General features: G+C 46.4%; 2 protein-coding genes, 1 long non-coding RNA gene and 10 other non-coding genes across 22 annotated transcripts; 11 read left to right on the top strand and 2 right to left on the bottom strand.

Annotated features, from left to right (window-relative positions):
• Window positions 1-634: 634 nt before the first annotated feature.
• Window positions 635-18,188, bottom strand: ZBTB37 (zinc finger and BTB domain containing 37). Of its 4 annotated transcripts, XM_050963265.1 has the most exons (6): window positions 18,098-18,188; window positions 15,281-15,391; window positions 9,350-10,302; window positions 8,025-8,124; window positions 5,624-5,751; window positions 5,424-5,484 (listed from the first exon to the last, which is right to left on the bottom strand). In XM_050963265.1, the coding sequence occupies exons 2-5, from the start codon at window positions 15,323-15,325 to the stop codon at window positions 5,653-5,655; spliced, it is 1,197 nt and encodes a 398-aa protein (XP_050819222.1). In that variant the 5' UTR covers window positions 15,326-15,391; window positions 18,098-18,188; the 3' UTR covers window positions 5,424-5,484; window positions 5,624-5,652. The 4 variants fall into 4 exon arrangements, with proteins under 4 accessions (XP_050819221.1, XP_050819220.1, XP_050819222.1 ...); XM_050963264.1 differs by lacking the exons at window positions 5,624-5,751; window positions 15,281-15,391 and having other exon boundaries at window positions 635-5,484; XM_050963263.1 differs by lacking the exons at window positions 5,624-5,751; window positions 18,098-18,188 and having other exon boundaries at window positions 635-5,484.
• A 150-nt stretch (window positions 18,189-18,338) lies between these two features.
• On the top strand, window positions 18,339-31,355 carry LOC127055910 (uncharacterized). Of its 7 annotated transcripts, none has more exons than XR_007775642.1 (14): window positions 18,339-18,472; window positions 20,083-20,130; window positions 20,829-20,857; window positions 21,164-21,209; window positions 21,688-21,779; window positions 22,520-22,642; window positions 24,207-24,232; window positions 24,640-24,754; window positions 25,329-25,356; window positions 25,945-25,982; window positions 27,114-27,153; window positions 28,381-28,434; window positions 30,530-30,572; window positions 30,793-31,355. It is a non-coding gene; the product is annotated as an uncharacterized LOC127055910 (long non-coding RNA). The 7 variants fall into 7 exon arrangements; XR_007775643.1 differs by having other exon boundaries at window positions 18,345-18,472; window positions 20,832-20,857; window positions 24,712-24,754; XR_007775640.1 differs by having other exon boundaries at window positions 18,350-18,472; window positions 24,712-24,754; window positions 25,948-25,982.
• LOC127056054 (small nucleolar RNA SNORD74) lies at window positions 19,551-19,628 on the top strand. The gene has a single exon (XR_007775698.1). It is a non-coding gene; the product is annotated as a small nucleolar RNA SNORD74 (small nucleolar RNA).
• LOC127056064 (small nucleolar RNA SNORD75) lies at window positions 20,683-20,750 on the top strand. The gene has a single exon (XR_007775707.1). It is a non-coding gene; the product is annotated as a small nucleolar RNA SNORD75 (small nucleolar RNA).
• LOC127056106 (small nucleolar RNA SNORD24) lies at window positions 21,012-21,093 on the top strand. Its single transcript, XR_007775747.1, has one exon. It is a non-coding gene; the product is annotated as a small nucleolar RNA SNORD24 (small nucleolar RNA).
• On the top strand, window positions 21,520-21,603 carry LOC127056057 (small nucleolar RNA snR60/Z15/Z230/Z193/J17). The gene has a single exon (XR_007775701.1). It is a non-coding gene; the product is annotated as a small nucleolar RNA snR60/Z15/Z230/Z193/J17 (small nucleolar RNA).
• On the top strand, window positions 24,571-24,635 carry LOC127056055 (small nucleolar RNA SNORD44). The gene has a single exon (XR_007775699.1). It is a non-coding gene; the product is annotated as a small nucleolar RNA SNORD44 (small nucleolar RNA).
• Window positions 25,145-25,208, top strand: LOC127056063 (small nucleolar RNA SNORD78). Its single transcript, XR_007775706.1, has one exon. It is a non-coding gene; the product is annotated as a small nucleolar RNA SNORD78 (small nucleolar RNA).
• On the top strand, window positions 25,421-25,496 carry LOC127056053 (small nucleolar RNA SNORD47). Its single transcript, XR_007775697.1, has one exon. It is a non-coding gene; the product is annotated as a small nucleolar RNA SNORD47 (small nucleolar RNA).
• LOC127056065 (small nucleolar RNA SNORD75) lies at window positions 26,966-27,033 on the top strand. The gene has a single exon (XR_007775708.1). It is a non-coding gene; the product is annotated as a small nucleolar RNA SNORD75 (small nucleolar RNA).
• On the top strand, window positions 28,220-28,299 carry LOC127056110 (small nucleolar RNA SNORD79). Its single transcript, XR_007775750.1, has one exon. It is a non-coding gene; the product is annotated as a small nucleolar RNA SNORD79 (small nucleolar RNA).
• Window positions 29,033-29,115, top strand: LOC127056056 (small nucleolar RNA snR60/Z15/Z230/Z193/J17). The gene has a single exon (XR_007775700.1). It is a non-coding gene; the product is annotated as a small nucleolar RNA snR60/Z15/Z230/Z193/J17 (small nucleolar RNA).
• Window positions 31,356-34,165: 2,810 nt separating the features above from the next.
• Window positions 34,166-57,235, bottom strand: LOC127055885 (heme-binding protein 2-like). Its single transcript, XM_050963425.1, has 5 exons — window positions 55,419-57,235; window positions 38,564-38,648; window positions 37,902-38,037; window positions 37,092-37,257; window positions 34,166-36,392 (listed from the first exon to the last, which is right to left on the bottom strand). Exons 2-5 carry the CDS (start codon window positions 38,636-38,638, stop codon window positions 36,218-36,220), a joined length of 552 nt encoding a protein of 183 aa, XP_050819382.1. The 5' UTR covers window positions 38,639-38,648; window positions 55,419-57,235; the 3' UTR covers window positions 34,166-36,217.
• Window positions 57,236-58,948: the final 1,713 nt, after the last annotated feature.

Genomic DNA, 58,948 nt, shown 5'->3' with positions numbered 1-58,948 from the left:
GATCAGTGGGTGCTCACCAGGGAACTCCATGGGCAATAACCTGATAAGAAGCCCAGAGACTGATACGAAAGATAAGTAGGGGCTGCCCCCCTAGCTCAACTGCTTGGATTCTTACCAGGTTGCTATCCCTGGGTCCTGGTAGGAGGCTCTATCTTTTGTATCAGCCTCTGGCTAGAGATACAAATAAATGTTGTACAGTCATCCACCCTTCTCTAGCGGTCTATAGGAAAAGAGAAGCAGCTTTCTTTTCCCTTCCTGCAACCCCAGAGCCTCATGGCTACTGCAAGAGAGTGGGGAAGAGTTTGCCCTTCCCCAGCCTTCTGGCAAGGAGGACCAAAAGGAGGAGCTTTAGCTTTCCTGAAAAGCAGCAGCACAATATTGATAAGATTTTTGTTTTTTCAACAGCTATTCACAGAAAACCCAGCACGCAAAACTGCCAAGAGTGGCATTAATTTCATGCTGCTATTACTTGGCAAAGCTATGGCCAGCAGTGAAGAGACCAGAGCTTTCTGCAGACTCAGGAAAACACCTGCATCAGTTCACATTTGGAAGGTTATCTTTGCAACCATCAAGAACTAGAAACTTAATTTTTTTCCATTACAGAAAAACAATATTCTGCAGAAATTGATGATCCATGTTCCTCTCTTGCCAGGGGCACGTCGGCAAGTGGGCTTTTAAGCCCTAGTTCTGAAGCTCTAACAAAAATGTTAATTACAGAAGTATTAATACACTGTACGACAGAGCTCTTCTCTGCACATCCCCCTTTAAATCACGGTTGAAATCAGAGTTTGGCAAAGGTGAAAAGTTGCAGTTACACACTGAAATGCAAAGCCAGGCCCCCAGCCAATCCAGGATATGTCTATACTAGAAAAATATTTCCCTTTTCCACATCAGTGGAGGTGCAACAAAGGTATGACTGCCAATATACACCAGCCTAAAGTTTTTATCACTGTGTCATGAAAAGTTGCTCAAAGCACCTGCACCCTTGCTAAAAAATGAGTAGTTTTTCTATTGTAGAAATGACTGGTGTCTTGCCTATTCTCCCATCTTGGCCTCGTTTTCACTAGAAAACTGAAACATTAGTGATGATTATTTCAAAAACGGCCCCTTCTGACCTGGTTCTCAAACTGCTAGCATAGATAGCTTTCAGCATTGTTAGAGAAAGCACTAGAGACACCAGGATCTCCACACACACAAATATACACACATTCACATTCAGTAAATGTACAGAAAGAGTATTAATGATCCCCACTCCCATATTTTACACTTATCCTAGCTACAAGCTATAAACTTCACCTCAACGAGGCCTGGGCAAGAATATTGGCTCTTTCACATGCAATCAGAAATGGCTGCTTGTACAACGGCAAGTGCTGCACACATACAAAAAATTCTTTCACAAGCTTTATTATTGTTTATTTTTTAGACTAGCCTAGGCTAATAGTAAAAAAACAATTTCATGGCTCTCGCCAGGCCAATTAAGAGGAGTGAATCAGCAAGCAAGGAGATGCTGATATGATCCTAGATTACTGGGATCTCCTCTGTTCACAGTATCAATACAGTAAAAACCTATTCAAGAAACTCACAGCCATGCCATACGAACAAGGCATTCACTATTTCATTTCAGCCCTTCATCGCTTAATCTCGATGGATTTGTTGCCATCGGCTTCGGAGAAATTTTGCTTGTATAGCAGTTACTGCACCTTCACCCTTCTCTTCACAGCAAGCTCAGCAGGGAAACTTTCCCACTATATATTATATATATATATATATATATATATATGTATATGTATATAAATAATTTTATGTTTTACAGTTGGTAGTATTTTAAAAGTTCTATTTTAAACACTTAAAATTTTGTAGGTAACTAAAAGTATTTTCTGATGCTCTCTAGTGTGAACAGGATAGTTTGGGGTTTTTTTGGTAAGTTCTAAAGCTATGACTAAAGCAGCATATTCTGTGCATCCCACATCCCCTCTTGCCTTGATTCTGGAGAAATCCGCACTAACAACCACCTCTCTCCTTTCTTCTTTGGCCACTTTCAAACACTCTTAAATTTTCCGGTCCTATTTTGTCTGACCTTCACTAGGTCGCTGACTTTTGATGGTCCTGGGGGTGACTGCTTAGAACAGCTTTCACTGTCTTATTCTGCCACTTGACAGGTGGTATGGCACCAATGTCTACGTTTTAGATACAACAGAACCTCAGAGTTACGAACACTTTGGGAATAGAGGCTCTTCATAACTCTGAAATGTTCGTAACTCTGAACAAAATATTATGGCTGTTCTTTCAAAAGTTTACAACTGAACATTGACTTGATATAGCTTTGAAACTTTACTAGGCAAAAAGAAAATGCTGCTTTCCCTTTATTATTTTAGTAGTTTACATTTACCACAGTACTGTATTTGCTTTTTCTTTTGTCTTTGCTGCTGCTTGATTGTGTACTTGTGGCTTTAACTCTGGTGTTCATAACTCTGAGGATCTACTGTAATCAACAGAACTGTATTTTGCAACTATCCTACCTCAGAACATCCCCAAAGCTTCCTTCTGAGAGAGCATCCTCATTGCATTCTATCATGGCACCACCAGATTCAAACTGCCTATTCCAATTCGCCTCCCCTACATTGCAAACCCACAGCCACACTACCACAGCCTTCGCTAGCTGGGAAAGAAGTGGAGGAGGGAGTGTGACCCTTGTATTACACAGAAGGAGATTGGATAATAATACTTTGCCCTTCTAGAGATTCTTCCATCCAAGCATACTGTGAGGTAGGGAAGTATTATTATCCTCATTTTACAGATAGGGAAACTGGCACAGGAAGGCTTCGTTTGCCCAAGGTTACACTGTAAGGTACATCTACAAAGCAAACCACAAAATTCTGTCGCAAGAAGTCTCACAGCCTGGGTCAACTGACTCGGGCTTGCATTATGGGGCTAAAAACAGCAGTGTAGATGATCGGGTTCGGGCTGAAGCCTAGGATCCAAGACTCTCCCTCTGCCAGGTTTCAGAGCCCAGGCTCCAGTTTGAGCCCAAATATCTACATCGCTATTTTTTAGCTCTGCAGCATGAGCCCTGCTAGCCTGAGTCAACTGACCAGGCTCTGAGACTCACTGCCACAGGTCTTTTTTTGGAACGTAGATGTACCCCAAGTCACTAGGAGGGAAAGGAATAAAACTGAGGTCTCCTGTCCGTCAATTCTGTGCTAATGTTTACACTGTTTTTCAGATGCCTCCTTGCTCCTCCCACTAGCCTGATGTTCATCTTCCCCCATCCACACTATCCCACCGGATCCGGTGGGTGGGGATCGATTTATCGTGTCTCGTCTAGACGCAATAAATCGATCCCTGAATACGCTCCTGTCAACTCCGGAACTGCACCAGGGAGAGAGGCGGAAGCGGAGTCGACAGGGGAGCCACGGCTGTCGATCCCGCGCTGTAAGGACGGGAGGTAAGTCGAAATAAGATACGTTGATTTCAGCTACGCTATTCCCGTAGCTGAACTTGTGTATCTTACGTCAACCTCCCTGCCCCCAGGGTAGACCAGGCCTATGTTCCCTCGGAAGACAGGCTTCCTTCAGACACGCAGCCTCCCCAATTCCAAGCTCCGAAAGCAGTAGGACCAGCAGTTCATTCCTATTTGCACTTACATACAACCCAGCACCAAAGCCAACTCTTAAACTACTGCATATCTTTAAAGACTTTTTAAAAGGGCATCAAGACATTTGCTCTTTTGAATTTGCACCTATGTACCTGCACTGTTTTTTTTAATTTATAAACACATACACACGTGCAAACATGTCTGAGACATGATGCAGGCATGTCTCTCTGGGTTTGTTACACTTACCCTTAACTTCAGAGCTACTTGGAATATAATATGTGCAAGGGACAGAGTTACAATTATTGTAGGAGCAGCAGCTTTGAATTTCCTGAACCATTATGAGGAGTTTGTGTCGGTTTTTTTGCATTTGATTTATATAAACTTATCAAACTAGTACATGGAGACATAGTTAAAACAACAACCCATGATAATTTCACTGGGATTGGACTGTTTCAATATATAGTATTGCTGTTATGTAAGACCAAGTGCAAGGGATGCCAATGATGACTTAGGTAGCCAGCCTCTTGCTTGTCAATTCATCCAGACAAGAAACCTCTTCCTAACTCTTGGCAACATGTGAAGCACTGCAGTGTGCAGAAACCAGTCAGGAAGTTGGAATGCTCTGTGCTATTAATACTAGCACCAATAAGTGCAGCCTGTCCCAAATCCCCTCCTCAAAAAATGTCGACGAGTCTAATGCAAACCTCACAGCTGCTAATTTTACTTTCAGTAGCCTAAGCGCTTCAGATTTTGCTGACCTCTAGAATACTGCTCAAAGGTTGCTGCCTGCTTTTAACAAGTGGGCAGAATGCCATATGCCTGGAAAGGGCAAGCAGAAAGCCCTAAAATAATGGTTTAATTAAAATTTTAAAAGAGACACACCAAAATAAGACAGGATAAATACACTCAGGCAGGGCAAGATCCACTAGGAGAGTGAGATTTCTTTAACATGACAACTACCTGGGAAAAGGGGAGGGTGAGTATTCCTTGCCCCTGCTGCCTCATGTGATGGAGCGGCAGCTGTTGTGAAGACAGACACCTGTGCACTGCACTCACTGCATTAGGGCCACTACAGCCAACACCACCACAGAGACCGAGGTGCTGAGCCAAAATGCTGTCAAGAAATAAAATGACTGCTTCTCCTGGATCGCTACTGAATACATTAAAAACATTAAAAAATCCCGTCGATCCCTGAATCAGAAGTCAATTGACCCAGTTTTGTTTTTTCCCAAGGAGATGAGGAAAAGGGGAAAAGCTTTTAGCACTTTGTTTTTGTTAATCTTCTGTTTTGGCAACATCCCATCCGATGGTGGCATTGCACTGATTCCAGTACCAGCCCGCCATCTCGGTGCTGACTGCTTACAGCCAAACGGGAAGAGGGTCCTCCCCCACAGCCCGTTTCAATCTGGCCCGGTGGTGGACACAGATCCCTGTGCCGTCTCCCCTGCCACAACAGCTTCCTCCTGCGGGGGAGACTCTTCCTCGGCCTGCCCCCTGGAGGTGACGGTGGTCTCGGGGGAAATGCTGTGCGGCCCCTCCAGAGGCACACAGCCAGGGTGGTTTTTGCGAAAGTGTTGGTTGAGGATGGCCTGGAAGGGGAAGCTCTTGCCGCAAACGTGGCAATGAAAGGGCTTGTTGCCTGTGTGCTTGCGGATGTGGTACTCCAGCTGATCCTTGCGGGTGTACTTTTTACCACACATGCGGCAGACGAAGGGCGTGATGCCCATGTGGAGACGCATGTGCCGGTCTAGACTGCCTTTCTGGTTGAAGGATTTGGCACAGTAAATGCAGGTGAGCCGCGGGTTGTACCGGAACCACCGCTCAGACACTTCCTGTTCACGGAGATACTCAACATAACCGCTCACTCCAATCATGGCGGACTCCTCTACCTGGGCCAGACACATTGAAGACAGAAAAAGGAAGACAGTCAGCTAGAAAGAAACAGGATATTTTTAATCCTCTCCTGAGCACTGATCCAGTCAGACTCTTAAGCAAGTGCCAAACCTTGAAGTCAATAGGACTACTCACATCTCAGCCTTAAGTACACACTTAAGTGCTTAGCTCAGTGGGGCTTTTGGTCTGAGGACTAACAGATCATCAGATAAAAGGCACCAGATAAAAGGCACTGCTGTAGGTCCTAACTTGTTCCGTGGGATCTGGGAAGATAAATATGGCTATCATCAGTATGGCACTTAACTGAATTGAGTTTTGGATCAAATGTACCAGTGCTGTGTTCACTACCCAAGAACCTGGACCAGTACCCTTTTATTAAAATATTGGTGATTCCCTTTTCAATATTACTTGTAAAAAGAAAAGTAAGTGAATGGACAGAGATTTTGTATGATGAAGGCAAAGTAAGTGTATGAAAATTACATCTGAAGAGCTCTAAGTACTTCACGGGCAATGAATTGTATCTCACGACTGGGACGTGAAGTCATTATTACCCCTCTTTACAGATGGGAACCTCAGGCAGAGAGGGTTTAAATGACTCACTCAAGGTTATAAAGCAGGGAACAGCATGCAGATCTCCTAATTCCCCCATTATCTTATTAAGCTAGAAAGAAGGGTAGCCAAGGGTGGCTCTTTAACCACAAGCTTGGAAGCTAGGACAACCATTCACATTGCTATTCCTGGCCAGCTACCACACTCATACTGAACTGATGCAAATACATGGCCTGCTGGATACCTCCACTCTTGCCTGCAAGTTGGGAGGACACAGCACTTGCATCTGAAGTGTTACACCAGTTTCATAAAATGCCAACCCCCCAGACAGGTAGCCCATGTAACCCCAGAAGGGCCGTCCCTTCAGCAGGTAAGCATGGAGCATGTGACAGCAGGCGCATTCCAGTGCCAGGTGCCTCGCCATTCGATCATGCTTAGAATAGAAAGCTATTTGGGATGAAATGAAAGGAACAAAACCACAGCATGTTACATGGAAGTGCTGCCCACAGGTACTCTATTTATAGGCAAGCTTTATGGCACCCTCCATACCAAGCCTAGTGGAGCACGGTGATGTGACTCTTGACCATTGGTGTAGCTAGAAAGGCACAATTCCAGTCAGTCTTTTAAACTGGAGTTTAAGGCTATTTCTGTATGGAGAAGTAGTAGCCTTTTCATACTCAGTGTAGTAACCACTGTCCATGATAGAGTCCTATCTGTCCTGCCCTATATGTTTAGCTTGATCTGAACATTTCAAACCTACTAATTTGAATTTCTGACTTTTGTCTAACTTTCCTTGGTCTCCACTCCAGCTTACAATGGCCTGTTACTAACCTTCAAACTTCCCATAAAGTTAAGTTTCCTTGAAAACTCAGGCACCTGCTCTATGTGAAAAAAAAAGTTTGTTATAAAGCTATTAACAATGGACAGTCTGGGGCCCAATCCTACTCCCATTGACAGTTATGGACCCAATCCAGCACCATTAACGTCAAAGGGTATTTTCTATCATTGACCTCAGTGGGATCAGGAGCAGCCACTTTGGGTCTGGATTTCAGAGATGTGGAGTGCCCACAGCTGGACTTCAGCTGGAGTACTGGGTCCTATGCCTGAGAGAGAGAAGGAGAGAAGTGGCGGCCAACTCTATTGGCCAACTACAACTTAGTAGGAACACAAGAGTCCTTCTACAGATGATATCTTACAGAGCTCTTCCTTTGGCTCAAGCAGTAGATGCAAAGTTTTTTAAGCTGTAGTCCTGGCTCTGTAGCTGTGCATGGTTTAATCTGGAGAGGTGGTAGCCTCCCACTGTTAAGGTTGATTTTAGTTCCCCATTACAACAACAACAAAATCCTCATGCTTTTCAGGTTTATGGACCAGTGACAGGCAAAGTATGTGCTAAACATTTACTACATTGGGTACGTACATTCAGAAAGTAAAAGCCTTTAATACGGCTGCTTTTTGACATCTTTGCAAAATGTCTTTTTCCTTGTATTCCTCTATCCCTCAAAGACATGTTTTTAAATGATCACTTTTACCACCCCATCAAGGGCATCAGTGAAGACAGAACCCACAACAATCAGCACAAGCTCCTAACACATGAACTATTCAAGTTAGCTGGAAGCCAATTGACAGCTTTTATCTTCTATGACTCTAGCTATCTGAGGGCATTTTTAGGGGGAAAAAATTCCTCCAGAACTACTATCAACACAGCTGCACCCATGGCAGCATCAGCAAGGAGTTTGTGTAAACATGGTTTGGCGATCTTCCTGTTCTTTTAACCAACGCCTGAGTTACCTCTTACATCATTTATAAAACCCAAACACTTAAAAAGCAAGGGAATAAATAGCAAAGGTCATCCTAAGTCTTACGTTGCCATAGACACATAAAGCATTTCTATCAAGTATAACATGCATATGCGGCCACAATACAGTAACTGTAACTTTCCAACACCATCATTCACTGGTTATCCAAACCCCTAAGTTAGGTTGTGTACCTGGGAATTGGGCTGCTTAGGCTCATCCATCCGCCCGGGAGACTCACTTTTCGATCTGTACCGCTCAGTTACAGTAACCATGCTGCCCGAAGGGCTAAATCTGTGGGGGGAAGAGTGTAAATAGAATTTTTAATGGCTATTGGTGCAGTATGGTCAGTATATGTTCGTGGGGGACAAGTGGAGCACCTGCAGAGACTCTCTCCTTCCCCATCAGGAGACAGAATGTGGAGCAGTGCAAATGTAAAAAACACCAGGACAGACTAGTCTGTGCTTCCAGTGTTAATAGCTGAAATATGAAACTAGGTCAATCAACTTGATTCAGGAATAGGCAGATTTTTGGTTACTACTAAAATAAAAAGGGAAATGAGATAGCCCACTGACTCAGGCAGCATTGCAAAAGAAGAAACCTCTGCTCAAAAGCCACCTCCAATCTTCCAACTCCCTGGGCAAGTACAGCTGAGGGATGTCCCACGGATGATACAGATGGCTCCAGGGAAGGAGTGGTGGAAGTTGTGTGTGGTGAAAAACAATGGATACCCAAGTGTCTACGGCCAGCTGATCTAAGGAGAGGAATTAAAAATGAGACCTGTCCAGAGCTCGTTTGTTCCTCTGAAGGCCAGCCCAGGATTGTTACTTCCAGTATCGTTTACAGAGCTTGTATAGTTTTAAATGATGGGGTATCTACCATTTCAAGGAAGCTGCTCTCTCAGAGGACTGGAGGGTTTGGGATGGGAGAAAGAGAAGGAATGGTGAGGAAAAGCACAATTACAGCTGGAACCTTTTGCTTTAATCAGAACAAATGAGGTAGAGGGATAGGGAGCCGACAACACAAATATAATCACCTCTTACAAATGAAGGCCTTCTGCTCTTACCAGAGAAACTGTCACATCAGGAAAGAACAGTGGTTCATCCAGTCCCGTGTTCTCTCTTTCTCAAAGTGGCCAAATGATGGCTGCTTCAGAGGAAGATTTAACACCCCCCACAACACACTGAATTCTGCAATCCAGTACCATGGGGAGGCAGATTTCCTCCTGACTTACAGCTGGTGACCAGCTTGTTTCTGAAGGAGAATGGTTGATACCCTTATGATTTTACCCTATCTAGCCTGTAACTGGAGACACTGTTCTTATTCACCACACAGCAAATACTTGAGGACTAGTAACAGATATACTTCTAAAGAAAATCTTTCAGCACATATGCCTAAGGATAGTGTGTGAAATAAACAGTGATAGATGGTCGGGGAAGACACATGGTCAAGACAGATACAAATATTGTGGACTTTGCTCTTCCAACCACACTCAGTAAATGGGTTAAAGGAACCTCACCTGTCAATCTCACTGCTGGTTGGCCTAACCACTTTGGCTCCTGATGACCCTAATGTGTAAGTCTCCTGGCCCATCGATCCGTGGCCTGTTGTGTCAATTACCATGGTCGTGACCTCCTCAGCGCTGCTCCCATCTTCTCCCGATGGCTGATTCTCCGTTCCCAGCCACTCCTCCAGGTTCTCCGTTTTAATGCGCACTCCTCCAAGCACCCTAACATCATCGTCATTCCGTCCCCCACGGTCTGCCACTCCTGTCTCAACATACCACTGTCCTGCTCTGTTAATCCGCAGTATGGGCTCCCTGCTCTCCACATCTGAACTCTGCTCAATTATCTGAGGGCTGGTGGACTCCTCAGGGGGGCTCAGCTCCCGAATGTCCAGCACAGTGCTGACCTGGCCTAGACGACTCCCTTTCGGAGTATTGTGGCGTGGGCTCAGAGAGCGGTTTAGATTTGGGGTAACCCGGTGAGACTCTGGGGGTCTCTCCTGATGCTTTGTTCTAGTCTGGCTCGGTTCAGCTTCAACCTCTGCCACGTTAATTTTGAAGTGAATTCCCTCAAGGATCTGCGTGCATTTGTCTATAATGTGCTGCATCTGCAGGAAGCTGGCTGCCGTTAGGTAACTGATGATGTCAGCCAACTGCAGGCATATCCGCCCGGTATAACAAAAGGAAAGGAGCTGCTCAAAAACAGTGGGGTTCTTGATGACTGAAATGGAGACCGTGCTCATCTCATTCAATGACATATGGTCACGGAAGTAGGGCGAACTAGCAGCCAGCACCACTTTGTGAGCACGGAAAGCCTGTCCTTGCACGTTGACCACTATGTCACACAGGCGGCCCTGCATGCGCAGCTGATTGAGGTGGCTCAGGACAGAGTTGCTGAAGTCAGGGATCTCCAGCTGAATGTTTCCACTTTTCTCCATGGCTGCCCCAGTTGTAGGTGTACAACCCAGCTGGGAAGAAAAACAGGATTAATTGGACTAGTGATAATTTGTATTTGAAGCACCTTTCACCCATAGATCTTGGGGATGACTTGATTACAATGTATAAATACCTACATGGGGAACAAATATTTAATAATGGGCTCTTCAACCTACCAGAGAAACGTATAACATGATCCAAGGGCTGGAAGTTAAAGACAGACAAATTCAGATTGAAAATAAGGTGTACATTTTTAACAATGAGGGTAATTAACCATTTACCAAGGATCATGGTGGATTCTCTATCACTGCCAATTTTTAAATCAAGATTGGATGCTTTTGTAAAAGCTCTGCTCTAGGAATTACATTGGGTAAATTCTCTGGCTGGGGTTATGCAGGAGGTCAGACTAGATAATCAACAGTTCTGAAACTGTGGGTCGGGACCCTATAGTGGATCGGGATCCCTTTTTAATGGGGTCACCAGGGCTGGCATTAGACTTGCTGGGCCTGGGGCCAAAGCCTGAGCCCTGCCACCCAGGGCCAGAACTGAAGCCTGAGAGCAGTGGTGGCCAACCTGTGGCTCCGGAGCCACATGCGGCTCCTTGTATAAGCACCAACTCTGGGGCTGGAGCTACAGGCGCCAACTTTCCAATGTGCTGGGGGGTGCTCACCGCTCAACCCCTGGCTCTGCCACAGGTCCTATCCCCACTCCACCCCTTCCCGTCTCCTCCTGAGTCTGCCGTGCCCTCGCTCCTCCCCCTCCCACCCCAGAGCCTCCTGCATGCCACAAAACAGCTGAGTGGGAGGTGTGGGGAGGGAGAAGGGCTGATCAGCAGAGCTACCCATGGGCAGAAGGCGCTGGGAGCCGGGGGTGGGGGAGCTGATGAGGGGCTGCTGACATATTGCTGTGGCTCTTTGACAATGTACATTGGTAAATTCTAGCTCCTTCTCAGGCACAGGCTGGCCACCCCTGCCTGAGAGCTTCAGCTCCAGGTGGCGGGGCTCAGGTCACTGGCTCCCTGCCTGAGGCGGAAGCCCTTGGGCCTTGGCCCCCCTCCAGAGTGGCAGGCTAGGGTGGGCTCAGGCTTCGGTCCCCCCTCCTGGAGTCATGTAGTAATTTTTGTTGTCAGAAGGGGGTCATGGTGCAATGAAGTTTGAAAACCCCTGGACTAGATGATCACAACGGTCCCTTCTGGCCTTGTAATCTATGAATCTTGAAGCACTTTGATTTTCCCAGAGGTGTTGTGAAGCTTGATTTACTAATGCTTGCACTGGGTCTCAGCTTTTGCATTCTGTGGATCACTTTATAAGAGAATTAATCCTCTTATGGACCCACCTCCACAACTCCCGCTGCTTAGCTCTCAAAAGTTCACTCTGTGGGCCTCCAAACTGAGTTCAGTAGAAGTGATTTTCCCTGACTTGGAAAACATTACAAATGGTTGAGACACTAACATATGAAATTGATTGCCTAATGGATGATGATAATACTTAGCACTTATACATCATTTTAATCTATAGATATCAAAGGACTTTACAAAGAAGAGCAAGTATTATTATACCCATGTTTTACAGAAGAGGAAATAAAAATCGAAAGTTGAGGCCTAAATTTCCATATGTCCACTAACTTTGGTTGCCCAGCTTCCAAGAACTTTTCAGAGGGGCTCAACCATGTAACTTCATTTGAACTAAATAAAAACATGGCCCAAGGTGTCTCCAGTAGGGCACTCAAAATGGAGGCTCTCAATATTAGTAGACACTTCTGAAACTTGCCAAAAAAAATAACACAGTTAAGTCAGTGACAGGCTAGAAGAGAATCCAGTTCTCGACTGCAAGTCCTGTGCTCTATAAACTGGCCACGCTGACGCTGTGAAAATGAAAAATACAGTAGCTATCATTTTTGTTTCTTTGGGCAAGGAGATGAATACAGCAAAATATTAATTGTAGATCATGATGGTTAATGACAAGAAGTTAATTAGTTTTCCTTCCTTCATTTTTCTATGATCCTCATGTATCTTGTTGGCAAAGTCTGAAAATGAGCCTTGGCCATATATGGTAAAAATTTCAAATGGGCCAAATGTAGATGTAATTACAAATAAGAATGATTAAAAACCTGAGACTATAGATGCATACCAAGTAAATAGCACTCAATAAAAACCACTTGTGACATAAACAGGCTCCAACTTGGAAGGCATTTGAAATGCTGATTAGACAGACTGCAGCAGGCATCAAAACAATTTTGAGGAATCCAGGAATATCCTGCCTTAGATTGTATCTGCTCTGAGAAATCACAAAGTCAATGGGACTAGTCATATGCATAAAGTTAAGCATGTGTGTCTTTCCAGGATCGGGGACTAAAGCTTAAATGGCACTCTGCAGGGGGTTTGTCCATGCACAGCAAAATATGATACCAAGCTTGAAGCTACATAACCGTCGGTCGTACCACAAAGCTGTGCAAAACATTGCAAAACTGTACAATGCCGCAGGTAGAAATTTTATGTATCTACAGGGTGGTTAAGATTAAAACCCGTAAGTTGCGCAAAGCAATTGTGCAACTTCACAGTGCGTATCTAAAGGTTCTTCCTTTTTTTCTTGTCTTTTAAAAAACAAACAAGAAAATGGAGTGCAAAGGTCTAAGTTAATGCAGTGCTAAGGTTAGAATTTTAAACATGAGGAAATATAAAAGCCAGGGTCTTGACTGTACTGTTAACAGTGATGTACAAAGGAAAGGAAACTGGACGGGTATCCTTTTGTTTTTTCTGATGTAGTAAGAAGACAAAAGGCGGATTGGTTTGTTTTATTTTTTTAAAAGAAGCATTTTATTCTGTTTTTTTGTTTTCCTAGCAGTATCTGGAATGTCAAGTCTTGTCTTCCTTGGTTTGTTGGAGGTCTCAGAAGCATCAGATGTGCATTATGAGCTCTCTCACTCCTTAACTAAAGGGACAACAATGCTGAATCTTTAACAAACAGATCCAACTGTTTGTAGGGTGTTTGAGTAAATTGGTGGTAACAAAAAAGAGTTTCACTTCCCTGCTTAATTAATCTGGTGTCACTTGTCTGATATCTATAGCCCTCATCTTACAAACATTTAAACACATGCATAACTTCACTCATGTGAGTGGTCCCACTGACATCAAGTTATGCACATGCTTAAATGTTTTCAGGATCAGAGGACTGAGATCACATAATCCTACTAAGTTTTCCACTTGCACATTTCTAATGTAAAAATAAATGGTATTTTTTCTCTTGTTAAATCATGCAGGTCTTCTTTCTGATCATAAACACAGAAAGGCATTGCATCAGGGTATATTACACATAGGGTTCCAGACAGGACTATGGTGGGAGGCAAGCGTTAATGGATAAGATTCAGAAGCAGCTGGAGCCTATTAGCCTCCCAGGAAATCAGCCTGAGATATATAAGAGAAGGAAGACTCAATAAGGTGTTGGCTACTGGCAGTCCTATTCTACATGCATGGTAAGAGAAGTCAGCTGTTTTTGGTAGAGACTCTTAAAAACAATCTGTGAGTTTGTTTGCCTTAACCCTGAAGGCAGAGGAAAATCAGAACCTGTATTTGTTTCCCCCCTAAGCAGGGTGGATTTGATTTGATTTGATTTAAATCACTAGTCAGGAAGACTCGATTTAATCATGGATTTCTACATAAAAGTGCATTCTTGTGGTTGTTATAGCCTTAATACATATTCTTCACAACTCAGAGATAGATGCAAGTTTCATTTTTAGAAGATACACACTATATATTTTTAAGTGATTTATTTTGAAAACTTTTCAGATTAGTTTTACAGCTATATCAGAAAATGATTGATTGTTTGGTTATTTCATTTACCAAAGGTAACTGAAGCAGATATTTATCAAGTCATTGGGAGGTGAACTATCTCCAATTCAACAGGTTAATCATTAATATTTGGAGGATTTTCTTGCCATGCTGTATTACGAGGAGAACATCACCAGACAGACATTTAAATTGTTTTTTAACTATTTCTCACCTCTATATAATTTTTTTAAAAGCATTTTTGCTGTTAATAAGCATGTTACCTCTGGTGACACAAATCCACAGTCTGAGAACTGCAAAACTGCGCATCTCTGATGGTATCTTCTAGACTGAGCACTGAGTCCCATTAGGTAGATAGAAAGATTAACCTTAATAATCTGTACAGAAGCCCCTGGAGCCCCATAAAATTGGGTCCCTAATCCATGAACTATTGGAACTAATTTATAAAACTTTTCTTAAACATTACATGCATATATTGTGTCATATTATAGACTTATAACCCTTATTCCATGATGAGATATCTTTGAGCTATAATGTATCTTAATTAAAACTATCTTTAGATTGCTTTTTTCCCTCAAAGCATTTTATAAAAAAAATTCAAATGACCTTTATCCACCCTACCCCAAAGGCAAGGGGATTTGAAGACCTTTGTTTAAATTGACTCTGAAGAGATGACACTTTAGGACTTGGGTAAGCCTAACTGAGAACTTTTGGTTGTAGCTTGTCCATAGACAAGTTCCCGCCTTTCCCTTTGAAAAATCACCTTTAACTTGCCCCCACTGTTAAGAAGGTAAATTCCAAGCAATAAAACATAACAAACATACACTGTATGAGTCCAAGCTGCTGTGAGACCTTGATTTTTGCATTTTCCAGTATATTAGTTCCTAACCTTAGTGTTGCAAAAAGTCTGTGTAATGCAACTTAGAATCACAGAATTGTAGACTGGAAAGGACCTCAAAAGGTCTTCTAGATCAGTCCCCTGCACTCAAGACAGGACTAAGTTCTAGACCGTCCTTGACAGGTGTTTGTCTAATTGGCTCTTAAAAATCTCCAGTGATGGAGATTCCACAACCTCCTTAAGCAATTTATTCCCATGCTTAACCACCCTGACAGTTGGGAAGTTTTTCCTAACGTCCAATCTAAACTGTCCTTGATACAATTTTAGGCCTGGGCTACACTATTGGGGGGCGGGGGGTTGAACTAAGAAGTATCTTAGTTTGACTTACCTGGCCGTCCTCATGGCGGCAAGCCGACCGCTGCGGCTCCCCCATCAACTCTGCTTACTCCTCTGGCTGAGATGGAGTACAGGCATCGATTCAGGGATCGATTTATAGTGTCTACATGAGACATGATAGATTGATCCCCAATACATCAAACACTACCCGCTGATCCAGCCAGTAGTATAGACGTACCTTAAGCCCATTGTTTCTTGTCCTATCTTCACAGATTAAGGAGAACATGTTTCCTCCCTCCTTCTTATAACAACTTTTTTTATGTAATGGAAAACTCTTATGTCCCCCCTCATCTCTTTTCTGGACTAAACAAACCCAATTTTTTCAATCTCCCCTCATAGGTAATGTTTTCTAGACCTTTAATCATTTATGTTGCTCTTCTCTGAACACTCTCCAATTTGTCCACATCTTTCCTGAAATGTGGTAACCAGAACTGGACACAATACTCCAGTTGAGGTCTAATCAGCACAGAGTAGAGCAGAAGAATTACTACTTGTGTCTTGCTTACAACACTCCTGCTAATACATCCCAGAATGATGTTTGCTTTTTTGCAACAGTGTTTTTAAGGCTCCAACAAGGCAAATAAAAACCCCAAGTTTATTCAGTTAAAATATCACTGGGGGGAGCCTAGCCACGACTTCTGAATACTAAGAGTTAGCAATAGTAGGGCTCTTGTCTTAGAAGGTTTTATCAATACATCATGCAGAGTCTGACATTATCTGGAGACTAAAGAACACTTCACTCCTGATTCTTTTCAGAAACTCCTGCACAGGAGTAGGTGACAAACAGAAAGTTCCTGGTAGCGACTGCTGATAGGCTAGCATGTGTGTAGAATGTGTTGGGGCAGTGGGGTGCCTCCAAACCACTGCCGCCAAAAGCTGGAGAACACAAACCCAACATAACCAGCAGGAGTCACGTGAAGCAGCACAAAACAGCATTTCATACCCTATACAGCTCCACAACTACTGTTTGAGCCAAACTTCTGGAAACAGCCTCTTAAAGGTTTCAGCTCTGCTGGACTCATATGGATGCCAGCAGCCTCAGCATACTTCAAGTCACTGTTCTCTGCTTTCTTGATGCTACCTTTCCCCCCCGACCCCCCCACCTCAGTCCCAGGCAAGCCACACACTTCTGCTCCAGGACCAGCCCTCTAAGGGAGGGAGATTTGCACAAGATACACTTCTCATAACTGGGCTACAAACGCTGCTCCTCTACTGTAGCATCACTCTGCTTCTGCCAGCTCTTCTAAAACTAGAGCCCCAAGGAAACATCTTCAGAGCCTTTCACTACAAACTAACTTCACCACTGCTTCCACCTTATCTCTGGAAGCCTGAAACAAGTCACCAACTAGTTAACTTTGGTGTCACAACCTGCTTGTTCTCATGTTTACTACCTGCATCTACCTCTTTGACCCCGCCACTCTTTATCTTTCCCGAGTGCACATCTTTACCCACAATCACTTTCCTACCCTATGTCTTCCTAACAACCTGTGGTGCTTGCACACTATCCAGCCTCCTTTACTCCAGTCACTCCAGTTCCATCAGAATAACGCAACCCAAAGTAAAAGCTTTCACTTTTAAAGAATAGAGTTAAAATGCAGAACCATCGTGTCCTGCATCTACAACAAACGGAAGCAACCACATGGTCTTATCACTGTAATCTTTTTCTTGGCTTCTACCTCCCAATAAATATTTTTACCCTTGCACTTTAATAATAAGTTCCTCAAGGAAGGGACTGCATCTTATGTTTGCAAGGCAACTGCACCCTTATGCTGTGTAAATAACATACTTGGGGGAAGGGGGCAAGGTGAAGTAGGGAGAGTCTTGCCCTTCATATGGAAGGGGAGTAGGGTAGAGGGTGAGAGGATGTGTGGGACAGGGTAGGGATGAGAGAGTCTGTCCCTCACAGCTTGCATTGACATTGCAGCTCCACGCACGCAGGCAAGTGTAGCGTGGGGGTTTAGTCAGGGCATGCCATCTAATCCTACTCGGAGCAGGTCTAGAGGACACAGTGACTAAAAACGTGGGTGGCAGTCCATGTCTTGTATACACAAGCAGTCACACGATCACTGGCCCTGCCTGGTGGCTGTGCACTTAAGGAAGAATTCCCCAAAAAATCTAGTGCACACACGACCACAGAGTGGAGGTTATTGCTAAGGAGGATTTCAAGGCTGGTAGGCAGCTAACGAGGTCGCTAGACGGGGATGCCCTGCCTTTTGCTAGGAAAAGAGCAGCTGTGCTAGTCCTGGCGGGATAGAGGGACAACACATCACTGGGATGTGGTTCAGGGACAGCTCTGGGTTGGAGTGTGGGAGGGAGGTATGATGGGTAGGACAGTGCTGGGGACGGGGGAATGTGGGGAGCTTGCTCTTCATGGGCTGGAGCAGCCACTCACAGAGGGGTTGAGGAGTAGTTGTCCTTGGTGGTAGGGTGCTGGGGGTGGAGCGGCCCTAGGGATAGCGGGGAGCTGACCCTCATGGGACGGGGCTGTGGGTGGTGGAGCAGCCCCTGGCAGGGGGATGTGGCAGGGAGCTGCCACCGGTGGGAGGGGAGGAGGGGTGCTGGGGGCAGCCCTAAGGCGGTATTGGGATAAGGGGGAGGCAGCCCCTCGGGGGGGCGGTGCCCCGCGCGGGGAGGGTGCCCCTAGGAGCGCTGCGCTGCCCCCTGGCAGGGGTCTCTGGGCCGGGAAGGGGCCCCCTGTTCTGGCTTCGCGGGGGGTGAGAGTGACAGCGCGTCGGGAGCTGGGCGGTTCCAGGCCTCCCCTCGCCCCACCCCGGGGGGCTGCCGGACCGCGAATACAGCAGGTACCTACCTCCCGGGGGTGGGAACGGGCCGGAACACCGTCCCGGAAGCGAAACCCCCCGAGCGGGCCGCACCCCGGAAGAAAATTCCTCCCCCCTTTTCCAGTTCGTATCCCCCGCCCCCCGGTGCCCCGGTAAGGAGCGGCCGCACGTCATGTGACCACGCCCATTGGAATGCGGCCGCCATGGCTCTTTGGGGGTGGAGCCTGGCGTCCGTCAGCGTCATTGTTCTGTGGGTAGGTCCTATGACAATAGTTTTGCTGGGACCATGATTGCCGCTGCACCGTCACGTGACAGCGTTGCGAGGCGGACATATATACCGGTGGCACCGCCTCCTCCTTCCCTTTTGCTGAGCCGCTGAGTGCAGCGAGGTTGCTTGGGGCGGGGTGAGTATAGCATCGTGCGCCTTTAGGCCGCTCTGGCGGCTCTGTGCTGATCAATGCCGACCCCATCGCGGTCCCGAGGTGGTGTGCGCCCTCTCCCGGAGGGGCTTTGCCGCCGATGGGTGCGGGCTGAGGAGGATGGAGGTGGATTGTCCCCACCACCACCCGTCGCCGTGTGTGGGCTCCTGCTCCTCAGTGGCTTCGTTGAGTCTTGCACATTGGGGGCTGTAGTACCCTGAATTTTTCTCAGCTGGCGTAGGGATGGCTTTGGTGGGCGCCGACTTCGTGGGCATCAGAGGCTATGGGGTTGCACGTGGTGCAGTGCCAGGTAGGTTGGGCTCTGCCCTTAATATCCCCGGTCTGGGAGAGTCTTCAGCAGAGCATCAAGTGACTCTAGTGTAGTGGTTTTCAATGTATGCTTCGCAGGTGATGCGTAAGATTTCCAGAAGGGTCTGCACCTCCATTAAAATTTTTTATGTTGTTGTAAATGAAAAACGCCTGCTTTAGAGAGACGCCTGCTAGTAGACTGGCCAAAGCAAGTCTGTTGTGTGTGTGACAGTCCCTGACTCTTAAAAGACAGCCCATTGCTTTTCCTAAAGCTATTCTGACAGAATGTTTAGGCCTCAGCTCTACCAACCAGCAACTTGTAGGAATAGATCAAAAATAGTGTTGTGGCCTTGTTCCTCTCTTTTATAGTGATGTGTAGGGTTCTGTGTAAGCTCATAGTAGATCAGTAGAGCTTGCCGTAGCTTGGGTGCCCACTGGTAGCTTCTCAATAGGAAGTAGCTTGAGGAGGGATTAGTCTTTCAGCCCGTATGGTGAAGGTGGAGATAGAACTGGAAAGATGTCGCATCGATGTAGGTGGAAATGCCCTTAAAGTAAGTTGGATAGAATATCTGACTGTTACAGGAGACCACGTGGTGGAAAGTGTTGAACTCTCCTAGTGTATCACTATGTGCAGTAGTAGGAGAGCAAGCAGGTCTTTGTACAAGCATGGTTTTTCCTTAGTAATAGTTACCAGGCCCCAGGTTTCCTTTTTTTTAATGGGATAGTGTCATGTCTCAGTGCAGCTTGCCCTCCATGTACGTGCACATGATGAAAACCATGTTGGTAGGGACATCTGAGAGTATGATGAATACCAACATCTCTGAGCTGGACATGGGGTATATTCATCGCTGAGCAATGGCATAAGTAGTTGGGAGGTAGTATGTTCTAGTGCCGTTTAGGCATGCAAAATCAAATTGTAGTAGTGATTGCCTGAGTGTAACTAGATGCCTCTATAGGGTTGTAATTGCATTGTAGAAGGAATGGTGGGTAATAATTAATGTCCCGGGAGCGGGGCTGTCTATTTTTTCTTATTGCAAGAAAAATTATCTCATGGGCATTAACTCGCCCTTTTAATAGTCTGAGACCTAACAATAGAGCTTACAGAACAGGTTGAAGTGAATTTGTAGTACAGTGTGTGCTGTAGCTGTTCTGGAATAATTGCTTTGGAGCCCTATTACTTTTTCATCTTTTGTCAACCTAGCCTACCTAGATAGTCTGAAAATTTTAGGTCATTTTCTGAAACTGAGGAAATTATGTAACGTATACATTATATCTTCTGTTTTTAGCCATGATACATCAAGCAAGTTCTTCCCTTGCCGGTAACTACGAAACTGGTAGGTACTGCTTTTTAACTGTAGGGTTTAATTGTGGGGGGAAAAAGTACTGTCTGGCCGAGTACAGATCCACTTATGCGTGGCTTGACTATTTTAAAGAAATCTGGAGTGCCTGCTGATCTCTCAGTAGGTGCAGGGCCAGTGTTGCTCCATGAATCTTCCAGTAGCTGTTTATATAGCAAGTTGCTCTTACTTGGCCCTCTGATAGCTCACCCTGCTGTGGGTGAAGAACATTCTTTCCCTATATCGGGAGTAGCTGTCTTAGTGTGTATCCACAAAAACAGCAAGGAGTCTGGTGGCATTTTCAAGACAAACAGATTTATTTGGGCATAAGCTTTTGTGGGTAAAAAACCTCACTTCATATAATATCTCCCTTCAATCAACTATTCTGCAGTTCTCCTTCCGCATCCTTGGAGGTCATCTGAAGGGGCTAAACAGTGGCTTGATTTTTGGGACAGGACACTGGCTCACATTCTGATTTCTAGGACAATCACTTCAGATAGGCCTATAACAAAAGGCTTTGAAGTGAAAGACTATGCTATTAAACTGAACAGCCAATGATGCTTTAAAGAATAAGAGTAGTGGACAGAAGTGATTTCTGAGAACTCTATTCTGAGGCTTTATTCGGTGCCTGTTAGATTTGATCTCAGACTTTGTTTTACCAATGCCTGATTTGGTTTCTTTGTTTCTTTTGTTAGCAGACCAAGACCTGATGCCACTTGCTAAGGTAAAATCATGTTTAATTTTTTTGCATCATAACTGAGGGACACAGTTACTTAAAGAGAAATAAATGTAAATTATGGTCTGGAGGCCTTGTTTTTTAATCCAGTCAGTACGCTAGCTAAATATTTCCAGCAGCTAAATACCAGACTTTCTCCTTGTGCCACAATGATGACACTTATTTGCTACTCTTGACAAGAGAATGATGAGAGCTCTCAACCACCTGTATTTCAAACTGAGGCACAACACTGTTGGGAACAGTTTCATCTATTGATTTCTGAACCTGTTTCATAACTCTCCTCTCTTTTCTCAGGATTTAATGGAGGAAGTTGGAAGCCCCATAGAAGAGAGATTATCTGGTAAGAAACAGAATAACTCCTCTTGGAAAAACATCTCCATGGCCCATTAATGGGTTTCCCCTCCTTTATGGAGGTGAGGCAGTCCAATGACAAGGATGGTTATGGAACATGTTTAGAGTTCTGTGTCTGCTTAATACAGCAGAACAATTCTAACTTTCACTATTACTCAGTCTCTTAGATTGTCTTCTCCGGTTGAGTAACTGTTTCTAGAGCATCTTTTCATTCAGCGCCACTCCCGCCTTTTGGTAGATCACACTAACTAAACCAAACTCCAGGTTAGAAAAATAGCTTAGAACCAGTCTCACCAAAGCCGATACAGTGATGACAACATAGTTCAGCAGAATGCACAGTGACGAACACCAGCTTTGTCTTTCGCTCCTATCTGATGTATCTGGCTATCTTGTGATTCTCCCTGGTACATGTTAAAAATGCTAAAATGGTAGTAGTTCCTAATTTTTTCCTTTTTCTCTTCATATAGGCCTGGAAGGTGAATCCTGATGATGAAAGGCAAGACATTAATTCTGACCTGAGCAGATTGTTCCTCTGGCGAAAACTGCTGATATTTGGCTAGTAAATAGTGTCTAGGGAAGAAATCTACTCTAAAGAAGTGGCTTTTTTTGGGCTGCCTAAGTCTTTCATGCACCTCAGACAAATTAGAAGTAAATTAGGAAGCAATTTGACTTGCTTTGTATTTTCAGCTACCGTTCTCTTATATACAGCCTCCACTGGAGATAACATAATTCAGCAGATGGTCTGTGAAGAACATGCTGTACTGTCTCTTGCTCCTATCTGATGCGTCCTCCAGTTGCTTGTGATTTACTCTTGCAGCTGGTTCACAAGGAAAGCTCAGGTCGTAAATGTGCTCTTTTGTCTGTCAAAAGTGCTCTGAAGACTGGCTGGCTTTATAGCAAAATTTCTTTTTTGCTAGTCTTCTCTAGTAACTGAATTAGAGAGAGATGCTCAAAACAGCATCTGTGCTGGGAGTTTGGTCTACTTACTGTCACAGCCCTGAGTCATGTAGTTATGTCGACCTCTGTTTTAGGTGTAGACCCAGCCTAAATGTCTAACATGCTGGTACCCTGTTGACATATTGTTTTTGTGGTCTTCCCCCTCACGCCCCAGGTCTGTCTTCCATCTGTTCTTTTTTTATTCTTACGTTGTTGGCTCTTTGGGGCAGAGACAGTCTTTGTTCTGTCTGTACAGTGCCTTGCAGAAATTGGTCTTTGTCCATGATTGCTCCTAAATGCTCCAGTAATACAAATAATAAATAACTTAGTGGCATGGGTACCATAACTGTCTCTTCTTTACAGGCTGTGTTAAATAGATTGGGTTCAGATGACCACCTGCCCGATGTATGGAGATAAAAATTCCAACTTGAACACAGTTCCATATTGTTTGCAGGGAGAGTAGAGCACAGGACACTTCATACAAAGGTAACTTTGGAGGGGACACTTCCTAGTGTAAATACTACATATTTCACACTGTCCTGCAGCCATCTGTTGAATCTGCTGGCAGTAGGAAACCTTAGAGCTTTCAAAGTGGAGTGAAGCCAGGAAGGGAAAAATATATGGAACAAACAAATGTAGTATGTGAGGTTGATCTAATAGCATCTGATCCTGTTAGACAGGATGTGTACAATTTTATAGTATTAAACCTGCTCTACGGGGAGCAGAAATCCTAAGACTGAACCATGACTTGGAGTACTGGGTTTAATTCTTGGCTTTGACACACGCTTCTTCAGTATTGGGTAACTTGCTTCATCTCCCGATGCCTTGTTTCTCCATTTTATGGATGGAGAATAACTTTCTCTGGCCTGTCTGTTGAAAACAATAGCAGTTCAGAACGGGGACTTTCTGTGATGCCTAGACACTCCCTGGTTGGTTAATGGTTTTAGAAAGCTGATTTGCTTTGTACAGTCATATGGTATACAACTCTCCTTTAAATTGCAGCAGGCCTAGCTTTAGGGCAAGTGGCCACAGCAGTATTTTAATCTGACAACTAGGGTTAGTTAGTTAGTTTGCCAAAGCAGAGTACTTTTTTCCCAAGCCCTAACTATTTTATCCTGCTGTAATAACATTAAAAGTTTAACATGCTATTGACTAATTGTGGGAACTCTCTGGTTTTTAAAATCTTTGTCCATAAGACTAAGAAGTGGCTCTAGCAGAGGAAGACGCTGGCAGGTGCAAGAAGCTGTTAAGTTAGTCAGGGTTTGCTCCAGAGGGAGCCCTGTCCATCTTTTTTTGGGTGGTGGGCTGATGGGATCTAGGCCTCCAGACTTGTCGTCTTCACTGTAGAGTTAACTTAGGGGCCACACCTGAGTAAGACCCTAACTGTTCACATACAACCCTGTGGCCTGAGTGGTGGTACTTTACACTCAAGCTAGTGTATGCCCTGGGACAGGCCAGCTAACACCTGATTGCTGCTTATCACCTTGCTTTGCAGTCAAGACTCAGCTAAATCAGCTGAGTGCTGATAACCATCCAGTGCCTTCCCATAACTTCTACCCTGTGTGCTCAGGACAGACAAGTTCTCCAACACCTCACTGTGAGCAAATCATAGAGCCATGGGATACGCACCCAAAAGTTCTAGTGTAACACACAAGTGGATGCAGCACCAGTAAATCGGATATGGCTTTGCAGTCTGGCTGCTTGCACCCAGGCTAAGCCAACCTGAGTGCTCAGACCCAGCTGCTGATCACCTGAGTTACCTCCTCAGTGAAGAGACGTACCCAGGAAGGGGACAGTAAAATAAAGAGCTCCTTGAGGGCCTGATAGGATTGGTGCGGGATTCTTAGGCAAGTACCCATCTTCTAGGTTAGAGAGGAGGATGTTGTCACATGTAATGGAAAACAGGCTTTCTGTGTACTGTAGATGATGATGAATCAGGTCTCTGATCCTAATGAGGATAAAATTGACTAAACACTGATACAGTTCTATAATAATTAAATACTACAGAAGCTGCTTATGAGCTCCAGCTAATATCAGCTTTCTGTTTCAGGCTTCCAGAGGGTGCTTGGGTATCCTGTAAGTACTATATTTTTAACTTCATGGGAGTACTAGAGTAATTAGAGGTGGGAAAGGGATGGGTCTAGAGTATGCCTCTAAAATAATGAGGTTCTAGCTATAATCAGAGAATCTGTTTAAGTATATAGAAATATCAGTGCTGGTGGTTTATTACACATCACATCCTAAACTAGTAGAGGGATAGGAGGAGAACTGGCAGAGTACTATCCAGTGTAGCAAACATGTACAGCTCCCATTGACATGAGAAGACAGTTTCTCATCTGATACTCCACCACAGCCTATCCTCACCACACAGATTTTAGTTTAAAAACAGATTGTTGCCCAGTCTATACAAGCAGCCTGTATGATGAGACGCAAATAAACTGACTCAATCATGGAGGTTTGTAATTAGCTCTATCTGATTTCAGGCATCTGGCTTGGATTTTCCTGTTTCATGGTTAGTTGTCTCTGAGTTGTCCTTACACTCTGCTTCATTCCAGGACTGGGGTGACTTGGAGGTACTGAGTGCTGCTATTAGCAGTGGTAAGTCATCAGTATGCTAGTTTTGCTTTGGTTTGAACTTGGCAATTAACATAATGTAATAAATAGTTCGGTGCCCTGCTACAGTCTGGAGTCCAGGTGCTGACATCTAATGTCTCATGCATTATGGTGGAAATCATACTGATGTTCTTAATGTAGAATTCCTGTGAGGTTTCCTGGTTTGTCCTTTTTCCCTTCTCTGCTACAAGATTTCAGGTACTGCTAGCCTGCAGGGCTCGCTTAAAGATAATCCAAGATAGTGCTTCACCAGAGACTTAATGCTTTGTTTTGAGACCTGTGGATAAACAGCTACAGTGGATTTTGAAGACTTGTGTTCTAGGGAATCATGGAATGTTGTAAGCTAATCCACATAGCAGTTGTCTCCTACAGGGTTTATAATGATGTTGACAAATGTCTGACCTGAAATCAGTATGTGGACTACTTCATTACTGAAAGACCCTGTAAATGAAGTAATACAGAAATGAAGACACTATTTTACTTTTTATGCAGAATTGCTTCCTTTTTACTCATGGAGTGCTGTCAAAAAGAAACTAATGCTCTCACATCTGCTTGTTAGGTCCTGGCCCTGCCTTGAATAAACTTGGGTGAGTATGTATTTTTGTTTAGACCAATCAGTTGTTAACATGTAGCTAGTAGGAGCATTGTTGTAACCAGTGATGAAACTAGATTCTGCCAAATGAATGTCCATGATATTACTCCTTTCCGTTCCATTTACTCTGAGGTTACATTCTTGCTCTGTCAGTGTGTCCTCTAAATAGACTGGCCCAGAAGCTTGGAGTGGAAGGGATTTTAAAAATGTACTGAATACATGGAGCATATTGTGGCTTCTCAACTGTTAGAATACTTTAACTTGTCCCTTTTGCTCTGAAGGTTACCAGTTTAAATGACACTTGTGTCTGGATGAACACCTCTCAGATGATGGGGTCTGAAACCTCTACTGCTTAGGATGGGCCAAGGAATGATCTGTTCCCCCCCTTAAATGATTAAATTAACAAAGCTTTAAAAAAAGCAAACCTGGTTCATACTTCACTTGGATCACTTCTGCTAGTCTTCCACACTGTAGATCAAGGAAATCTAGTCGAGCGGGTTATAGTCTAGCTAGTTTGGGTTACTAATTCATGTTATAATACACTTTAAACAATCTTCTTTTCCCCCATAAGCATTAATATTAGAAGATGATGGACGATCAGGACAGCATTTCAAATGAGAGGTTTGTATCTTACTCTGTTCCTTTGTGGGTTATATGTGGCAAAACCAGCTGGGTTTTAATCCTGTAGAAGTAACTGCATTGTGTGATGGAACCAACCTTTCATTGTTGTGCTTGTATGAAGCTTAGTGGCTTCACTTAAATACTATAGTATTTAAACTCTGGTCCTAGATACAGATGTGTACTATTGTCAAACACTAACGCTTTTTCAAGAATGTGGAGATGTGTGATAGGTGTGCCTCTAAACAATTAAGGAGCAAGCCCTTGTTCCAATTGTAAGATACTGGGGCTTTCAAAAAACTCAGTTTTAACCCAGCACTGCTCCCACTATACTTGGTGGGGGGGACAGGACTCCCATTAACTTAAATGAGAGCAGAGAGGGGCCAACACAGAGCACTCACAAAAAATGTTAATAGGCTTGTAAGGTGGGACTTACTCATCTTGAGATGCTCCTAAATTTTCTTCTGTTTTGAATATGCCTCCTGCACCCACTTTTAACACTGATACCACAGAAGCAACATGGGAGTAACTTTCAAAAAGCTTAAATTCCTACTATAGCACTTTGGGTCACTCTGCAAAATGGGGATGGCAATTCTTGCGGCAGAGTTTCATGGGATGAAATGACTAAAACTACACAGTACACATCTGTGCAGAACCTTGGTCTCCTGGGCCCTAGCCACCGGACCTCAGTGATAACTCCTTGTCTGTAAGAGTCATGGTATATAGGTGCAAATTCACCAACATTGATATTGGAGTCTGATTAGTACGAGGCTATTCCTCCAGTGCCTGGAACATGTAAATGTTCAGAGAGGATTCTAGCTGTGAAAACAGCCTGAGTTGATTCACAGCATTTGGAAACCAGATTAAAATCTGCTAACTGCATATCTAGGATGCCTCCCCTGGAGCTGTATGATAGAGGTTCCTTTCTCCCTTGCTTTCCTTTACAACTGAACAAACAGTGACACTTGACTTGGGGCTAGAATTGAAGCCTGTGATGACTTAGATTATAAGAGTAGTGGACAGAACGGGTTTCTGAAAACTTCACTCTGAGGCTTTGAAACTAGTAGTATGCCTGCAGGTGGAGCAAAGAATGACATGTAACATTTGAAGGTACTTTTTTTTTTTCCCCTCCAGGGCTGGAGCGCACTCCTGGAAAAAGGATCGCTTTGCTGAGGTAACTCTTTATTTGAACTTGGAGTAGTCTTTGCTCTGGTTCTCTGGCTGCCAGTGGAAGCACATACTATGCTAGATATGTGCATTGAATGAAGTGTTTGCAGCCATTATGAGCTGCTCTGCTTCTTAGAGTTAGCTCTGGACAGTTGCCAGAAGCTGGGAATGGGTGACTGCAGATGGATCACTTGATTCTGTTCTGTTCATTCCCTCTGAAGCACCTGCCATTGGCCACTGTCAGAAAATGGGATATTGGGCTAGATCAGTAGTTGTCTAACCTTTTTGAATTGGTGACCCCTTTCACACACAAGCCTGAGTGCAACCTCTCTTCTCCTCCCCCCCATAAGTTAAAAATGCATATTAAAATATTTAACACTATTATAAATACTGGAGGCAAAGCAGGGTTTGGGGGTAGAGTCTGACAACTCACAGCCTCTCACATAATAACCTCATGACTCCACCCCCAGTTTGAGAACCCTGGGGCTAGATGGACCTTTGGTCTGACCCAGTATGGCTGTTAGGTACGTTCTAAAGCCACACAGCTCTCTGTACAGACCCAAAGCCATAGTGGATTGAAGATCTTTCTAAGAATGTAGTGCTGAGGCTTTGCTGCTTATAGATGTCTGTAATGTAAGTGGTCATCTTTAGTCATGAGAATAGAATTACTAGACAGCTTGATATGGTAAGTTGGTTGTTGCATTTATCTGACATGTAATTATGAAAACGATATTCTAAGATTCCTCTTCCACATCAGTTTTATGAAACATCCACTCTTAAAATTGATCAACCTCACTGCTAGCTCATCACCAATTCTAAAAAGCAGAGATATTCCCAGAAAGTCACACCCAACCCAATAGCATTCTCCATCTCCTCTACATGGTTTGACCTAATTTGTTTTTATATGCTAGCTGTCTCAGTGGCAGGCTGGAATTAGGGTTGTGTACTGCAGTGTGACTTTCACTCTCTCTGCTGAGGGTGAGAGATTATTCAATGGTGCTAGAGCTAAACAAACTATTCCACCGCTGACTAAAGTATATTGGTGAAATGCTGACTTCCTCTCTCTGTGTGTGTACTGTTAATGATGATTTTGTTGTAAGCAATGGGAATCTCTCTGAAAGAGAATGAGGAAGACTCTTATGCTGAAACAGTACAGAACTGCAAGTTGTCTCTACTAAGAATCCGATTCCACCAGCCAGAACCTGTTTGTAAAAATCGAATTATTATGTTACAGAGTAAAGTTGGTCAAACATGGAGTGAAGCAGTCGGCCCTCTGCCTGCCTGAGAGGTAAGGATAACGCAGAGTGCTGGGAGCTTACTTTTAAGATCAGTGTGACTCTTGAAGCTGAGATTTTTTTAAATCTCTTGAGGGCCCATTGGGCTGTCAGTGCAGTGTAGTGAGGAGTGACTGAACCTAGTGCTGTGACTGCGCATATATGTGGCCATATCTGCCAGCTCCCATGGCACCTTTCCTTGTGTTAGTCCTGCAGTTTCTGTTCAGCAATGAGGATGTCAAGAGAATTCTTCTGACTCTCATACCAGCAGAAATGTTCAATTCTTTATGCAGAATCATTCTTAGAAAACAGCTTGACTTCCGTGGCTGACCATTAGAAGGACACTCTGTCTTGCTTCCATTAAAGCTAATGGGAGCAGGATTTGGCCCCTTCTGCTGGTGACTATATAGTCTGATCACTGCAGTCAAACAAAGCTAGAAGCCCATTTTAGTCCCATGCTACCTTAGGGTAACTCTGAATCAAAGAGCTGCTTTAAAGTGAGCACATCTTAGTCTGTCACTAACTTTTCATGCTCCCACTTTGTAGGAGAGGTAACAGTAGAGGGATGACAGCCTGAAACTAAATGCCCCAGTGAATGAAAGTGCTATTAAGCCGATACAATGATGATAACATAGTTCAGCAGAATACACAGTGATGAACACAACTTTGTCTTTCGCTCCTATCTGATGTATCTGGCTACAGCTGAATCCTTTCATTAAAGAGCTCTTGTGGTCTTAAGTGACTACATGAAAATAGCATCTTGTTACTCCATATTACCTGCTCCTTGGGGGTAATTAGTATGTCCACTTGAAGCCTAACTTGCCCATGGGTTGTTAAGGGCAGAATTCTACAACCAGGAGCAATGGCTTGCCCACAGAAGCTCTATAGGGTGTGTGTAAGGAGAACCTCCTTATAAAGGACATACCCTGGTGTTGAGCCTTGTAGGTCCAGTCAAACACTGACATGATATAAAAATACACATGGCTTTGCTCAGGAAGGTTCCTTTTTAAAACTAAGATCCAGTTGTACAGATCTGCTAGCAGTTAAACTCATGAGACTGGTGCACTTGATTTTTACAGTGCAGGTTCCAAAATGCAGATGGGAAAAGGCACTTCTGTAATAACCTTAGTCCCAGATTTGGACCTTAGCGTCCAAGATATGGGGGTTAGCATGAAAACCTCCAAGCTTAGTTACCAGCTTGGACCTGGTACTTGCTGCCACCACCCAAAAAATTAGAGTGTTTTGGGGCACTCTGGTCCCCCTGAAAAACCTTCCCTGGGGACCCCAAGACCCAAATCCCTTGAGTCTCACAACAAAGGGAAATAATCCTTTTTCCCTTCCCCCCTCCAGGTGCTCCTGGAGAGATACACAGACACAAGCTCTGTGAATCCAAACAGAGTGAATCTCCCGCTCTGTTCCCAATCCTGGAAACAAAAAGTACTTTCCTATTCCCCCAGAGGGAATGCAAAAGTAGGCTAGCAATCCAACACACAGATCTCCCTTTGACTTCTTCCTCCCACCAATTCCCTGGTGAGTACAGACTCAATTTCCCTGAAGTAAAGAAAACTCCAACAGGTCTTAAAAGAAAGCTTTATATAAAAAGAAAGAAAAATAAGTACAAATGTTCTCTCTGTATAGGATGATACAACACAGGGTCAATTGCTTAAAAGAATATTGAATAAACAGCCTTATTCAAAAAGAATACAAATCAAAGCACTCCAGCACTTATATTCATGCAAATACCAAAGAAAAGAAACCATATAACTTACTATCTGATCTCTTTGTCCTTACACTTGGAAACAGAAGACTAGAAAATAGAACTACTTCTCCAAAGCTCAGAGAAAGCAGGCAGCCAGAAAACAAAGACAAAGACACTCAATTCCCTCCACCCAAAGTTGAAAAAATCCGGTTTCCTGATTGGTCCTCTGGTCAGGTGCTTCAGGTGAAAGAGACATTAACCCTTAGCTATCTGTTTATGACAACTTCTAACTACTGATGATGAAATTAGGTTCTGCCAAATGAGTTCCAGTGCTGTAAACCATTTCCACTCTTGCTGAGGTGCTACTGATGGGAGAACTCTTAATTTATGTCCATTTTCCTTCTCTTTAGAGAGCAAGTTTTGGTTTGAATGGACAGTTGAGGAATCAGAAAGGTGGGTATCACTTTACTCGCATTGCTTCAGCACTTAACAGTGAAATGCTGCTTTGATCCCTTTGCTGGAATGGAGAGATGATGATTACAACCTTGGCTTGAACTCTCTCTCTGATGAGTGATGGAAAATCTAAGGTCTGATCTATTCCTGTCAATAAACATCTTGTGCTTTTAGAGATCAGTGCTTCATCCTATAACAGTTTTTGTCTCTCTCCTTGCAGTGTGAAGGCATCAGATTGTGTACCCAGCGACTCCTAAGTTTTGCCCACAGAAGATAGTACCCTTGCTTCTGAGGTGCTTGGGTATAGCCATGGAGGGGCCAGAGTCAATCCTGCAGCAATGGGTGTGTCAAGCTGGAGGGAAGCAGTCTCTCTGCCGTTCCATTTAGACTATCAGTTTGGCCTGGAGTCCTTACTCCACAGTCCTGCCTGCACTCAGAGCCCACCAGGACCGTTTAAGGGGCTTGCAAGGGTGTTGAAAGGACAGATGGGGCAGCAGTACTTGCTATGTTCTACACTTGCCACAATAGGTGACAGACTTCTGGATGAAGAGTAGTCTACAAATCTGTGCAGATAAGATTAATGTTCAGAATGTCTTGTTGCCCCATTTGTCACATGCTTCTACATTGATATACACTTTAGTTTCTTGCTAAATATCCAATTAAGAAACTAGTTTTGCTCTGAACTTTTGCCATGTGTCTTTTAACCAGCACTAAGTAGACTTTAGAAGTAAAACAGCTGTCTAAAAAATTTGAAATGTGCTAAAATAAACTCATCTCAAATGATTAGTCTGGAGTAGTTTGTGTATTATGTATGAGTTCAAAGTCTCAGGGTATGTCTACACTATGAAACTAGGTCAATTTTATAGAAGTCAATTTTTAGAAATCAATTTTATACAGTCAATTGCGTATGTCCAGAATACGTGCATTAAGTTGGCAGAATGTCCTCACTACTGTGGCTAGCATTGACCTATGGTGCATTGCACTGTGGGTAGCTATCCCACAGTTCCTGGAGTCTCTGCTGCCCATTAATTCTGGATTAAGCTCCCAATGTCTAATGGGGCAAAAATATTGTGGTTTGGGGTACATTTCATGTGTCACCACTCACTCTGTAAAAGCACTGGCCAAAAAACATTTTTGTGCCAGACACCAGAGAGGCTTTGAAAACCAGTTTCATGACTGGCCAGGCTTTGGTGTGACAGTTGATGTTTCTTGATGCAAACCTACCCTCTTTGTTGATTTTAATTCCCTGTAAGCCAACCACCCTTCTCCCCCCCCCCCCCTTCAAAATAAGTAGTTATTGTTTTGAAACCATGCATTCAAACAGACAAGGTAGCCTGGGGAGGAGAGAAGGATAAGGCCACATTGCTTATTGTAGCCACACTAAAAATCACTGTTTGAATGACAGCTTTCTGTTGCTTGGCTTATCCTCTGCAGTGGAATGGCTGGGTGCCTGGCACCTCCCCCGCTGCATTCTTGGGTGTCTGGGTGAGGAGGCTATGGAGCATGGGAAAGTGGTTGTACAGTGGATGCAGCAGGGGTCTGTGCTTTTGTTGGGGCTTTACTGCAGCTCCAACAGATGCTAATGGGGGAGCAAAGCCTCAGCATTGTCGTACCTCCACTCTTGTGTTCACTTAATTCTTTCCTAGCCCTGCTACTTATGCCTCCATATGCATTAAGCTGTGCCCCATCACTGTGGGAAGACTGCATGAGCTTGGAAAACATGTCCTAATGCAGGGGTAGGCAACCTATGGCACATGTGCCAAAGGCAATGTGAGCTGATTTCAGTGCCTGGGTCCTGGCCACCCTTCGGGGGGGCTCTGCATTTTAATTCAACTTTAAATGAAGCTTCTTAAACATTTTAAAAACCTTATTTACTTTACATACAACAATAGTTTAGTTATATATTGTAGACTTATAGAAAGATCTAAAAATGTTACAATGTATTACTGGCACATGACATTGTGGGGGGAAAAGACCACCACCTAGTTGATTATGGATCAGACAGCCTGAGGCACCTTTTATTGTTATAACAAGATTACAAGTATGCATACAGGGAGAGAGAGCATAACCCTGTGCAAGGGGTAGGCTGCTCTGCCCTTTACAATTTTCACCAAGCTTATAAAGGTTAAAACCGCAAAATGTCACAATTTATATTTGGGCTATATTGCTTAACATAGTATGTTAAAACTAATGTGTTACTTATCTAGCATAAAATATTATAATTGAGCAAGCTATTACAAGACCTATCATGCATTTTGGCAGTGGGTGAGCTAGTCATTCTATAATTGAGCAAGCCATTTCCACACTTATGTGTTTCGGCAGTGGGTGAGCTGGTCATCTTGTAACCACCTTGCAGTTACTGTAAGCAAGCAATAATTATACTATATTTTGCTTAAAGCAGCTGGCACTCAAGTGACCCCTTGTCCCCCTCCTAGTTCCTCTTTTGTTAGTGTTCCATACCCCACTTTCTCAATCTAGTTTATCCACACCCAATGCCACAGTATGCAGATAAACAAGTTTTCTTTGAGAACTAAAACCATGGCTTTTATTTTGCATTTATTTAGCTTGCATGGGCCTGTAAACTAATAAGGTAAAAGCATATAATTGTTACAATATTATATGTTAAAATCACAGATGCTTATATTAATGGCAGGGCTCTGCAGCAGGGACTGACATTACTTTTTCAATCAGGGCCCTGATACATCTGACCAGTGACAGCAACCTCCCAAAAGGCTTTGGTGGCAAGACAAGATCCCATATAAACAGTTGCAAAGCTCAATCCAATGAGATGGGGGGGGGGGTTATGTTCCCTCACAACATTAAATCAGTTAATAAATGAAGAAGGGGCACAGCATTTCTGAAAGGTTGCTGACCCCTGTCCTAGTGAGTGGGGGTGTGTGTGTCTTTGCCTTCTAATCTGATAACATTAGGGACAGATGATGGGAGTGTAGAAATATTCTACACTCTGATTCTGGGGGGACTGCATGGTCACCTGTGCTGCTGAGTTTGCCATGGTGACAAAACAGGAAATGAAATTAAGTTCCTGGGGCTTTTCCTGGGTACTTGGCTAGTGCATTGGAGTTCAAAGTGCTCTCTAGAGTAGTCACGAAGGAACAATATGGAATAGCTCCTGGAGGTCAATACCGTTCAACCCAGTAAAGTTATTTTAGCGATACTCCCCTTGCTGGGGAGGAGTACAGAAGTCAATTTTCAGAGTCCTTTAGGTGAAGAGAAGGGGGTTTGCTATGTGGATGCATTCATTTCTAAATCCCCCTAACACAGCTAAATTTGACACTCTAATGTGGAACAGGTCTCAGTGTGGGTTTTCCTTAAAGTAGAATGTACCCTGAACTTAAAACTCTTTAGTTCTAACCCTGTAGACTCTGTCAGTCTGGAACTGAGGGTTATTTACATTTCCATACAATTTAGTACAGCACTTGGAGTACAGAAAGAAAAAGACTGAAAAGGAAATAGGCTTAAGCTTTAAACACTTAGCTCCTGCCCTAAAGTTTCTAAGCCTCAAAGAATAGTCCTAGAACCACTGAGCTGAAATACCCTTCTCATCTAACTGGACTCTGAATAGCTGAACATGAGTTTTCTGCCACAGAGGCTCTTATGCTCTCAAAGCAGGGGGCTGGTGGCTTTGTGTTGAACTCCTGTGGTGTTTCATTTGAGTGTAGCCTAGCTGTGGCTAAAGAACTTCAGGTGCATGCTTTTGGTGGATGTGCAGGGGTTAAGTACAGATATGCTTGACTCACTTCAGTAGCAGCATATGCAGGGACGGCTCTAGGTATTCTGCCACCCCAAGCACGGCAGGCTGCCTTTGGCGGCTTGCTGGAGGTCCCCATCCCCTGGATTCGGCAGGAGGTCCGCTGAAGCCACAGGACCAGCAGACCCTCCGCTGGCATGCCAGCCACCAGCAGAGTGCCCCCCGGTGGCTTGCCGCCCCAGGCACGCGCTTGGCGTGCTGGTGCCTGGAGCCGCCCCTGAGTATATGTACTATTTGGGTACCTTTTTAAAAGTTACATTCCACATCAAGCTTCCAGCTCTGTGCTGCAATTGGTAAATGTATATGCTGCTGGTGTCCTCACTAGCACTGCTATTACAGGGATAGAGAGGCATAGCAGTGAACCTGAGGTGATTAGCAGAGGAGTTGGTACCACTATTCACATCCCACCCTTAGTGAGAAAAAGCAGTGGATCTGAATTGAGTTAAGAATGTCTATGGCCTAAAGCAAAATTGAACTGATTATCCTTAATGTGGACAAATTGACTTGGTTGAAGCACTCCTTGGCATAGACCTCTGTACAATACCTAGCACAATAGAGCCCTGATTTGCAGACTCAGCTGCTACTATAATATTGATCAAGTCTCTAGCCAAGGCCCCCTGACTGCTGCAAATTGACAGTCCTCAAGAGTGAAGCTTTACAACAAGCCCTGGCAGAGATGCAGCATATCTTCAATAGATCTTTGCCAGGCATTGGTGCTTTCACAGCCCCTGACTTGAAGTGGTTTCCATCCCATAGGGGGGTTACTGTTTGGTTCACTGTCTCTCACCACCCCCACTATAAAAATTATTCCAGCACCCCTGGCCTGTGGTGGTTTCTGACAGTACCTGTTCACATATAAAACAGCCCAGGATCAAAAGGCATTTAATTATTTTTTGCTTCTAAATATAATTGCACAGGTTAAGTCGCTCTCCAAAAGCCATCCTTACTATTAAAGTACAGCAGTTGATAACATTCAAAAGGTCCACACCATACTATTTTATAAAGAGAAAAAGTCATTAAGAGGCTAGTGTGTAAATGAAAGATTTGGCACCTGTAAAATCTCAGTAGTTCCTCATCTAGAGTGATTCATTTATACTGAAAGTATGGTATTAAACACCTGTTTTATAATAAGTGCAGATATGGTTAATCATCTTCAGGCTGAAACGTAACAAGTGGTACAAGCTGGTACATTTAATGCTAGCACCAGTAGCTTCCAACCACCAGTCACTTCCTCCAATGTGCATCCACCTGCCTGGGTCACTGCTCTGAAAATAACAGGGTTTAACAACTGCTGTTGGACAGCTCCAAAAATAGATGTCCCACTGCTGAGGACAGGATAAAACAAGCCTTGGTTGGTAGAAACAGGCATCCATAACAGTGACTACACTTGGATGAAAGTGGCATCACACCTTATTGACAAGGCACTAGCCTTTTTCCACCACCATAGCCTTGCCTTCCCACATTACAGCAGTTGGAGCAGCAGCTTTTAGAGGACTTTTTCTACCTTTTTCAGAAGCTCCTAAATCACTTTGTACACTTTCACATCACTACTGTTCTCTATGTTCAATGGATTTGGAGTCACACTTGCTACTCCTGAGAGAGCAGCAGGTCTGAACAGACTCTAAAATTGATCAAAACAGAGGCAGCCTTCTGCATTTTGTACTTGAAGATATGTTAAGGAGCACAGAAATTTGGGACACGGGTTTTTGAAGCCAGTATCTGATCTATAGTTCTAGGTAAAATGGAACGGGGAGGCCTCTGCACACTGGCTAGCACATACACAAAAGTCTATATGAGTAAAGTTTCTCTTCAGTACGTCCAAAGTCATGGAAGCCAAAGGCACAAGCAAGGTCTGTCTTTATCCAATGCTCCCGTATTACTTCTTGAAATACCACACTTCATTGTGCCTATTGAAGAGCTTGAAGGGACTGTCATAGCCAGCAGTATAATAGAAGTCTTCATGGAATGACTGACCCACATTCTTTAGGATTCTGGCCAGTGCCTGGGCTTCCTCAGCATACTTCTCTGGAGAGGCAAACCCACCAAAGGACCTGGGGGAGGACAATGGAGACCAGGGCTCTGGTTTGTAACACTGGCTTTGTTGGAATTTTAACACCACAAACCTTGCAGTTAGAGATGAGCCCAAACCAACCCCTTCCCCTGCAATCCAAATATCCCAAGTTTTAGAGGGGGAGGATCCGAATTCTGAAATGTTCAGCTGGCTCCTGGTAGCCCAAACCAGAACTCCAGAGCCACACCGAGGGCAAATCTGAAACCAGACCTGGAGCTGAATTTCATGGAGGGGCTTCATCTTTAAAATAGGCTCAACAAGCAGCCTGGGTCCAGACACTCTCAAACTATGAGGTGTCTGAGATCTGGCTTCATGTCCTGTAGCTAAGGCCCATGTGTAACTACTATCAGGGATTCATTCAACATGTGATGGTGTGACCAGGAACATCTGTGTGTATATATAATGGCCCCAGCTGGCGCTTTGCAGATTGTTGCCTGGACACACAATGCTAGCTGTTTATTGGACCAACTTCTGTTGGTGAAAGACAAGCTTTTGAGCTTCACAAATGAAGGGAGTTAGGAATGCGGTGCTTGAAGGGAGTTAGGAATGTGGTGCTCTCTGGTGGGTATCTCTTTCCCAGACATGGTATTGAACAGCAAAAGGTGAAACTTCAGGCAGCTCCCCCCTCTGCATGCTTTAATCCATCTCCTCTCCCAAAGAAGAGACAGGAGGGTGCTACCTGACAAAGATGGCCTCTCCCTTCCGCTCCTCGATGAAGACATCTGGATCTGTGGGCTGTGGCGGGGAGTCTTGATGCTTGAATGGCACAAAGAATGAGACCTTGAAGTCTGGGCAACCTGATTTCACCAGGCACGTCACTGGCACAGTCATCTCAATCTTCACCTCTGGAAGAATGAAAATAAGAAAGGTTCTGTCTCAAGCCAGCCACAAGCAGAGGTGGAGAGTGAATGCTATGGTGGGACCTGCAGCCACCGGGGGCAATGTCGAAGAGGGGCTTCAATACTTGGGGCAGAGGCAGCAGTGTTCCTGCAGCACCACCTACTCCTGCCACAAGCCCTTTCACCAGGTTTGACTCAGGGATTCATACTGCAGCCCATCCCCATGGTATGTGAGTACCCATCATGATGCTCTCACCCATCAGTGCTTCTCCTTACTGCCTGTGAATGCTTCCCTGGTAAGCATCTCCATTTCCTCCATGCAGCCGCTGATCCTCCCCACCTCTCATCCCACACACTCCTGGAGGGATAGAGACTCCTTGTCTCTTCCTTCTCTTCTCCCTCATTCTGAAGTTCCCATTCCTCCCCCACCAGCTGTAGGGCAGCTCACCCTGGATGACAAGAAAAATACTGATGCATTAACTCACCCAGACCAGGAAAGCATCTCTGACATTTCTAGTGTACTTCCCATCCCCTAGAGCTGCCCAAACCTTTGCTGTTCCCAGCTCAGTCTCCTTTGTGCCCTGCCCACAATTAGAGGGCTGGATCCAGGGGTTTCCCAATGACTGTTCCAAATCTGGGTGACTTCATACCTTTCTCATTCTTCCCCTGAATGTAGTAGAAGAGTTTCCAGAAGCCCTGGCGCAGTGCCTCCTTTTGTGTCTCTCCTTTAATTACTGTGCTAGCCCATTTGGCCATCTCATAGTGACGCAGTTCATAATCTTGCACCTGAAACAGATATAAGGTTACAAGGCTTAGTGAATGTGTAGCTTTTATTTCCAGGTCAGTGAAATGTCCCTATCAGCTCCCACCTTCCTGCCAAATCACCTCCCTGGGAGTGTGCCCCTCACAGGCCCATCTCAGCAGCCACACACTCCCACACCCTTTTCCCCAACAAGTCACATGCCCCTAACAAGGCACCCCCCAGTTGCCAAACCATTACAGCCTTCCCACCCCCAATGGCATTTGCTCCAGCCCAATTCCCCCTACCCACTCAAGCACTCTCTTGCCTATGTGAGCTGCATTTACACTGGAGGATTTGCCATGACAGCTGCACCCATGAACCCTTTCTAGTATAGGCAAGGCCAAAGACATTTGGCCACTGTCCTATATCTCCAGATGTTCAGGGCAGCTTCCTTATTCCACGGCTTCTTTGGTGACAGCACTAATTAGTTCATTTCTGCAAGGATCTACTCATCATGAACAATACCCCTCAGCTTCTGATATAGAGATCTCCACAGCAACTAGCATTTACCGCGATCTCTGCTGAGTTCCACCTGGGTGACTGCAGCTCCAGTGACAAAAATGTCTGTTTGAAGGACTTGATCATCTCTCTTGAGCTGAAAGGCAGAAAACAGTTCATTGGCACTGAGTATCCCACAGTGCAAGGGATCAAGATTTCTTGCCTAAACTCAGGCTTCTAGAGTTGGTTTTCTGAGGCCTGCACAAAATCTCTAGCCTTTTAGTAATGTCACTAGAATGAGCACTTCCAACAAGAGTGGAGGAGGAACAGACAGATCATAGAATATTAGAGTTGGAAGAGACCTCAGGAGGTCATCTAGTCCAATTCCCTGCTCAAAGCAGGACCAACCCCAACTAAATCATCCCACCAGGGCTTTGTCAAGCCGAGCCTTAAAAACCTTTAAGGATGGAGATTCCAGCACCTACTTCGGTAACCCATTGCAGTGCTTCACCACTCTCCTACTGAAGTAGTTTTTCCTAATATCCAATCTAGACCTCCCCCACTGCAACTTGAGACCTTGTTCTGTCATCTGCCATCACTGAGAACAGCCTTGCTCCATCCTCTTTGGAACCCCTCTTTAGGTAGTCGAAGGCTTCTATCAAATCCCCCCTCACTCTTCTTTTCTGCAGACTAAATAAGCCCAGTTCCCTCAGCCTCTCCTCATTAGTCATGTGCCACAGCCCCCTAATCATTTTTGTTGCCCTCCGCTGGACTCTCTCTGATTTGTCCACATCCTTCCTGTAGTGGCGGGGGGAGGGGAAAAACTGGACACAATACTCCAGATGTGGCCTCACCAGTGCCGAATAGAGATGAATAATCACTCCCTTCAATCTGCTGGCAATGTTCCTGCTAATGCAGCCCAATATGCCGTTAGCCTTCTTGGCAACAAGGGCACACTGTGGACTCATATCCAGCTTCTCCTCCACTGTAACCCTTAGGTCCTTTTCTGCAGAACTGCTGCTTAGCCAGTCAGCCCCCAACCTGTAGCAGTGCATGGGATTCTTCCATCCTAAGTGCAGGACTCTGCACTTGTCCTTGTTGAACCTCATCAGATTTCTTTTGGCCCAATCCCCCATTTTGTCTAGGTCACTCTGGACCCTATCCCTACCCTCCAGTGTATCTACCTTTCCCCACAGCTTAGTGTCATCTGTGAATTTGCTGAGGGTGCAATCCATCCCATCATCCAGATCATTAATGACGATGTTGAACAAAACCAGCCACAGGACCAACCCCTGGGGCACTCCGCTTGATACCGGCTGCCAACTAGACATTGAGCAGTTGATCACTACCTGTTGAGCCTGATGATCTAGCCAGTTTTCTATCGATCTTATAGTACATTCATCCAATCCATATTCCTTTAACTTGCTGGGAAGAATACTGTGGAAGACCATATCAAAAGCTTTGCTAAAGTCAAGGTACATCATGTCCACTGCTTTCCCCATATCCACAGAGCCAGTTATCTCATCATAGAAGGCAATCAGGTTAGTCAGGCAAGACTTGCCCTTGTTGAATCCATGTTGACAGTTCCTGATCACCTTCCTCTTCTCCAGGTGCTTCAAAATGGATTCCTTGAGGACCTGCTCCATGATTTTTCCAGGGACTGAGGTGAGGTTGACCGGTCTGTAGTTCCCTGGATTCTCCTATTTCCTTTTTTTAAAGATGGGCACTATATTTGCCTTTTTCCAATCGTCCGGGACCTCCCCCAGTTGCCATGAGTTTTCAAAGATAGTGGCCAATGGCTCTACAATCACATCAGCCAACTTCCTCAGCACCCTCAGATGCATTAGATCTGGCCCCATGGACTTGTGCATGTCCAGGTTTTCTAAATAGTCCTTAACCTGTTCTTTCAGCACGGAGGGCTGCTCATCTCCTCCCCATCCTGTGCTGCCTAGTGCAGCAGTCTGGGAGCTGACCTCGTCTGTGAAGACCGAGGCAAAAAAAACATTGAATACTTCAGCTTTTTCCACATCATCTGTCACTAGGTTGCCTCCCCCATTCAGTAAGGGTCCTACACTTTCTCTGACCACCTTCTTGCTGCTAATATACCAGTAGAAACCCTTCTTGTTACCCTTCACATCCCTTGCTAGCTGCAACTCCAATTGTGCTTTGGTTTTCCTGATTTCACCCCTGCATGCTCAAGCAGTATTTTTATACTGCTCCCTAGTCATCTGTCCAAGTTTCCACTTCTCGTAAGCTTCTTGCATTTAAGCTCACGAAACATTTCTGTTAAGCCAAGCTGGTTGCCTGCCATATTTGCTATTCTTCTTCTTCGAGTGCTTGCTCATATCCATTCCAGTTAGGTGTGCGCGCCGCGCGTGCACGTCTGCCGGAAACTTTTTACCCTAGCAACTCCAGTGGGCCGGCAGGTCGCCCCCTAGAGTGGCGCCACTATGGCACTAGATATATACCCCTGCCGGCCCGCCCGCTCCTCAGTTCCTTCTTACCGCCGTGTCGGTTGCTGGAACTGTGGAGTGCGGTTCGCTGACCTCCACGTCCCTAGCTCTCCTCGTCGTTTAGCTTCTAAAACCTTTTTTCTCAGTTAGTTATAGTTACCTTTTCAGTATAGTTGTAGTTAGTTAAGTTTTTGTAAATAGTTATTGAACGTTGCCTGTGGGTGGGCTGTTGCCCTCCCCGGCACCCGGCACCGGGCTCATGCCTGGCTCGCCAGGGTTTAAACAGTGCTCGACTTGCAAGAAGCCGATTCCTACAAGCGACCCCCACGACGCGTGCCTGAAGTGCCTGGCGGAATCGCACATTAGTGACAAGTGCCGCATTTGTAAGGCCTTTAAGCCGCGCACTAAAAAGGAGAGAGACCAACGTCTCCGCGCCTTCCTCATGGAAGCGGTTCTCTCTCCGGCACCAGCAGCGCAGTCCACTGCTTCGGCTCCGGCACCGGACCGTGCCGGCACCGGCAAGACTCCCCGGCACCGACCATCTCCGGCACCGGGGACAGACCTACGTCCCTCAACGTCTGTCTCCACACCCAGGCAGACCCGAGTGGACCGCCCGGCTCCTACCTTAGCCGTGGCACCGCCTGCAGGACTGTCGACTCCGGGCCCGGAGCGTCCGTCGAGTCCAGCTCCTCCTAGCTCCCCAATACGATCAGGGGTCGAGCTAAGGGTCCCGTCAACGCCGGAGATTTTCGCCTCGGCTCGGGACTTGATTGCTCTCACGGAGCCAACTCAACCACAGCTGCCACCCACGGGATGCATCGTATCCAAGGGCAAGCCGATGCTTCGTCCGTCCTCTCCCGCGTCCCGGCGCCGATCACCCCGAAGGCGCGACCGCTCACGCTCGGGGCACCGCTCGGAGTCCCGGCACCGATCGCCCAGACGGTGCCGGTTGTACTCGCAGCACCGATCACCATCTGGCTGGTCCCGATCGGCTTCATCACACCATCAGCACCGAGCCTCCAGGAGTTGTTCGCCTCGGCGTTCGGCACCGCGGTCGACCTCCCGGCACCGAACCGGTGGCAGGTCCCGCACCCGGTCGACCTCCCGGCACCGCGCTGGTAGTAGGTCCCGGTCTCCATTGCCGTCTCGGCACCGGGCCTCCAGAAGGTCGCGATCCCGCTCTAGACATCGGCATCGCTCCCGCTCTAGGTCGAGATCTCGGCGCAGGTCATCACACCGCTCTCGGTCCCAGTCCCGGTATGAGTCACGGCACCGACCCTCGGCACCGAGGGGAACATCAGTCGCGGCACCGGCGGCGCTGTACCATTCCAACTCAGCGCCTCCCTGGCCTGCTACGGAGCCCTCCGTCTCCTCCCTCGATGATAGTGCCTATGACAAGACCCTCGACAGGCACGAAAACCGCTTCCCGGAGCAAGATCGAGGACATCCACAGTGGGGATTCTGGACCCCGTGGGCATACGCCCAGGCACAAGGTCCTCATCATATCACCCCCCGTCCATTGGCGGAGTGTAGACCACCGGAGGCTACGGTGTCCAGGCCACCCCTCTCTCCGCAAATGGAGGACACTTCCCGGGACCCGGAGCTCCCTCAGGATACCGAGGTGCAGCCCCTTTCACAACCCCCCATGGATACTCTGTTGCCCGGAATCTCCTCATCTTCATCCCCGGATGAGGCGGTGGCCGGCACCTCTTCCTCCAGCCCCCCACCATTGGATTTAAGGGCACATCAGGATCTCCTCCGCCGAGTGGCTCAAAATCTAAACCTACAGGCGGAGGAGGTAGAGGAAGTGGAGGACCCAGTGGTGAGCATCCTGGCAGCCGATGCGCCAACCAGGGTTGCCTTGCCTTTCATAAAGACTATACAAAATAATGCCAATACCATCTGGCAGTCACCGGCCTCCATTCCCCCGACCGCTCGGGGGGTGGAGCGGAAATACATGGCCCCATCTAAAGGGTATGAATATTTGTACGTTCACCCGACTCCCTGCTCATTGGTGGTCCAGTCGGTGAACGACAGGGAGCGCCACGGACAGGGGGCCCCGGCGCCTAAGTCAAAGGAGGCCAGGCGCATGGACCTTTTGGGCCGCAAGGTCTATTCGGCAGGGGCTCTACAGCTCCGCGTATCCAACCAGCAGGCCCTCCTCAGCCGCTACTCCTTTAACACCTGGGTAGCGACGGAGAAGTTTGCGGAACTCTTGCCACAGGACGCACGCCAGGAGTTTTCCACCATCCTGGATGAGGGCAAGAAGGTGGCAAGAACATCACTCCAGGCCTCCCTTGATGCCGCTGACTCGGCCGCGCGAACCCTGGCTTCCGGGCTCACCATGCGGCGCCTCTCTTGGCTGCAGGTCTCCGGCCTTCCGCCGGAGCTCCAGCACACGATCCAGGACCTCCCCTTCGAAGGCCAGGGTCTGTTCTCGGACAAGACTGACCCTAGGCTGAAGGACCTAAAAGATAATAGGGTCATCATAAAGTCGCTCGGAATGCATACTCCGGCGACCCAACGCAGGTCCTTCAGACAACAAAACCAGCAGCAGCAGCGGCGTCCATACTCCCCGTTCCGCCCGAGACAGGACCCCTCGCGATGCCGGGGCAGGAACAACCGCCGCAGGCAGTCGGGAGGTCAGGCGGGACAGAGCCAGGGCTCCGCTAAGGCCCTCCCAGGACCTAAGCCCTCATTTTGAAGGTGCGCCCGAGGGCGCAGTACCAGTTTCCCGTACGGATCCTTTCCCGCAGTTTTCCAACCGCCTTTCCTCTTTCCTCCCGGCGTGGTCCCAAATAACATAGGACCGCTGGGTCCTACGCACGATACAGGACGGTTATCGCCTGCAGTTTTCCTCACCCTCACCCTCCCACCCTCCTTCCCCATCCCTCTTCAGGGACCCCTCTCACGAGCAATTCCTCCGTCAGGAAGTGCACACACTCCTGGCCAAAGGAGCCATAGAGGTGGTTCCAGAGAACGAGAAGGGCAAGGGGTTTTACTCCCGCTATTTCCTGATCCCCAAATCCAAGGGCGGTCTCAGGCCCATCCTCGACCTGCGGGAACTCAACAAGTACATCGTGAAGTTGAAGTTCCGCATGGTGTCCCTTGGAACTATCATCCCGTCCCTGGATCCCGGAGATTGGTACGCCGCCCTCGATATGCAGGACGCCTATTTTCACATTGCTATCACCCCCCATCACAGGCGTTTCCTCCGCTTTGTGGCCGACCGCCAGCACTATCAATTTGCAGTCCTCCCATTTGGCCTCTCTACAGCCCCACGAGTATTTACAAAATGTATGGCAGAAGTCGTCGCTTACCTCAGACGATGCCATATCCACGTCTTCCCCTACCTGGACGACTGGCTGATCCGGGGTACGTCGGAGCAACAGGTCAGAGGTCATGTCACCAGGATCAGCACCCTCTTTGCTGCTTTGGGCCTCATAATCAATGCCGACAAGTCCACTCTACTCCCCACGCAGCAGATAGAGTTTATCGGAGCTGTTCTAGACTCTACCCTCGCCAGGGCCTTGTTACCCCTGCCCAGGTTCCGGTCATTGTCAGACATTATTCTCCAGTTGCGAGCGGCCCCGCTGACCTCAATCCGAACGTGTCTGGCCCTATTAGGCCACATGGCGGCCTGCACGTTTGTAACAGCGCACGCCCGTCTCCGCATGAGACCTCTTCAAACATGGCTGATTACTCAATATCGACCGACCAGACGGTCATTAGATACAGTCGTCACCGTCCCTCAGGCAGTGCTGGACTCTCTACACTGGTAGCTGGACCGATCCGTAGTATGTGCGGGGCTCCCATTCCATCCGCCCCAGCCTTCCGCATCCCTAACCACGGACGCTTCCGACCTGGGCTGGGGAGCTCACTGCGGCACTCAGAGAACTCAGGGCTTGTGGACCCCGCAAGAGATCAACCTCCACATCAACGTACGGGAGTTGAGAGCGGTCCACCTTGCTTGTCAAGCATTTGTCCATCTCCTCCACGGTCGTTGTGTTGCGGTATTCACCGACAACACGACGACCATGTTCTACATCAACAAGCAGGGCGGCACCAGGTCCTCTCCCCTCTGTCTGGAGGCGATACGTCTCTGGGAGTTCTGCATAGCCCATTCTATTCACCTGTCCGCCTCCTACCTTCCCGGAGTGCGGAATACCCTCGCGGATCGGCTGAGCAGATCCTTCCTCTCACACGAGTGGTCCCTCCGTCCGGACGTCGCCCTCTCACTCTTCCAGAGGTGGGGTCGTCCCCGGATAGACCTCTTCGCATCCCGGGTGAACAGGAAGTGTCGAACATTCTGCTCCTTCCAGGGTCGGGAGCCCGGGTCTCTCGCGGATGCAATCCTGATCCCTTGGACAACACACCTCCATTATGCTTTCCCGCCCATTCCCCTGATTCACAGAGTTCTAATCAAGGTGCGCAGGGACAAAGCCCAATTGATTCTAATAGCTCCGGCATGGGCCAGACAGCACTGGTACCCCGTGTTGTTGGACCTCTTAGTGACCAACCCAGTTACCCTACCTCTTCATCGGGATCTCATCACACAGGACCACGGCAGGCTCCGTCACCCGGACCTTCCGTCACTCCACCTCACGGCGTGGCTCCTCCATGGTTGACTGACTCTGAGTTGCAGTGCTCCACCCCGGTCCGCGAGGTTCTCTTGGGCAGCAGAAAGCCTTCCACCAGAGCGACTTATACAGCCAAGTGGAAGCGCTTCTCCTGCTGGTGTGCAGAGAAAGCTCTTCGTCCTATGGAGGTTCCCGTCACCACTCTTCTGGACTACGTCTGGTCCCTTAAGACCCAGGGGCTGTCATTGTCGTCCCTACGAGTTCACCTCGCTGCCATCTCCGCTTTTCATCCTGGCGTGGACGGCTGGTCTGTTTTCTCTCACTCCATGGTGGCGAGATTCCTGAAGGGGCTGGAGAGGCTCTATCCCCAAATTCGCCCTCCGGCCCCCTCATGGGACCTCAACCTGGTCCTGTCCCGGCTCATGGCCCCTCCTTTCGAGCCATTAGCTACCTGCTCCCTGCTTTACCTCTCATGGAAAACCGCCTTCCTTGTGGCCATTACCTCAGCTAGAAGGGTGTCAGAGCTGAGGGCCCTCACGGTGGACCCACCGTATACGGTCTTCCACAAGGATAAGGTACAGCTGAGGCCGCACCCTGCTTTCCTTCCTAAGGTGGTCTCAGCTTTCCATGTCAACCAAGAGATTTTCCTCCCAGTTTTCTTCCCTAAGCCCCATTCGTCCCACAGGGAGCAGCAGCTCCACTCGCTAGATGTCCGACGGGCGCTAGCCTTTTACATGGACAGGACAAAACCCTTCCACAGGTCCCCTCAGTTATTCGTGGCAGTAGCGGACAGGGTCAAGGGGCTGCCGATCTCCTCTCAGAGGTTATCGTCATGGGTTACGTCCTGCATCAGGACCTGCTACGACTTGGCCCACCTTCCGTCGGGCCGTGTGACTGCTCACTCTACCAGAGCACAGGCATCCTCGCTGGCCTTCCTCGCCCGAGTGCCCATTCAAGAAATCTGTAGGGCAGCGACCTGGTCATCTGTTCATACGTTTGCTTCGCATTATGCCCTGGTCCAGCAGTCCAGAGATGATGCTGTTTTTGGATCTGCAGTGCTCCAGGCCGCGACCTCTCACTCCGACCCCACCGCCTAGGTAAGGCTTGGGAATCACCTAACTGGAATGGATATGAGCAAGCACTCGAAGAAGAAAAGACGGTTACTCACCTTTGTAACTGTTGTTCTTCGAGATGTGTCGCTCATATCCATTCCACACCCGCCCTCCTTCCCCACTGTCGGAGTAGCCGGCAAGAAGGAACTGAGGAGCGGGCGGGCCGGCAGGGGTATATATCTAGTGCCATAGTGGCGCCACTCTAGGGGGCGACCTGCCGGCCCACTGGAGTTGCTAGGGTAAAAAGTTTCCGGCAGACGTGCACGCACGGCGCGCACACCTAACTGGAATGGATGTGAGCAACACATCTCGAAGAACAACAGTTACAAAGGTGAGTAACCGTCTTTTTCTGCACATCAGGATGGTTTGTTCCTGTGTCCTCCATATGGCTTCTTTAAAACACAACCAGCTCTCCTGGACTCCTTTCCCCCTCATATTAGCCTCCCAGTTCCCTGAGGGAGTCAAAGTCTGCTTTTCTGAAGTCCAGAGTCCGTATTCTGCTGCTCTCCTTTCTTCCTTTTGTCAGGATCCTGAACTTGACCAGCTCATGATCACTCCTGCTCAGGTTGCTACCCACTTCTACTTCCCCTACCAATTCTTCCCTGTTTGTGAGCAGCAGGTCAAGAGGAGCACAGCCCCTAGTTGGTTCATCCAGCACTTGCACCAGGAAGTTGTCCCCAACACTCTCCAAAAACTTCCTGGATTGTCTGTGCACTGCTGTCTTGCTCTCCCAGATGACATCAGGGTGATTGAAGTCCCCCATGAAAACCAGGGCCTGTGATCTGGAAACTTCTGTTAGTTGTCCGAAGAAAGCCTCATCTACCTCATCCTCCTGGTCTGGTGGTCTATAGCAGACATGTACCATGACATCACCTTTGTTGCTCTCGCCTCTAAACTTAACCCAAAGACTCTCAAACAGGCTTTTCTCCAGTTTCATGCCGGAGTTCTGAGCAATCATACTGTTCTCTTACACACAGTAACTCCTCACTTAACGTTGTAGTTATGTTCCTGAAAAATGCAACTTTAAGTGAAATGATGTTAAACTAATCCAATTTTCCCACAAGATTTAATGTAAATGCGGGGGGTTAGGTTCCAAGGAAATTTTTTGGGGGCAGACAAAAGGTGTTATATACTGTAGTGTACTGTGGTGGGGAGGTGCCCCTGGCTTACCCCTGGGGCTCAGGGCTGGGGGTGCGGGATCTGGGAGTTAAGGTGCGGGAGGGTGCTCAGGATGGGGGTGCGGGAGGAGGCTCAGGGCTGGGACAGGCAGGAAGTGCAGGGCACTTACCAGGGGCTGCTCCTGTTTGGTGCAGGGGGTGTGCAGGTGGCTCTGTGCAGGGCAGCACCACCCCCATGGCCACGATTCTGGGAGCTGCTCGCCCCCCCTCCCCCACAGGCAGGGCCACTTGGAACACAGGTGCTTTAGGGGCTACAGGGCCCTGGGCTAAAGGGGCCCTAGGGCCCCGGCCTGCAGCCCTAAAGCCCCTTTCGGAATGCAGCCCTGCAAGCATGGTCCAGAGGACTCAGGAGCAGGCAGCAGCCGGAGAGAAGCGGCACTTTCCCCTTCCCCTTTTCTCCCTGAAGCCCCTAAAGCCCTTGCGTTCCGGGTGGCCCTGCCTGCCGGGGGGTGGGGCAGCTTTCCCACTCGCTTACTCTCTCCCTCCTAGACAGTCCTAAGCACCACCAAACAGCTGTAAAGTCAGCCAAAAAACGTTATAAGAGAGCATTCCACAACTTTAAATGAGTATGTCCCCTAATGGAGCAGCAACATAACTTCGAAACAACGTTAAGCAGGAGGATAGTAAATGAAGAGTTACTGTACAGTGCAACTCCTCCAACTTTTCTCCCTCGCCTGATGTGTGCTGTCCATTTAGGCCACAAAAAGGATGCCTTTCCCTGAAACCCGGGAATGTCCCAGGTTTTTACAGCTAGCCTGTTGGGTTACCCCACTGTGTTTTGTCCGTGTTTTTGAAATCCTTTCAGCCCAGAAGGAGTTACTGGGCAGCTGAACCTGCGACACTGACATCAGGCTGGGTAGCTGCATTGGTGCCATAGGGACTATCCCATGCACATTGCTTTCCTCTTCAGTGAAACTAAGGTGGTTGCCCTTGGAAAAGCCACATATTGAATGAGATCCACATGGAGCCAGAAAGTCTGGCAAGTGGCAAATCTCCAAGCAACTCAGTTACTCATTATCATCATGGCAAATCCCCAGGGGATATGGCCTCCTTGCAAATTGAGCACCACCCAGATTGATCTCTGGCAAGGCGCTTAAGACGGTCTAGCTGTATAGTTAGTGTATGTGCATCACTGGCAATCTTATTGTGCCAACAAAGTTTTGGGCACCCATGTGATCACCTGCTGTGTCGCATCATTCCTCAGTAAACATGCTTTGGAATGAATTAGTCTACCATTCTAATAATACCTCTGTACCAAAAAAGACCCAAAACCAAATCCATGGTGGTGGAGGCAGTTGCTGCATTCAGCTTAGAATATCCTCATTTCTGATCTTGTCCTGCCACTTGATATGAAGCAGTTGAAGGAACCATCAAAAATCAAAACCGTCATTCTGGAGTTCTTCAGCCTTCCTCAGTGTCCATATTTCACTTCTGTATGGTAGAGTTGGTGTAAGTGTGGTTCTAAAGAATGGCACCTTCATAGCAAGCGTGATGTCAAGACATTCCCAGGGAGGCTGCTGAAGAGCATGAAACATGGCAGCAGCTGCCACATCTTTCAAGCATTCCCAACACTGTTGATAATGTTACCCAAATATTTGACAGTCACCACCTGCTTGATGTCTGGTCTGGATAGGTTAAAGATTGTACTCTGGAGCTGGAGGCTGCTCGACGGTAATGGCCAGGGATTTAGTTTTATCTGGATTAATAACCACACCAATGCACACTGCCTCTGGCCTAACCAGATCGGCCATCAGCTGCTGCGGATCACCAAACTCAGCCTGCAAGACAAGGCCATCAGTGTACCATATCAGTTCAGCTACTGCTTGCTGGCAAATGCTAACTCGGCTTGGGAAAGGTAAGGAAGGAACATGCAGCCTTCTAGACCTCTCTCCACATTCCTGCCAGCTATCAAAACCTGTCCATTTGTGAGCCACACTCATTAAAATTCTCTTTTCCTATTCGCCCCTCCCAAACCAGCCCTTCTTTGGGCAAGTGTTCCAGAAGTCCATTCACTTTGAAAGCCCAAAGGGGAGAGCTCCCACATTCCATCATCAAAAGTAAGGTATTTTCCTCCCACCTGATTTATAATATTAAAAAGATGATGCCTGTCAAGAGGAAACCTCTGCCTTTTCAACCTCTCATTGCAGGCAAGGTCTGGAGACAAAACATTAGACCACCTCCTCCTGGGAGTGAGGTTTATGTTCTAGATCACAGAAAATCAAGAGGTGTTAAGTCCACACAATAGTGTTGCAAACTCTTGTGTTTTTCTTAAAGCTCTGGCTCCTGGAGTCATGTGAGAATCTCAACAATATTTTAAAGGGAGTTTCTAGCCCTCATGGAGGCAGAGAAAAGCTTGAAAACACGAACTCAGTCTCAAAAAACAGAAAAAGTCAGAGTTGAGGGCCAGAAGGGACCATCAGATCATGTAGTCTGACCTCCTGTACATCACAGGCCACCACCACCACTCAGCACCCGCACACCAAACCCAACAACTGAAATGAGACCAAAGTATTACAGCCTACAAGAGACTAGAATGTTGTACCACAGACAGAGAACAGGAGGAACCCAGATGCACCAGTGTCCAAGGCCCTGGCAATGGCAGAGAAATGATTATGTGAGCTACACCCAGATAATCCTGCCAAGTGACCCACACCCACACATTGCAGTGTAAGAAAAAACTCTCCACCCTGCCTGGATCACTGCCAATCTGACCCGATGGAAAATTTCTTTCCCACCCCACATATGCCTAGACCCTGAGCATGTGAGCAAGAACTAGACAGCCAAGCACTGGAGAAAGAATGCTCAGTGCTATCTCAGAGCCCTGGCTTCCCCATCCAGTGTCCCACCTCCAGGCAGGGCAATCTCTGATGCTTCAGAGGAAGAAGACCAGAACAAAAACTCAGAATACTTTGGGGTGGAGGTAGTGGAACCCCATCCTGACTCCTGCTGGTGACCATCTGAAGCCCTGAAACATGAGCTTTTGGGAACAAAGCAAAACAACTGTTTTTAAAAAAAGATCTCATGATCTTTAAGGGGCTTGCTCATAATTTGAATACTTTGCACTGGCAATACCACACTACACCATCTTCTACAGAGCTCTGCCCTCTGATAGAGTAAATTCCCCCAAAAAGGAAAACATTGGTGGAGACTAAGACAAATAATGTGCCAATTAGGCAATCAGCTTGATTCTCAGAGGCTCAAACCAATACAGTAGAACCTCAGAGTCACGAACACCAGAGTTACGAACCGATTGGTCAACCACACAACTCATTTGGAACCAGAAGTATATTCAATCAGGCAGCAGCACAGACCAAAAAAAAAAAAACAAAAAAAAAAAGGCAAACTATGGTACATTACTGTGTTAAACGTAAGCTACTAAACAAACTAAAGGGAAAATTAAAAAAAAAAGATTTTACAAGGTAATGAAACTTTCTGTGCTTGTTTCATTTAAATTAAGATGGTTAAAGCTTTGTTCAGGGTTACAAAAAACCTCCATTCCCAAGGTGTTCATAACTCTGAGGTTCTACTGTACATTGTGCTGCTGACTGATGGTCGTGTATTTCAGCTGAGACAAAGTACTGAAGACCTGCTCTCTTGATTAATTTTCCATCCCTAAATTTCCCCTCTAGCTTTAAACAGAGATGGCATTTATTTATACTTCCTGTCCTAAACTGTTCTGTAGTATTGCTGTGTGCTGATAATCAGCTGCTGTGTCCCACCTCAGAGGTGGCTGAGCCCACATAATTTGTATATTAGTTTGTAAAGCCCGCTGGGATCCTTCAGGGTGAAAGATGCTGTAGAAAAGTAAATTATTCATATTGATTTCACATATTACCCTTCAAATAAGCAGTGTACAGAGCACTCAAACATTTAAAAGCTTCTACTAAATTAAGAACAGCTGCTTTAAGCAGTCATCAGAGAGCCACACCGCAGGACACTGATGCCAGTAAACCTCAAGATGCATCTGTAAACTCCTGTGACTTAGCTGCAGTGAATGCCAGGCACGACATCTATGCCCTGGCAGCAAACAGATGCAGTGGGATCATCTCAGTTCTGCAGGCAGGCTGCTTATCATCAAAGTTAGAATCAGGACTCACAATTTGTCAGACCATTCTGTTTTATTAGCACAGCACTCTGCTAATAACACCCAGATACTGTGAGCAGCCATGCAAGACCCAAACAGTCTTATTTATACAGATAAAAGAGTGGGAATTAAACAAAGGGACAAAGAAAACAAAATAGTAAAATTCACCTGGGGCACAGCATGCATATCCTACTTCCTTACTAACTCTTATCGATCTAAGGGTACGTCTACACTACAGGATTATTCCGATTTTACATAAACCGGTTTTGTAAAACAGATTGTATAAAGTCGAATGCACGTGGCCACACAAAGCACAATAATTCGGCGATATGCGTCCATGTACCGAGGCTAGCATCGATTTCTGGAGCATTGCATTGTGGGTAGCTATCCGGTAGCTATCCCATAGTTCCTGCAGTCTCCCCCGCCCCTTGGAATTCTGGGTTGAGATCCCAATGCATGATGGTGCAAAAACAGTGTCGTGGGTGATTCTGGGTAAATGTCATCACTCATTCCTTCCTCCGAGAAAGCAACGGCAGACAATCATTTCGCACTCTTTTTCCCTGGATTGCCCTGGCAGACGCAATAGCATGGCAACCATGGAGCCCGTTTTGCCTTTTGTCACTGTCACCATATGTGTACTGGATGCCGCTGACAGAGGCGGTACTGCAGTGCTACACAGCAGCATTCATTTGCCTTTGCAAGGTAGTAGAGATGGTTACCAGTTGTTTTGTACCGTCTGCTGTGCCACTGTAAATTGGTGATGACGGTTATCAGTCATTCTGTACTGTCTGCTGCTGTCATGGGTGCTCCTGGCTGGCCTTCCCTGAGGTCAGCCGGGGGTGCAAAGACAAAAATGGGAGTGACTCCCTGGGTCATTCCCTCCTTTATGTTTTATCTAAAAATAGAGTCAGTCCTGCCTAGAACATGAGGTAAGTGTACTAGAGAGCCAGTGTATCAGAGCACCAGAGAGCACAGCTGCTCCATGTCAGATCCCGCAGAAATGATGAGCTGCATGGCATTCTAGGGGGTGCCCCTGCAACCACCCCACCCTTTGCTTCCCTTCTCCCTCAACCCTCCTGGGCTACCGTGGCAGCGTCCCCCCATTTGTGTGATGAAGTAATAAAGAATGCAGGAATAAGAAAAACTGACTTTTTAGTGAGATAAAATGAGGGGGAGCCAGCCTCCAGCTGCTATGATAGTCCAGGCAGGACATTAAATGGTGAGGGGGAGAGGAGCCCAGCATCCCACTGCTATGGTAGTCCAGAATCTTTTCTTTAGACAGGAAAGAGGGGGGCTGATGGGGCTCAGCCCCCCCTTGCTATGATGAGGACGGTTACCAGCCATTCTGTATCATCTGCCGGGAATGACCGGGAGTCATTCCTATTTTTACCCAGGCGCCCCCGGCCGACCTCACCTGAGGCCAGCCAGGAGCACTCACGGGATGACGAGGACGGTGATCAGTCCTTTTGTACTGTACCGTCTGCCACCGGGGATGGGAGGGGAGAGGATGCTGCTGTTCAGTGCCGCAGCACCGCGTCTACCAGCAGCATGCAGTAGACATAAGGTGACACTGAAAAAAGTCAAGAAATGATTTTTTCCCCTTTTCTTTCACAGGGGAGGGGAAAGGCATAAATTGACGAGATATATCCTGAACCATCTGGACAATGTGTTTGACCCCGCAGGCATTGGGAGCTCAGCCAAGAATGCAAATACTTTTTGGAGACTATGGGAACTGTGGGATAGCTGGAGTCCTCAGTCCCCCCCTCCCTCCCTCCATGAGCGTCCATTTGATTCTTTGGCTTTCCGTTATGCTTGTCACACAGCAATGTGCTGTGGACTCTGTATCATAGCCTGTAGATTTTTTTCAAATGCTTTGGCATTTTGTCTTCTGTAACGGAGCTCAGATAGAACAGATTTGTTTCCCCATACAGCGATCAGATTAGTATCTCCCGTACGGTCCATGCTGGAGTTCTTTTTGGATTTGGGACTGCATTGCCACCCGTGCTGATCAGAGCTCCACGCTGGGCAAACAGGAAATGCAATTCAAAAGTTCGTGGGGCTTTTCCTGTCTACCTGGTCAGTGCATCCGAGTTCAGATTGCTTTCCAGAGCGGTCACAATGGTGCACTGTGGGATGCTGCCCACAGGCCAATACCGTCGATTTGCAGCCATGCTAACCCTAAACCGACATAGCAATACCAATTTCAGCACTACTCCTCTCGTCGGGGAGGAGTACAGAAACCAGTTTAAAGAGCCCTTTATATCGATATAAAGGGCCTCGTTGTGTGGACGGGTGCAGGGTTAAATCGGTTTAATGCTGCTAAATTCAGTTTAAACGCCTAGGTAGACCAGGCCTTAGGCTAATAGTTCACCAATTGCCCTTAAATGGAGCAATTGTTCTATGTTAATATCTGCATTCCTGGCAACTGGATTGCAGCATTCCAGCAATTTTGCTTACAGGTACAGACAGCATTTCTTTAATCCTTTCTCTTTTTATAATATAATTCATTCTACTTTCACATTATCAAAGGGGCCATTCAAGAAGATCCAGCTGTAATACACACACACACTTCTATGGCACAATAAATGATACACAAGTTTACCAAGGCATAAGAAAAGAGTGACAGATTCCAAAGATATGTGTCAGAAGCAGATATTATCAGCTCAGGGTCAGACTTGACAGTGTATTTGGGGGTTTAACCCTCGTCTATTCCTGATTTGATGGCAGTGACGCTGTATCTCTGCCATCTTTCCCCTTTCTCTAGGTTTCAGCACTGCTTTTCTCTTTGCATGAAAAGCAGATAGTCATTTCTGATTACTTAAGGAAATTATCTCGCATGCTGCCACTTCTCTTGGACACTGGAGTAGAAAGTGTCTCTCTCCCTAGCACTGACTTCACCATCCCTCCCGCCCCCAAAACTCATCACATGGTCTAACATTCTGGCCAATGCTGTTAATTCAGGAATATAAGTGGAACCTTTGTGTGCTAGTTACAGTAAACATTGCTTATGAAATGCAAAGAACAGAGCATGACTAAGCATAATGATATTCTTTTGTCCTGTAGCCCAGTGTATGTTCCCACATGCAACAATAGCCCTGGCATTTACAGACAGTTCTCCAAACGGGAACAATAGCACCAGCATTTATGGTTAGTTGCAACTTTACAATTAGATCTACAGTAAACTTTATCGAGGTTTCCCTCTGTTACTGATTTATATCTCTTTCGCTTTGCCCATTAGACCGGAGATTAGAAACTATTTTCTTCTCTTGAGGATTCCACTTCTTCTCCAGCTTTAAGGCAAGTCTGCCCCATTTACATACTCCTTCCCGCTGGTGCTATCTCACACGGGCTGTCTGTTCTCTCACAGCACTCACTGTGGGGTCAGGGAGAGAAGAAAAACACTGGGGACTGTCCCAGAGGGTTTCTTACAGCAACAGTGGGGAGGGAGAGCAGCCTGGCCATGCCATTCAACAGGCACCTGCTGTTAGAAAGCGGATGAAAAATTGGACAAGACACTTACATTTTGAAGTCTATGCCCTATTGTCCTTCTCCCCCTCTAGCTGTTATGTTCCCGTTCCTTTCTCCAAGCTGTGTGCACTCTCCCAATGCTGTGTTTCAGCATTTATTTCTGTGCTTTATTGGCAAACTCCACCCCAATCCTACTGGTGGGAACAGCTATTATGAAAAACATAACATTCTAGTCATGCTCTCCCCAATTGCTCTCATTGGTTGTCTCCAACACCCACTCCAAATAATCTGCAGCATGCCTGGTATGGGACCTGGCTCATTAGTTTCAAGGCCATAGGTCAAATCCAGCCCTTGTGTAACTTCCACTGACTTGGCTGTGCCCACTTATGTGAATTTGGCTCTATGTTCTCTCTGACAAAGACAAAGACACAAATAACTTCTCTCTGTAAAGGATTTGACTAAAGCACGATAGTAAGAGAGACTCCTGTGTATACCGCAGTGCATTTTCAAACAGTTCTTGTCCATCTTTCATGGATGTGTCAGCTGAATTTAGAGACACAAAGTGGGAGAAGTAAGATCTTTTATTGGATCAACTTCTGTTGGTGACAGAGATGTGCTTCTGAGCTTACACAGAGTTCTTCTTCAGGTCTGGGAAATGTAATGTCACAGCTAAAGAGGAGGTGGAAGAATTATTTAGCAAAAGTAGTTAAAACATATTTCAAGGGACCATTCAAGGTGAAGTGGCTTATTAATAAATCTCCATAATCAGGGGGGAAATTGGGGGTGAGGAGGAACAGTTTAAGAGGGTTATAGATCATTGTAATAAACCATAATTCCAAAGTTTCAGTCTATGATTTTCAGTATCTAGCAGAGTTATGAATTGCAGTTGAAATTTGAAAGTAATTCCCCCCCCCATGATGTATATTTTTAAACTAGACTTTTAAACTAATCGACTCTCTTAGCCCTCAACTGGCTTGTGTAAGGGGTTACCATAAAGCTGTTATGGGATCCCACTGAAGCTGTTCTACACATACATCTAAACCAGAGCCTTATATAACAAAATCTGTTTCAAGACACACCCAGAGCCAAATACTCCAGGGATGATTCATATCCCAGCTTTGATCTGAATTTTGCAAATAACTCCTATCTTTGTAGTGGTCTAAACAAAACCCCTAAAGCTGAACATGCCTGAGTTTTGTGGCGTTGAAATCCAAACCTGGATCTGATTTTTGCAGCTTGGGCCTATTTCTACTGTTTTCCAGCCACCTTTGGAAGCTCTGGTAAAAGTGTCTGTTGCTCCTGAGAATTCTACTGTGAAACCCCCCGTTTCTCATCCCCGGACACACACCCCAGAACCTCCACCCCTTCCAACTGCCCCTTCTCCCTGTGCCCTGACTGACCCCCTGGACTCCCTGCCCCTTATCCAACCGCCCCGCACCCTGCCTCCTTACCATGCCGCTCAGAGCACCAGGACTGGCAGCCGTAAGCAGTACAGTAACTCCTCACTTTAAGTGGTCCCGGTTAACGTTGTTCTGTTGCTGATCAATTAGGGAACATGCTCATTTAAAGTTGTACAATGCTCCGCTCTTACGTTGTTTGGCTGCCTGCTTTCTCCATAGCTAACAGCCTCCCTGTGCCCCTCCTGCCCAGCGGCAGACCCCATGGATCAGCACCTTCCCCTTCCTCCCCCACCTCCTGCCCACAAGAATCATCTGTCGTGTGGCATTTTGGGGGCAGGAGGGAGGGGAGAGAAGCGAGTACTCAGTGCGCAGGCTCCCTCTCCCTCCCCGGTCTCCTGAATGCCACAAGCCAGCTGATTGCCCTGGGCAGGACGGAGTGGGGGAGGAGCCAAGACGACGTGCCTTCCCCCTGCCTCCTGCCTGGGCAATCGGTTGGCTTGCAGTGTTTAGAAGAGAGGGGAGGAATGTGGGAAGTAAAGGGCGAGGAGGGGAGAAGAGGCAGGTCAAGGATGGGAGTTTGGGGAAAGGGGGGAGTGGGTGGGCTGAGGGTTGAGCCCCCCGCCCCTGGTGCTTGCAGAGTAGAGGAAGCTGCTGCAGCACAATGTGCTTCTCCTAGCTTACAGCACCTTCAACCTCCTTACCTGCCTCATCTCCAGTGCCAGTGGGCTGTGCCTGTGTATGGTAAGGCAGGCGTAGGGATATTAAAGAACGTTTAAATTAGAAATAAAAGTGATTCCCCATAATTGCTCCCCCATAATTTAAATCTCATAGCATTACCAAGTAAAATATCTCTTGGATTTATTGTTAATTTACAAGCTACTGTCTGTGTAAAACTTGTAAGCCATTGATTGCATCTGTTCTCAGAAAGAGACTTTATTGCTATGTAAAACTTGCTGCCACCCTCCAGGAGCATCAGGTGCGCATCTGACACAGACTCGGCTCCACTCTTGTGGACAGGATACCTGGACAGTATTCTGTCACGAGCAACTTCCAGGCTGGTAACTATAACTGATTAATGCAGAACCTGTGTGAGTGTTTGTGTGAATGAATAAATGTAACAACTGTCTGTTGTATTTGCAATAAACCTGGTGTTTTGCCTTGTCCTTCTAATAAGATCCTGTTGGTATTATTTTATTAGTGTAATACAGGGGCACCTCCCAACTATAGTACAGTACCTGTATTAAATTACTTGTTTAAAATGTATATAATGCCTTTTGTCTGGCAAAATTTTTTCCCCTGGAACCTAATCCCCCCTATTTACATTAATTCTTATGGGGAAATTGGATTCGCTTAATATCATTTCAACTAAGGTCGCATTTTTCAGGAACATAACTACAACGTTAAGTGAGGAGTTACTGTACACTGTAAACAGCACATTCCTACAGGGAGCAATTTAATACATTACACAGGCCCTCCATACAATTTCAGAACCCCAGTGTGGCCTGAGGGCCAAAAAGTCTGCTCTGAGGAAACCAGATTATCAAAGTTTGGGGGGGGAAGGCGAGCCCATATGTCACACCTACTCCATGGGAAACCTGTTCCCTGCATTCACCTCATTTCACTCCTGGGCCCCACGCTCACTGGAAGCGCTGTTGCCCTCAGAACTGTGGAGAATGGTTTCCCAGGGCGCTCCTTCTAGGGAGAAGGAGCCGCCCAGTATACAATAGGGGGCAGTTTTAAGGCTCCAAATTTGCAAGACAGACAGCTGAAAAACAAGATTACCCTGCAAAAAGAACAGGACATCTGGTCACTTCACCCCTCTCCCACAATTCCCTGAAGGCCAGTCTGAATTCCTGCACAAGCCACTGCTTCGGGGAGCTGTGCTAAGAACTGTAGGACAGTTATCCAGAGGGCAGTGCACCTGCGATGATGATACAATGCTAGTGTGGATGTGGGGCAAAGCACAAGTGACCTTCACCCAAACCAGCATGGCTAATACATGCCCACAGTACTTACACCAGTGCTATTCCACTAGATTGGCTACTGTTCTATTCTACAGAGGTTCTTATGTCACTTCATCACTGTAGTATCTGTATGCAGGATGTTCTCTAGGGTATATAAAACCCATGAAAGAACTACAGCAACCTTCCACTGGTCCACCTCAATATTGGCCAGTGGTAGC

The sequence above is a fragment of the Gopherus flavomarginatus genome, chromosome 7 (assembly GCF_025201925.1).
Source record: "Gopherus flavomarginatus isolate rGopFla2 chromosome 7, rGopFla2.mat.asm, whole genome shotgun sequence".
NCBI lineage: Eukaryota > Metazoa > Chordata > Testudines > Testudinidae > Gopherus > Gopherus flavomarginatus.
This window is presented reverse-complemented; position numbering and strand designations above follow the sequence as displayed.

Excerpts from the sequence above, each read along its gene's own strand:
- ZBTB37 (XM_050963263.1), bottom strand. The coding sequence starts at position 15,325 with ATGGGGGAGCCGCAGCGGTCGGCTTGCCGCCATGAGGACGGCCAG. Across the intron at positions 10,303-15,280 it reads GCCGCCATGAGGACGGCCAG|CTGGGTTGTACACCTACAAC; the intron begins GTAAGTCAAACT and ends TTTTCTTCCCAG. Across the intron at positions 8,125-9,349 it reads ACCAGCAGTGAGATTGACAG|ATTTAGCCCTTCGGGCAGCA; the intron begins GTGAGGTTCCTT and ends TTCCCCCCACAG.
- LOC127055885 (XM_050963425.1), bottom strand. The coding sequence starts at position 38,638 with ATGATCAAGTCCTTCAAACAGACATTTTTGTCACTGGAGCTGCAGTCA. Across the intron at positions 38,038-38,563 it reads GGAACTCAGCAGAGATCGCG|GTGCAAGATTATGAACTGCG; the intron begins GTAAATGCTAGT and ends TATCTGTTTCAG. Across the intron at positions 37,258-37,901 it reads TCAGGGGAAGAATGAGAAAG|AGGTGAAGATTGAGATGACT; the intron begins GTATGAAGTCAC and ends TCATTCTTCCAG.